Here is a 72,089-nt window from a genome sequence, read left to right as displayed (position 1 = left end):
TCTAGAGCAGTTTTAGGTTTACAATAAAATGAAAGGAAAGTAAAGAGATTTCCTATATGCCCCCTACCCCCACACATGCATAGCCTCCTCCATCACCAATATCACTCACCAGAATGGTACATTTTTTACCAAGGATGAACCTACATTGACACATCATATTCACCCAAAGTCCGAGTTTACCTCAGTGTTCACTCTTGGTGTTGTATGTTCTTTGGGTTTGGACAAATGTATAATGACATGAATACATCATTATAGTATCATATAGAGAGTTTTTACTGCCTGAAAATTCTCTACTCTGCTTATTCATTCCCCACCCTCCATCCCTGACAACCACTGATCTTTTTACTGCCTTTGTAGTTTGGCCTTTTCCAGAATGTCATTTGGTTGAATCATACAGTATGTAGCCTTTACAGATTGGCTTTTTTCACTTAGTAGTATACATTTAAGTTTCCTCCATGTCTTTTCATGGCTTGACAGCTCATTTATTTTTACCACTACTTAATATTCCATTGCCTGGATGGACCACTGTTTATTTATCCCCTCACCTACCGAAGGAGAGCACGCTTACTTCCAAGTTTCGGCAAGTGTGAATAGAGCTGCTATAAATGTCTGTGTGCAGGTTTTCGTGTGGACATAGCTTTCAACTCTTAAGTACCAAAGATTGTGATTGTTGGGTTGTGTGGTAAGAGTATGTTTAGTTTTCTATGAAACTTCCAAACTCTCTTCCAATGTGGCTGCAGCACTTGGCATTCCCTTCAGCAATGAATGAGAGGGCCTGTTCCTCCACATCCTCAAAAGCATCTGGTGTTGTCAGTGTTCTGCATTTTGATAGCATGTAGTGTGTCTCTCATTCTAATGGGTGCGTAGTGTTGCCTCACTATTATGTCGATTTGCTAACCATGCCTTCTTACTGTTCCCTACACCACAAGCACCGTTTTCTCCTTGGATCATCCCGAGTCTCCGAATATGCCTTTGTTGATCTTCTTCCAGCCAATAATGCCCTCCTCCCCCTACTGCAAACCTATTAAGTCAGGAAATACCATGGATTTCTCGAAGAGGCATACATTTCTGTGATTTGGGCACTAATAAACAAAAAAAAAAAAAAAGGAGAAAGAAGAAAGGAACTAGAATCTATATTTTAAGCCCAGAAGTCAGGGGGAGACACCGAAATGTTTTTGCTACCTCTTTTTCACACTTATTTAAAAACAAAAAGTACTGAACGTCCAATACTTTTAAAAAAAGACTCTATACAATATTAAGACTTTAAGATCACACTCTTAACACCATTACGTGTCTGCTCAGGGCTAATTTCAGTTTGATTTATTTGACCATATTTGGTGAATCCCACTTCCCTTGGGAGAAGCAGTTATCAAAATTATCTGATTCGTAATAAGATTAAGAATATTCTGGGGGCACCTGGGCGGCACAGCGGTTAAGCGTCTGCCTTCGGCTCAGGGCGTGATCCCGGCGTCATGGGATCGAGCCCCACGTCAGGCTCCTCTGCTATGAGCCTGCTTCTTCCTCTCCCTCTCCCCCTGCTTGTGTTCCCTCTCTCGCTGGCTGTCTCTATCTCTGTCGAATAAATAATAAAAAATCTTAAAAAAAAAAAAAAAAAAAAGAATATTCTGGCACCCTGCGAAGGAGGGTTACTATGTACAAAAGAGCTGTCCAGTGAAAGTGGGAGAGGGTCATGGCCCCTGTCCTCCTGGATGCCCCTCAGGTTACCCCTGACCCAGTGGTTAACAGAGCTTGCAGGAAACGCATGATGTTAAGATGTCTGTCACCCAACTGATAACCTCTAGAGAGCCTGACACTGGTTAGATAAGCCACTTTTGAAGATAATATTCTTGTCCTGAAAACTGAAAAGTGCTAAATGGGGTGAAATTATCTGTCAGATATAACTTACTAGCTTGGAAGATCATACATATGCATTTATATGAAGATTACATTCTAGTTCGAGGACTCTCCAAAACTTCAATATATATTTTTAAATTTTTATTTCTCTTCATTCTATAAAGGAATTGAGGTAATTAAAAGAATTTTAACCTTATGCTAAATGAAAATTAAAAAAAAAACAAAAGGTTTAAAGCTAGGATAGCATGCAGACTAATAGGTCATAATAGGTCAAATAGGTCAGTTAAAATTGGACTGCAATTTTTTTTTGTGCTGCTTAATAGCCAAGGTAAAAAGAGAAACATGATAGTTTAAAACTTCACATTCCATTAAAACAAAATTCAATTTCTGTTATACTGTAATTCTGTTATTTAGGTCTATAAGACATTTGTGTAGGTTTTCTTGTATGGGCATTAAAGGACACGTGAACATCCTTAACAACATTCGTCAATAAATACAATAGTAGGTTTTGTCTGTAGTTCCTTCCACCATTTTTCTATGTTAAACAATGGTGTAACAGTATACATAATTAAAAAAGATGATCTGAAGGAAGACAATACATTCCATATGCAACTCTGTGTTGATCCAGGGAATAAAAATGAGATAGCTAAAGAAATGGAGTAACTATTTGTTCTTTAAGATGTACTTCTTGGGGGGGCGCCTGGGTGGCACAGCAGTTGGGCGTCTGCCTTCGGCTCAGGGCGTGATCCCAGCATTATGGGATCGAGCCCCACATCAGGCTCCTCCGCCATGAGCCTGCTTCTTCCTCTCCCACTCCCCCTGCTTGTGTTCCCTCTCTCGCTGGCTGTCTCTATCTCTGTCGAATAAATAAATAAAATCTTTAAAAAAAAAAAAAAAAAGATGTACTTCTTGGGGCACCTGGGTGGCTCAGTTGGTTATGTGTCTGCCTTCGGCTCAGGTCTTGATCTCTAGGTCCTGGGATGGAGTCCCGCATCGGGCTCCCTGCTCAGCGGGAGTCTGCTTCTCCCTCTCCTTCTGCCTCTCCCCTCCACTTGTGCTCTCTCTCTCTCTCTCAAAAGAATAATGAATAAATTAAATCTTTTTTTAAAAAAGATGTACTTCTTGCATATTTCCTTCATTTGGACTTTTAATAAAAGTTGAGCAGGAGCTGATGGATGTGTTAATTAACTATATGGGGGGACTCCTTCACAATGTACGTATATATCAAATCACCCCAATGAACATTTTAAATATCTTTACAGTTTTAATATCAATTACACCTCAAAAAAGCTGACATTTTTTTAAAAAATTGAGGAGGCCAGAACTTAATACAGAAATTTTGCATGGGCTGACATTCAGATATTCTTTGTAAGAGAAGATCTAGAGATTTTCAAAATCAATGAAGAAATGAAAGGAGTGGCAACCTTTAGAAAAACTGAGGGCCCAGTACCATGAACATGCTTTTTTTTTTTAAATTGTAGTTGACACACAATGTTATATTAGTATCAGGCATACAACATAGTGATTCAACTTTTCTATACCTTATACTACACTCACCACAAATATACCTACCATCTGTCGCCAGACAACACTGTTACAAGACCTCGTGAGCATATTTTTTATTACAACTTCCAGAAAACCCAAGCCAAAATAGCTTAAAGACCTAGAGAATTTATTTTAATATTTCTTACTTCCTAAAAATTCATTTAGAGCTATCATTCTAAGTACTGCGCAGGTGAATTTCACAGATTTAGCCATACAGTGTTTCCATTATCACTTGAAACCCTTATATTTAGTAATATTTTTTATTTTCTAAATATATGAAAATTTCAGAAGGTATCCTTTGGTTGTTAACTTCTAAGTTTATTGTATCATGGTAAGGTAATTTAATCTGCATAGCAATCGCTCAGAATTATTTAGATTTACCTTTGACCTCATACATGAAATGTTTTTTTTGTAAAATTTTCATGTCTTAAAAAGAAAGTGTATTCTCTGTTGGATGTAGAGTTTTACGCAATAGCTTGACCATATTAAATGCATTGTTCAGGTTTTAGATACAGGAGTTGTGTAGAACTTTAGATATCACTTCAGAGAGAAAGCTGTGGATGAGGAAATTCTTAATTGTTTTAATTTAAACCAAACTTAGTTCCATGGAATTGATCAAGATTATGGTTTCAACCACCAGGGGTGTACCAGTTATCTATTGCTACATAATAGATCATCCCAAAAGGTAATGGCTCAAAAACACCATCGTTCCTTTGCTCAGTTTCTGTGGGTTGGCAATGGGCAGGGCTTACCTGGAGTGGTTCTTCTGCCATTCTTGCCTGGGGTTGTTCATGCAGCTGCCGTAATCTGGGGATTGCCTGGGGCTGGACCATCCAAGGTGGCTTCACTCACAAGTCTGGTGACTCTTATGAGATGGCTGGGCCTCTTCTGCCACATATCTTTCATCCGGGTCTTCTTCATATGATGGTGGAAGCTTTCCAAGAGGATAAGAACAGAAGCTGTGACGTCCCTTGAGTCCAGGCTTGGAAGTCACATGCACTTCTACCACATTCTGTTGGCCAAAGCAAGTCACAGGTCCAGTCCAGATTCAAGGGGTGGGGAAATAAATTTCATCTCTTGATGTGAGCTTCAAAGAATTGGGGACCATTTTACATCCATCGCAAAGGGAAATGCAGGTTCAAAATAAAAACTTGAGTTGGGTTATAAGAAAGGGAAATTCTGGGGGCGCCTGGGTAGGTCAGATGGCTAAGCGTCTGCCTTCCGCTCAGTTCATGATCCCAGGGGTCTTGGGATCGAGTCCCCCGTCAGCCTCCCTGCTCAGTCGGGAGTCTGCTTCTCTCTCCCCACTCCTCCTTTCACTCTCTCTCTCTCTCTCTCACTCTCTCTCTCAAATAAATACAATCTAAAAAGAAAGAAAGAAAGAGAAGAAGAAAGAAAGAAAGAAAGAAGAAAGAAAGAAAGAAAGAAAGAAAGAAAGAAAGAAAGAAAGAAAGANACTCTCTCTCTCAAATAAATACAATCTAAAAAGAAAGAAAGAAAGAGAAGAAGAAAGAAAGAAAGAAAGAAGAAAGAAAGAAAGAAAGAAAGAAAGAAAGAAAGAAAGAAAGAAAGAAAGAAAGGGAAATTCTGTATAGTTTGATTTATACCTGCTCCGTATGGTTGCAAAGGGGCTATGAACAAAGTTTTCATATCCTTGTGACAGATGTTCCAGAAGGACTGAGAGCTTCCAGGGAGGATATCTGCCTGACTCTTTGCAGTGAGTTATTTCTTGGCCACTGCAATATCCTGGTGGATGCCAGGTAAGAAATTCATTTTTAGAGCCCCATAAACTTAGGACCTGCTTTGATGAGGAGACATATAAAGAGTGTGACTTTTGAATAGACTAGGGCCGTGATTTATCTAAGGCCTGAATGGGTAACACTTGTGTGAAATTATCCTTTTTTATGTGAAGTTCATGGTACCTGACTTGTTTCTGCAAGATAAGGCCTTGGCTGAACTTAACTGTGAGGGAAGTCCTGGTGACTGCAAAGTTAATTTTCAGAAATGAAGCCAGTTTGGAGGAGAATTTTGAATTCTCTTACTTTAAATTTCACATCCAGAATGAAATGGGACAGGGTGAAGTTGGAGTTATAACATTCTCTGAAAAATCCATACCTGTGTTTGGAGTTCACACACTTGGTTCTTTGATCTCACCAGGAAAGTGAAAGTCTGTGCTCTTAGGAATGAAGGCAGGGGAAGATCTCTCCATTTGAAAAACGCTATTTTGGCCTTTTCCTCTTTTGGAGTTGCCCCACTTTCTCTCCTAACAAATCAGATCAGCTCTCTCCTCCCCAGGATTCTTGGGGGACTTACATCTTATGCATGGAATGGATTTGGATCCCCCAATCTGCTGCTGGTCTCCTTTCTGCCAACTGAGTTAGACAGACGGGAGCACTGAAAGGTACAGTAGGCAAAGGAAGCAATCACTTGACAGTACACCATTCTAACCTTCATCCTGCTTGTCAACAGACACCTTCACAGTCCTATTTGTAAAAATGAAAAGTTCAGTACTCTTGCTAGGTTCTCTGGAATGTTCCATGCTGTTCCTTCCTGATGATGAAGCAAAGCACCATACATTTAGTCTTGCAATTCGCTTGAAAACTCTCACCAGGACTCCGATTCCTGCTTTGTCTTAGAAGGCACAGTGCATGTTTGTCATCCTTGGAGTCCCCTGGCGAGTACGCTGGCTGTGATGGTATCTTCTCAGAGTGCTAAGAGTGTTTTCCTCCTGACCGTGGCTGGTGCTCCATCTCCCGCGGGGGCCTGGTCAGACAAGCTGTGTGTATACTTCTCGGGAAGGCTGACTGTTGTGAAAACCTTTGCCACATAAACAGAAACAAGGCATTGGCTCATTTAGATACAATCGCCAGCAACTTTTCTCTTATAACCTCTGAAACACAATTGCATCAGCTCGGACATGTGACGGGGAAGAAGTATCAGCTCAAAAACCATCTGGTTAAGAATGAGGAGAACTTTTCAGGTTGGCAGATGGCTAAGTGTCAAAATGCCCCAGGCACATCTGCCTTGGTCCCCCATTCCTAAAAGATTCACAAGCTGAGGAGTTCTGATCCAGCCTCAGAAGAATGGGTTTACCCTGGAAGAAGCTGGTGTGATCCTTCTGGAGTACCCTCAGGGGCTTTGGTATTTCTCAAGCTAACCTAACGATTAACTGTTGCTTTAGGACACACCTAAATTAGTTAAAAGTCATTCATTCATTTATTAATATTTATGAGCAGATACTGTGCTAGGGCTAGGGACGCAAAGGTAGAAAAGACTCAATTTCTGCCCCTAACAGCTCATGCAACAAGGTGAGGATCTAAGAGAGGGTGGGAAGAGAGAGACACAGAGATGCTGATAATACAAGAACCCCTTCCTCTACCTTTTTTTTAATGTGAACTATACTTTGCCATATGGGACGTAAAGCTCTAATTGATTGCTTCATTTAATCAGCAAACATTTGTTGAATGCCTGCTCTGTGCCAGGCAGGCCCCATTCCAGGTGCTAGGACTGTAAGGGAGTCCATTTAAGGAATGGCCTGAGGATAATGTTGGGAAGATTAGAGAAGCACCCTCCCTATTCTGTCTTCACCCTTTTCTGACTGCCCTCTCAACTCCTCCTCTGGGGAAGGATGCCAACATCAGGAGATGAGGCAGCAACAACTTCTCATCCTTTCTGGGTCCAAAGGAGGACATCCCCACAAAAAGGAACTTCAAAAGTAATCAGATCTACAATGTAAACATCACCTTCAACCACGCCAATCATTCGTTTCCCCTGGCCTTTCTTTCTTTCTTTATTTTTTTTTTTAAAGATTTTTTTTAATTTCTTTATTCGACAGAGATAGAGACAGCCAGCGAGAGAGGGAACACAAGCAAGGGGAGTGGGAGAGGAAGAAGCAGGCTCATAGCGGAAGAGCCTGATGTGGGGCTCGATCCCATAACGCCGGGATCACGCCCTGAGCCGAAGGCAGATGCCCAACCACTGTGCCACCCAGGCGCCCCTCCCCTGGCCTTTCTTTAAATACACATGCGGGTTTGCTCGTGACGCTGAGGCAGCACTGGAAGAAGAAGGGAGAAATAGGACAGCCAGAACATGGTCACTTTGCCAAGCACCAATTGCTCACATCTGTGTTGGGTCATCCTCTTCACTGAACACAAGCCAAGGCTCAAAAATGAATGGAGGCTACCAAGGCCTGGGTGATGGCAGGGTCTTTTCTCCTTCACCATCTGATACCCAGTGATGATATCTGTACCGAGTCCCATAATGCTTTTTAACAAGCAGAGTTCTCCCCCCCCCGATACTTTACTGAATCATGTAGAAAAAGTGATAAACTGTTTGCATAAACATAGATATTTCTTCTAGGCACTAAGGAGCTGTTTGAGATTATTATATGGAAAGTGAGACTTGAAGTGGCTGAAGAAAAGAGGTAGATTTTGTCTGTAATATGAAAATATTTCCAAAATGTGTAAAGGAGTTAGACAAACAAGTTTGCAAAAATCACATACAGTAGGATGGATATCACTTATGTTAAAAAAAAAAAAAGAGGGGTGGGGACAATGATAATGGCTAATATTTTTTAGTGGTTGCTATGTGCCAGACGCTGTTCTACGTGCTTTACTAGATGAACTCATTTGATTATCAAAATGACCCCAGGAATTAGGTATTATTATTATTCCCATAATAGAGATTTGAAAACTGGGTCATGGAGAAGTTGAGTGTCTTGCCTAAAGTCACACACCGAGGATTTAAACTGGAACTTAAGCTTTGCAATATTGCTACAGGTACAGCCACATAAATACAAAAATGATTCAAAAAAAGATCAGAAAGATACACACTAAATGGTGTCTTTGGAAAGGAACCAAGAATAGGAGGTGGGGCAGTGTCATTTTATACATTCTCTTAGCTGAAATGTTTGAAGCTACCCCCAAAAAGAGAATGATTTCATGTTACTTCTGTTAAATTTATTTCTAAATAATTGTTTAAATATTTTTAAAAAATCATTCTTGGGGTCAATGTAAGTGATTTTGACTAAAATTACTAGATTATGCTCTTTTCCTAAATTTCACATTGATTTTGGTATTGTTGAGAGCAGAAGAATTAATTGTGTTCATCTTTCCTCTTGGTCTATCTCATGACTTTTTTTTTTTTTTAAGATTTTGTATATTTATTTGAGAGAGAGAGAAAGAGAGAAAAAGAGCACACGGGGAGGGGGAGCAGCAGGCAGAGGGAGGAGGAGAAGCAGGCTCCCCACGGAGCAGGGACCCTGATGCAGGACCCGATCCCAGGACCCTGGGATCATGACCTGAGCCCAAGGCAGACGCTTAACCGACTGAGCCACCCAGGCACCCGTCTCATGACTTATGATGAAGTCTTATTTCAGAGAGTAAATAAAAATTATTTCAGATTTTATGTGGAACAATGGGAGGCATATTGGTAATTTCATGGTTAAAATGTCTTGCAAGTTCAGAAACTGAAGCCCAGGTGACTATATCAGATCAAGTATTAGGTATTGAACCAAGTTAAGGGATCTGTCATTTATTACAAAAATGAAAAAATTTGAAGTTTCACATGTACTAATAATTAAGAAATAGTAGTTAGGCTTCTGCAGAGAAACAGACCGATAGGAGCCAGAGATAGAGCTATAGCTAAATTTTGAACATATAGATATAGATATATCTAAATCTCTGAATATATAGAAATTAAATATCTATATGGAGAGAGATTTCTCTCTCTATAGGAGATAGGTAGACAGACAATGAGAGAATAATTTATCTTAAGGAATTGCCTTAAACAATTGTTGGTGCTGGCAAGTCTCAAATCCATAGGGCTGGGGAGCTAGGAATTCAGGTAAGAGTTGATGATGCAGTCTTGAGTCCAAAATCTACGGGGCAGATCAACGTGCCAAAAACTCTGGCAGCATGTCTCTGTCGCAGTCTGGAGGCAGAATTACTTCTTTTTTTTGGAAATCTCAGTCTTTGCAGTTAAGGTCTTCAACTAATTGGATGAGAGCCACCCACATTGTGAGGGTAATCTGTTTTTACTTAAAGTCAACTGATTGTAAAGATTTTATTTATTTATTTGACAGAGAGAGACAGAGAGAGAGAGAGCACAAGCAGGCAGAGCAGCAGGCAGAGGCAGACAGAGAAGCAGACTCCCCACTGAGCAAGGGAGCCCGACATGGGGCTTGATCCCAGGACCCTGAGATCATGATCGGAGCTGAAGGCAGATGCTTAACCGTCTGAGTCACCCAGGTGCCCCCGTTTTAAAGATTTTATTTATTTATTTATTGAAAGTCAACTGATTGTAAATGTTAATCACATAAATACCTTCACAGCAACATCTAGACTAGTGTTTGATCAGACAACCAGGCACCACGGACTAGCCAAGTTGACACATAGTTAACCATTATGAGTAAATTCCAATTTGAGCTGAATTCTGACGGCTCAAGAACATATATTTTCGAGATAATGTGAGTCCGGTGATTTTTTTTTTTCATTTAGGATGACTGAAGTGTGAACTTACTTTAAGAGACTCAGTCATTTGAGGAAACTTTTTTTTTTTTTTAAAGATTTTATTTATTTATTGGACAGAGATAGAGACAGCCAGCGAGAGAGGGAACACAAGCAGGGGGAGTGGGAGAGGAAGAAGCAGGCTCATAGCGGAGGAGCCTGATGTGGGGCTCGATCCCGTAACGCCGGATCACGCCCTGAGCCGAAGGCAGACGCTTAACCGCTGTGCCACCCAGGCGCCCCTGAGGAAACTCTTTGAACAGTACATTTCTAATATATTAAAGCCATTCTAATCACTAGTTTTGCTTAACACAAGTTGAGTCGTAAGATGATTCTGAATTATTTTGTGGCAGTTGAGATAAGGTTAACTAAAAAATGCACACAGATCTGTGAAACTAAACAGCAAATACACTGGTAAGCTCATGGTAATGGAGCATTTTCAGTTTTGCCCCGAAAGATAGTTGACTTGTACATGGTGTGCGTTGTGCCCTTCAGTGAGCGTGGTCAGTAATGAGTTTTCAATTTAATATAATCACTTAGTTCTGTCTCTGACGTCTCATCTACAGATTAATAAAGTTATACAAATGATTTTAGGATAAACTGCACCCCACAAGTTTAAATTCTAAATAAATGATGAATTGGGCATGTGAGAATATTAATAAAGGTGGATCTATGCCTCCTGGCATTATTGCTGAACTTAAATATTGCATTATTGCTCTGTTACTAAATGTAATACTTTGTTACTGATAGATAAATTGTGGGAAAGCTAGTAAACATTTTTCAGATTTAGGACTATAGGTTTAATTAACAAAAGGTTATTCAGATTTTCACTTTAAAGAAAAAGAAAAGTAAATATCACCTAAAAAGATACTTCAAATGTCTTTCCACTGTGGCAAAGCCGAAGAAGAAGGGATAATGTGCAGTGCATGTCATGGGGTCCGTGACAGCCTTTATCTTGTTTCTCACCTTTGAGGTAGGGATTACTGGTTCCTTTTACAAATGAGGAAATTAGGCTCAGACAAGTTCAGAAATTTGCTCAAGTTTGTCAGAAAGCAGCAGACCTCCTTCGAGGCCTAAACTCATGCCACTAGACACAGCTGAAACACAGAAGGAATTAAAATGCTTGCTCCTGCATTTCTTACGTAAGAAAGGTGATTTATTCCTATCTTATCTTGCTTTTGTCTCGTTTTTCACTGTTAGCACAGGTTTGTTTTAAGGGCAAATGTCTTCCTCTACAAATAAGGCATTTCTTCCTAGGCAAGTGTAGCAGGTTGGACTGTTTTCATTATGTTTTTATTACATTGCAGTTTATTTTGGGCAAGATCAATTCAACTTGTCTCTTTTTAAATTACCCCTGGAATAGACTAGCGACTGCAAGTCTCTGTAATGGGAGTAGTGTGGATAGAGGCGGGGGTTGGGGGCTACGTAGTGGAGGGAGCAAAGGGCTCCCTGGGGGGGTGGCGTTCCAAAGGCACTGATGGACGTTTTTAGTTATAAGGGGAAAAAAAACGGAAGTGCTCTCCTTTTCTCCGTTTTTTTCCTTTGGTCACCCCTTCGATGCAGCCTGTACACTGTAGTGCTGCGAAACAGTTCTGATTAGATAGGCACTCAGGTCAGGGTTGCACCGTGGTGTTCACGCCTTCGTCTACTTGTGCTGTGAAGATAAATCTGTATTTTGCAGTTGTCGAGTAAGTACTGCTAGATATTTTTGATTGTATAGTTCTGCCCTTGAATTGTATTCATAAACTGAAAGGGTACTAGAGATCATCTAGTCCAGTGGTTTCCCAACATTTCTTTCTGTAGCACAAAGACTTCAAATTCCTACTTGCAAGCCCAGGAAGCGAAGCCAAGCAGACACACTGCTCTCCTGCAGTTCATAAGCTCTCTTCCAAGACTTTACAATGTTTCCTTGGAGCCCCCGTTTTAAAACTATTGGTATCTATACTCTTTTTATAAATGTATTCAGCAAAAAACATTTTGAACAAATACTGTGTGTCCAGCACTGTACTAAGTTTGGGAAAAATGGGGCCTGAAATAGGAGTATGTTCTGGTCCCCGGCTCCTCAGGGGACAGATGATTACAACACAATAGTAAATCACTGATACAAATGTACCTGTGATATCATGGAGTCCTGGGATGGGGGGCTCCCTAATTCATTCTGGGGGCATCGAGTTGAGTCTGAGCCCGAGTCTCTAAGACTGAACAAACGATCTAGGAGGGCAGTTAATTTGGGAAGGTGTGGAGGACAGTAGAATTCAGACTGAAGAATGGAGTGGGTAAGTCGCCAGGGGTACATTCTTGAAGATACAAGTTGTTCTATGTAACAGATAGTGCTGTGGGAATTGATGAAGAGGGCATAAACCTTGTCTTGATTCTTTAGAACATAGGGAGCCACTGAAGGCCTTAAGGAAACGAGCTCAAATTTACATTTTAGATTGCCAACAGGGACTATGACTCTGATGAGAACAAGGGAGGCTGGAAGGTAAGTTAGGAGACTATCTCAGTGGTTCTCTGCCACGGAACATAAGAGCAAGAGGAAGGTTAGGGGGGGAAATGATGCATTCATGTTGAGGCTCTGGGTAGAGATGTCCAGCATGACTGGACGGATACCTCTTGTCTGAAGCCTAGAAGAACACACTGTGATCCTGTATACAGAAAGGACTGGAGAGATGCAGGAAAAGGTTAAGTTTGCTTAACTCTTCGTTATTTTCTTAATCTTCTTCTATACACTGAGCATATATTACTTTTATAATCAGGGAAAAGCATAGTTTAGTTTTTAAATTGATTTAGCTTCCAAACTTTGCTATTTTCTTTAACCAGGTTGGGACCATACCATGTATGGAATATCCTGCGTTGTCACTAAAAATTCTATTTGGATGATACTATATAGCCATTAAAATCATGCTTGTAAAATAAATATACAAATATTTACCAGTCTTCTTACACCAAACTTCATGATTTGGTTCATTTGGTTGGGTCCTATGCAGATACAGTGACAGAAAAATCTCGAGACTAAACCAGTCATTACAGCATGTCAGGCGCTCTCTTGAATGCAGTAATCACAGGCAAACGTTCTCAGTCCCTAGTGATGGTATAATAAATGTGAAGCTGAAATCTAGCCCCGATCTCCTCACAGTCTGACTCCCAGGAGTGTGGTAAGGAGATACGGCCTTTTCCGACATTGCATGGGAATGAGGATTCTGCCTAAAAACAGTAAAGTTGGGTGGTCTTCATTTGAACTTCCTTGCCACAACAAATAGATCATAATCTGTTATTAGAATCTATCAGATTGAGAGCTGACCTTAGTGGGACACACATACTCAAAAGCTATCTTTGAGCATTTGCTACTTAAAAAAAAAAACACCTGTATTTATTTGAGAGAGAGCATGCACGGATATGCACAAGCGGGGGGTGGGAGGTGGGCGTGGGGGGGTAGGCTAGAGAGAAGCAGATGCCCCACTAAGCATGGAGCCCAACAGGGGTCTTGATCCCATAACCCCGAGATCATGACCTGAGCCGAAATCAAAAGTCGGGTGCTTAACTGACTGAGCCACCCAGGTGCCCCAAGCATTTGCTTTTAACTCATTAGAGGAAAAGAACTATCACTATAATATTCTATGACTCATTTCCATTATGCTCAAGGTAACTTGTAAAGTTTATATATATATTTATATATCTTTTACCAGCTTATTCTGGTCCATAAAAACTCTGCAGATCATACACTGCGTTAACATGCCAATGGCATACATTTCAAGCAATTTGCTGCACTTCTCAGTTACTAACAGAAGTAAATGGAGTAATCAGGTAAAGAGTCTGATTCATCAAGTTTTCTAGAGAACAATTTTCTCCAGTCCTAGTTTGATATATTAACTTTAGCTTTCCAGATTATGGGTAGAGGTAGGTATAGTATTGGATTCTGCAGATTTCAAAAAAAGGCAGGTAGAATTACTGTCAGGAAAATATTAAGAAGCCATCATGGTCAAGGTTTTAAAAACTTGATCTGTATCTGAATGGGTCCATTTCCTAAAGGAGAAAACTGACTAGTACACACAGTATAGATTTGAGAAACATGCCAACTTTGAGATGCTATCAAAAGATAAAAATCTGAATAAAAAATTCTTTTAAATAAATCACATTAGATTTTTTTTATGTGGAATCACCTGATACTTTAACTCTGAGGAAGTTTGGAGAATGATATGAAACCAAACACAGGAAATTAGACCAAAATTATCGGAGAGTAAGTTCCATTTCAAGTGGATGATAAAGATGGACAATAGAACTTGAAAAGATTAGTGGCGTTTCTCAAATGTGCCTGACCACAAGAATTATCATGGCACTTCTTATAGAGTCTGAAAACCATTCTCTTCCAATTCTGGCTCAGTGTGTTGGTAAGTTTGGATTGAGGACCAAGGATTTATATTTTTAGCACTTCAAGGGTTCTAATCATCAGGAAAGTCAGGGAAACAGAGGCTAAGGGGAAAACAGCAGCAAAAATACCACCGCAGCTCCCATCCCCTTTACTCCAAGACTACCCAGCAAACTACCTGAGAATGAGAAACACTCAACTAAAATTGAGGAATTGTCTGTAGAACACGGTTTATTTCAAGTCCAAAACACAAAATTACTCAATTTTCTCAACAGACTGCATAATTTTTACTGCATGGATATTTAGGGTTTCTCTATTCACAAGTGTAGATTTATTTCTGAACTTTAGGCTCAATTGATTCATATATATATATTTATATGTTTACTACAGAGGACATGTACTTTAACAAATTTGTTTAGAAAACATTTTACATAAAAACACACAAAGCATTTACCAACACTCTTCAGTCTTTACAACCAGTCTTCAGCAAAGATTTGGCTGAAGTTCATCATTTTCTACAAAACATTCCAAGATTGGATATAATAGAATGCAATATTTTACATACTTTAGTTTATTATTGCAGTTTAAGTTTCCCCTTTCTTTGATGGCTTCTGCATATATTATAATCATAAAGCAGAATAAGTCTTTTATTTAACTGGTGACTTGTTAAATAAAATTATCTTTTTTGGCGTATCTTGTTGCCAACCAAGAACCTAAGCAGGCCTGATGAAATCATATAACTGACCAACATAGCGCTTTTACAAACGAACAACAGAAAGATTCAGTACCTACGAGAATATCCTTTATTATTTTGTGTTCAGTAACTACCACCTGGTGCTATTACTTCTAGTATAATCCGTTGGCATCAAAATATAAAGTAAAAATATGTACATTTTTATATATCAATTCTTACCTGAATAATCTCAGATCTCTTGAGAATGTTCCACAAAGTGGAATTTCTTTCTAAAGTTACAGTGAATGTGGTACAATGTGTACAACTTAACCAGTGCCTGCTTTTCATTTCCAAGATTTTTCCTTATCTTGAATCAAATGCACAATCCTGACTACCATATCATAATGCACTGGCTTACGGTTTGTATATAAAGTCCAACTCAAGCTTATTTTGGTTTATTGTACATGCTTTATTAAAACGGTACTGGTATTTACAGTATCTGCAGAGTCCCTTCCAAGGCGCTCTCACACACATTCAGACACACCATACAACATCCATACTAGAGCCCCATGCACCCACACCAAGGAGATGTGAGGGTCAGACTCCTAAAATTAGGCAGCTGTTGGGGGACAGAGTTGATTTGATTTTCAATTTTTTTTAAAAGAGAAAAAGCATGAGGGAATGCATTTGGCCATTACAATGCTAATTAAGTTTGTGTATATTAACATATGTGGCAGTAACACTGAATATTCTTTTACATTCTATATACACAGAATGACATCAAGGTTTTGCGGTCAACAGAATATCCCAACTTCAGTCTCAATGCTGCTTGTAGTGACTTCTGAATTCACATAGGGGCTTTCCCTAAAATAATTCAAGTCTATGTAAGTGAAATAAGGCACAATTAATATTGATTTGATCTAGGGGTAGGGAAGGGATAAGAACTAGTTTCAAATGATCTTACTATTGAGGAATTAGCTTTGACTTAGATCCACTTGAAATCCCTTCTAATTTATGAGAAATAAAGGTTTTTTTCTTTTCCCTGACAAAACCCAAAAAGAAAAGTTTGGGAATTCACACTTTAACGTTTCGGTAACCTAAACTACTCAAATTGATGTGCACCCCCAACCTCTCCTGCCCAGGTCTCTTCCCACAAAGCTAAAACAAGAACACAGCACATGAATCCCTTGCAGTTTTTGAGATCTGTACACTTAAGTAGCAAATACATATCTGGTCGCCTTTGATTTTTTTTTTTTTTTTTTTAAAAGGAGGAAGGAAGGGAGGGAAGGAGGGTGGGAGGGAGGGAAGAAGGAAGGAAAAAGTAACCTTGTGACTTTCTTGCTCTTTAAAAATGTCCATTTCCTTCTTTTCAGGATGATGAAGCCCCACCAGACATTATAAACAACTGCAACAAATGAGTTTGGCAGCATAAATAATGTCTAGTATTCAAATCTTCATAGTGAAACTCATTTAGCTTGTATACAATCTGTTGAATGTTTTTTGCAGCAGGTGAACCAAACCCAAAGACGCTGGACATTCTGTGAAAGGGAGTAATAAGAATTGCAGTTCTGAAGGCCCCTGACTTTGGTTGTTTACAAAGTTCAATCCTGTTTATTGTGATCCTTGGTATCTTCTTCATCTGTATATTCTGATGGTTCTTCTCCTGGTTTTAGGAGTCTGCCTACATAATCATATTTTTCTGAAAAATACATCAAAAGAAAATCAGTAGTGATCAAATTCCTTTCACTATTCCATTCTCCAGCCAGGAAGGTGTTTGCCTCTTTTAGAATTATACAGAATAGGCTAAGTTGTTCCTACTGCTCACCTTGGCTGGTCTTTGTATTCATGTAAGGCTTGAACAAAAGAAAATAGGATTAAGGAATATACAAAGCTTGGGAACTGTGCTTTGCAGGAGTTCTTAACCAAGGACATTTCATCAGAATCACTTAGAGATCATGGTAAGTAGATTCAACCAGAAAATATTCTTGGGGAGAAAACGTGACATAGGCTAGGAAAACAAACCAAATGAAAAGCAAAGTCATTTGTTACTTATTATCCTGTGTTCTTTGAGATCTCAGTGTGTGGCTCCAGTCATACCATTATTCTTTTTTCTATCAAACTGTCTTCTTCCATCTCTGTTTATTGCTTATTTTATTTACCAGGTATTAATTTAGAACACTACGTTGTCCAAGGTGATCCACAGTTAATTATTTCTTGGTCAGGAATTTGAACCTAGGTTAAGTGAATTAACCACAAACCAGGAGGATAAGATAGGAGGACTGCTTCCTACAGTAGAACCAGTTCAAGTGCCAAGAAGCCAGAAGAAGTGTTTCCAAGGGATACACAGGTCACATAAACAGCTATCTGGATTGTCATGTAGGAGGTAATAACTGATGCCACGAGGGTATAATAAAGGGGAAAGATATTTTTTCTTCATGGTTTGAGAGTAAGATCAATAAAATCATTTTGGAATAAATTATAGTATCGATATCCAAAATCAATTCATTTTTAAATAGAAGTCTATATTTAAAAATACCATGTCTTCATGAAAAAGCCTTATAAGACTAAAGGTGTCACAGTTTTTGTTAGATTTACATAGTTTGAAACAAGTCAACTTTTAAATATAGATTTTAAATAATAATAATAATGAAAATAGTAAGTAACAATCACTTTCATATTTAGCTTTTTTATCATCAAATGATGGTGATGAAACAGATATCCATAGGCTCTTAAGGGATGTGAAATAGTATACACTTTCTTTGGCCCTAAATTTAATATTTCCAAAGAACCCGACAAAATGAAGGTACCTTTAAACTGCATTTCCCATTCTCGAACACTCTCCATTTGTACAGCATTCAAGTCTGAGAGATCATCATATTCATCTTTAAGTGCATCTTTATCTAGGCAAAATGTCGCCAGTCCTCTGGAGGCATCCCTACCAGCAAATATTCCATATGGACCGGCTGGGGGGGGAAGAAAAAGAAATTATTGACATTACCTTAACATTATTTTAGAATGTCTCAAAGGAAAAAGCCAAATAAAAGAAACCTCATAATGACTCATATTTGGTACACAGCCTTAATTTCAAAATATGACAGATACTAGATGGGATAATGAGAAGAAATTTTTTGGAAATCTGCCTGTAAAACAAAGTAAAGCTTTTCACTGAAAATTTAAAATTTGAATTTCAAATACCTCAAAACTTGTATTCAAAGTTGAAGACTGTAACATATTATGGAGAAGAGGAAACTTAAGCAGTTTGGTTTGGAAGCTGGTTTGTCTGAGGGGAGAGAATGCTTCACTGATTGCTGTTAATTAATTGTGGCGCCTAAAACTAATCAACAGAACATCCACTAGATAAGCATTTGTTAAAGACTCAAGTCAACTGTGGATCTAAAATATTTTTCTTTCTCTTTTCAAAGTAGGTCATATGAAAGCAGAGACTGTATCATCTTTGTACCCCCAGTGACTAGTTCAACGCACAGCACATGCAGATGCTCACGGGGTCTTTGCTTAATGATTGGTTTTATCAGAAATATGACCCATTTTCATAGTAAGTACCACCGGACTACCAGAATATACTCACAATTACCTATATAAACGATGAAAAGTCATTAAACAATGGTTTTCATTTGTCACAGCTCTTGGAAAACAGGAGATATTTCTATAAGGAACAGTTTTTTTTTTTTTTTTTAAAGATTTTATTTATTTATTCAACAGAGATAGAGACAGCCAGTGAGAGAGGGAACACAAGCAGGGGGAGTGGGAGAGGAAGAAGCAGGCTCATAGTGGAGGAGCCTGATGTGGGGCTCGATCCCATAACGCCGGGATCACGCCCTGAGCTGAAGGCAGACGTTTAACCGCTGTGCCACCCAGGCGCCCCGGAACAGTTTTTTTTTTTTAAACAAGTTTTTATTATTTTTATTTTTTGGGGGGTAGAGTGTAAGGAATGGTGGGGGAGGGGGAGAGAGGGAGAGAGAAAGAATCCCAAGCAGGCTCCATGCCCAGTGTGGACCCCGACGTGGGGCTTGATCTCACAACCCTGAGATCATGACCTGAGCTGAAATCAAGAACTGGACACTTAACCAACTGGGACACCCAGGCACCCCAAAAGTTCTTCTGATTGACACAAAATGATTAGCGTTTTGTCCAAGGAATTAGGCAGCAGCCTCTCTAGGGAGGAATGGCATTATTTTTATGCTGACAGAAGTGAGCCATTCCCAATGTTTGCGCTTAAGAGCAGCAGTTGTCTTGCTCATGTCAGTACTTAATGCCTAGCACATGCCTGGCATAAAGTAGAAACATAATAAATTTCTTCCAAAATAATTAGCTGCAATTTCAAATAAGGAGTAACTCTCTATTTTCAGACAGATTCACTTATGGTAAGTAAAATCTCCACCCAAATATATGATAAAAAAGACACTTCAGTTCTTTAAAACATATAATAAACAAAACTGAACCTAATTTTCCATATCAAGAAACTGGTTATAGTGGGGCGCCTGGGTGGCACAGCGGTTAAGCGTCTGCCTTCGGCTCAGGGCGTGATCCTGGCGTTGTGGGATCGAGCCCCACATCAGGCTCTTCTGCTGTGAGCCTGCTTCTTCCTCTCCCACTCCCCCTGCTTGTGTTCCATCTCTCGCTGGCTGTCTCTATCTCTGTCAAAAAAAAAAAAAAAAACTTTAAAAAAAAAAAAAAAAAAGAAACTGGTTATAGTATATTGATTTAATAATTGTAAATAACTATGAACAAGAATGAAGTATCTCTATGTGTACACATACACAGAGTAACTGAAAAGAGCAATTCATAAGAGTATTTATATATAGAGTACTACTTGCTTTGAATTAAAAAAAATACACATACACGTGTTTGTATATGTGTGAAAAACACCAAGAATACAGACCAACACTTAACAGTGGCAACCATTTCTGGGGAATGGAAGAAAAAATTTTACTTCATATAATTGGTAAAGTCTGGCTATTTAGAAAATTATCATTATTACTACTACTATTTTTATTTATTATTATTAATTGAAGTATAGTTGACACACAATGTTATGTTAGTTTCAGGTGTATAACATAGTGATTTGACAGCTCTATACGTTATGCTATGTTCACTGCAAGTGTAGCTACCGTCTGTCACCATACAACAGGGTTACGATACCACTGACTATATTGCCTATGCTGTACCTTTCATCCCTATGATTAATTCATTCCATGACTGGAAGTCTGTATCTCCCACTGCCCTTCACACATTTTGGCAAGCCATTCAACTGCCTCCCCTCTGGCAACCATCAGTTTGCTTTCTGTATATATGGGTCTGTTTCTGGTTTTGGTTGTATATTTGTTAAAAAATTATTTTTATAGGGGCGCCTGGGTGGCACAGCGGTTGGGCGTCTGCCTTCGGCTTAGGGCGTGATCCCAGCGTTGTGGGATCGAGCCCCACATCAGGCCCCTCCGCTATGAGCCTGCTTCTTCCTCTCCCACTCCCTCTGCTTGTGTTCCCTCTCTCGCTGGCTGTCTCTATTTCTATCAAATAAATAAAATCTTTTAAAAAAATTATTTTTATAATAAAAACCTTTTAAGAGTTACTTCTGTCTTCATGTTAGGCTGCAGAGGAGATCATATAAGTTTTTCTGTTTAAAATGTTGGTTTAAAAATTAAGTGATATCTGGCTGGCTCTTGATCTCAGGGTCATGAGTTTGAGCCCCACATTGGGTGTAGAGATTACTTAAGTAAATAAACACTTAAAAACAAAAAGATTTCCAAAATACCTACTTTTACAAAATAAAAAATTTTCCCCCTGAGGCTACAGTTTCCCATACATGACAAAGGTAATTTAGAGAAAATAATTTTAAAGCCAGAATTACTAGCTCAATTATTATGAGCAACAGAGTGGTCAGTATGAGAGCTTATTGTCCAGTTATCAAAATAAAATACTTTCCAATGAGAAGTAAAAAAGAAAAAAACTCTACAAATTCCTTAATTTTTAAATGAGCAGAGCAATGATTATACCCATATTCATATTTGAAAACATTTAGGAAACTGAAGGTAATGTGTCAGAAAAGTACCTGTGCATTTAAGAGTAGAATTCAAAATTCTACTTAGACAATAATCTAAACATTTATGAACATTAATTCGAGTTACAGGAAGCACTGCACCATAAAGATCATCAGGTATAAGAAAGCCTTTCTCTGCAAAGTTTATAGCATGGAACCAGAAGTGGCATTTGCAATAAATTTAAAAAGTAGCATTATTAGGTATTGATACCTTAACATGAAAATAAAGGAAATTCTTCCCAGTAAAGTACTTTTTAATCCTGCTTTTTCTATTCCTAAGTATTTTCCATATTGCTACTTAATATTAGGTGACATTCACAATTACCATTTAATGGTTATATATTTTCTTACTGAATGAATATACCTAAAATGTAATCATTTTCCTAGTAGTATACACTTAGGCTACCATTTTAAACTTTTAAATATGTCTTCTATATAAGAAAAAGGGATACTGTTTATAATTGGCTAACATTTATAACCTTCAAACTATCGCCCATTATCTCGACCTTGCAAAGGGTATTAAGCATTTAAGAGAAAGAAATTCAATATTGTTCCTTAAATTGGAATTAATTATTTTAGAGAAATATTAACTTTGAAAATTAAGCAAGAACAAACAGTCCCTAGGGAAAAGAAAAGTAGTTGTGGTTTTTTTTTTCTTTTGCCTAACTCCACTTGTTTTGTGCCAATAGCTGTTTTTCCTGAGATGGAGATCATAGATAGATAGATAGATTGATAGATAAGTAGAAAGATTAGAGAGACAGATTAGAGAGATAGAGCTAGTGTGATTTTTTCAAAACAAAGTAATGCTGACAAACTTAAAACAGCGACGAGTCATACAACAGAAAAAATAAAACTGATCACAGCTAATAAAAACCTACAAATGTAAAATGATAGTTTTCAACCTTTTAAAGAATTTTCTAGCAACGTGACTTTCCTCTCTCACAGTCTTGCAAAGTGAAAGGAACAATTTTTGCCCTCCTCACCTTGCAGGTGAACAGGAGCAGAGACATTCAGTAACTTGGCTAAAATTACCAACAGACTTGGGAAGTACTATCTCCACTTTTCTACCTCAAACACAATACAGTTGAGAAAACACACAGAGGATCCACAAACCCAAAAATGGAATGACAACCCTGAAAACTGGAGCATTTCATTAAGTGCAAAATTTCAGGTGAATAGATACTTTGGAATATCTGTTAAATCAAAATGAAAGAGAATTAACAAAAAAAGCTGTGTACACAGACAGCTTTTCTTATCATTTTGTTATAATATTTACCTCCCTGACCTGCAAAAGTCAATCTACTTCAGGGTACTTCAGAGTATAAATCATTAAACACATCTAAATGGTAAAAAGGAGAGAACAAAAGATGATCATTATAAAAAACAGCAATCAGAAAATCCTCCATCTTTGAGTATATTAGTTACATACCAATGCATTCTCTAATAAAATTCTCTGCCAATTTCTCTAAAGAGACCTCAACACTGAATAAATGTAAAAACAAAACTTCATGAAATATGTCTTTTTTTAAATTTTAGATCCCAATTTAGTAAGAGTGAACTTGAGTCAACAGGTAATAATCCAACCCCATTTCTAGGCAAAATGATGCTTTGTTAGCTCTTGAATAGAAAATAATGACTCAGTGATTAACATACTTCCCCACTCTCTAAACTATATTAAGCTGTCTTCTCCACATTTAGGATTTCCATCAGGAAACATTTAACTTCTGAAAAGGTCTTTTTTGGAACAGTTTTCTTTACTTTTTCCTGTAAGACCATAAAGAACATAACATTAAGAACTAGAATTGGGGGGCGCCTGGGTGGCGCAGTCGTTAAGCATCTGCCTTCGGCTCAGGGCGTGATCCTGGCGTTCCCACATCGGGCTCCTCCACTGGGAGCCTGCTTCCTCCTCTCCCACTCCCCTGCTGTGTTCCCTCTCTCGCGGCTGTCTCTCTCTCCATCAAATAAATAAATAAAATCTTAAAAAAAAAAAAAAACAAGAATTGGAACTGGATGGATGTGCGCTGAGAAAGGAGGATCTGAGGTCTACCTAAAGAACGTTTCTCTGCATTCATGATTCAACCAGAAGCGATATCTGAGAAGCCAGGAATACCTCCCCATTCCACTACCCCCTTAACACAACAAACATAAATGTTACGGATTCCAATATTCTGATAATCATACTTGGCTATCTATAATACTAAAATAACAAAACTATCCAAGGAAAGCAAATTTTAATGGTACTAAGTCTTTTGGTATAATTAAAAAAAAAAAAGGCCAGTTTATATAAATTATTATTTTGTACATAACATTTCAGTAATAACTAAGGGAATTATAATCTGTTGCTTTATCGAATACTATAATATAATGCTGATCTAAAAGTGGATTTACAATTTCAAGAAAATTCTTGCTACAAAAAATGAACAGCAATTATTCAACCAAAGAAGTTTCTCTCTAATACATAACAAATGTTCTAGGTTGTCATTTTAATAATACATCTTTTTTAAAAAAAGATTTTGTTTATTTTAGAGAGTGCATGAGTGGGGGCGGTGGGAAGGAGGGCAGAGGGACAGGGAGAGGCAGACTCCCTGTTGCAGGGAGCCCAACTCGGACTCAATCCCGGGTCCCTGGGATCATGACGTAGGTGGAAGGCAGATACTTAATCGACTAAGCCACCCAGGTGCCCCAAAATAAATCGTTTAAAAATAATGTTAAATATATCAAAATGACATTATACTAGAATTCATATTTCATTAATATTTTTTAAGAGTTAACACAACCCGCAGCACAGAATTTTTTAAAGTTCAAAATTCAGTAAGTCTACTAGTTAGTGAATCCTGAAAAGGCAAAAACATATGGTTACTGTAAGAAAATGTTTTAAAGAGTAATTTAATGAACAGAAAATTCCAGGAGGAAATAAAGTATCTAAAATATGTAACAGATAATTTTGTGATTATTAGGATGACTGTGTAGCTACATTACTATTTATGAAGAGAAGAAAATTCCAGAATGAATATTTCCGTTATTTCCACTAAAGTTTATAAACAGCCCAGTTTTCTGGCCTGTTTTGACAACAGTCTTTTGTGATTATTAAAACAACTTTAAAAAAAACCCCTAATTATACTTGGTATTGAGTAATTTATTCCAAATAAGATCACAATGGGTCTTGGAATAAATGAAGCAATACTGTAAAAGTGATGAAAAGAAATCCAAGTAATAAATATTATTATTTTACATTTATATTAAGGAAGTCCCAAGACTTTTAGATAGAAGGTAGTGTGGTGAAAATCAAAGAATCTTCCTCAAGAAGCCAAGATACCTGGGTTCTAGAGGCCTCAACCAACATTTAACACTGGGCAAATTTTAGAGGCATTGGTATTAAACGGGGGAAGTATCTATCTAGTTTGGCCTCCAACTAAGGCAAGTAAAATACTTTCCCCAACTCAATCTTGTTTCTGAAATTCAAATTAGAAAGCTGTCAGCAATACTGTGGGTTCAGCTCAGTGGCTTGGCCCTTACAGCTAGGGTGGGGACAAGGAAGACTGAAAAATTAAAATCCTAGGCCTGTGCTAGATGTGGGAGTGGGGACTGAGTTTACACAGCCTCCAGAGAATGAGAACACTAAGGTGAAGAAACAGCATGGACTTAAACATCTATTGGAATTTAGAGAACAATAAAGGTTATACTATAAGTGTTGGGGGAAAAAAAGAATTATTCTATAGTGTTGGGGTAACTAAATAAATTTCTGTAAAAATCCTTATTTCACATCTTAAACTAAATTCCAAATGGAAATAAAAAACCCCAACCACAAAAGTATTTTAAAAAACTACGTATTTTTAAAAATAAACTTTTTAGTGCAAAAAAACTTTAAGTAACTTATGATAGAAAACTCAGCAGCCATAAAAAGATAAATTTGAATACATAAAACCAAAAATTTGTGTGGTTTACAAAAACACCATAAAAAGTAAAAAGACAAATAAACTAGGAAAATGTTTGCAGCTAAGATTGATTCACTTTTTAAAGAACACTTAAAATCTCTAGGAACAATACCATGATTGAAAAACTGTGGCAAAGAATGTACCAACAGATTATTTGTAGGAAAGGAAATATAAATGATTCAAAATTCTGAAGGTGTCCAACCTCACTAAAAAAAGAGAAATGTAAATTAAAAAAACATTGAAATACCATTTTAAATTCTCAGACTGACAAAGACCAAGAAGTTTAATATCACATTTTTGGCAAAGCGGTGAGAAATAGGCATTTTCATGAAGTGTGAATTGGTCCACTTTCTCTGGAGGGCAATTCACGAGTAAGTACCCAAATTTAAAAATGTCCCATACCCTAAGACTCAGTAATTTTACTTTCAGGAATTTACTTTATTAAGTTTACTCACATGTGTAAAAGGACATGTACATGAATATTTACAGCAACACTATATATTAATAAGAGACTGGAAACAACTTAAATGTTTGTTAATAGTGAACTGTTAAATTATGATATATTAATGTAATAGAATAAGCATATGTTCAAAAGAATAAGATGACTCTATTTAAGCTGAGATGAAAGGCTTTCCAGATATTAAAGGTTTGTACAATGTGCAACAATGTGTGTGTGTGTGCATGAGCGTGCATGGAGACAGTACATATCCATATACTTATACTTACAGATAATAGCTCTGGAACGATACTTAGATTGGTTCCTCACTTCTAGGAAGGGGAACATGGTAACTGGGTTATTTTTCAAAATATATGCTTTAAAATATTCTACTTTGAATATATGTTATCTAATAAAATAGGGTTTTTTAAAAAACTTCCATGAGGCCCTATTTAGAAATATACCTAAGACACTCTACAGGAAGACTTCTACAACCCAAGGCTTAAGGAACAGCGTAGAAAAAAAATCCCCAAGAAACAAAAAGACCATAATTGCTGAAGATAAGTTTTTGTAGTAAAAATTACATGAAGAACTACATGAACAAATCACCATGGAGGAGTGAGCACATACGACAGATGAGAACTGGCATCCCCAGAATAATACAAGCAGATTAAACAACTATATAGTATGTTTGCTTAAAATTTTTAAGTAATTAAGAGATGGAACATTAAGGAAAGATTAAGAGACATGAAGGACAGAATGAAAAGCTTATGTGTATCTATTAGAAGACAATGGGGGAGGCAATAATATAAGAGGTAATGATTTCAAATTTTCTAAAATAGATGACACACATACTCAAATTTTAGTAGAGTCTGGCACATATTAAAAAAAAAACAAATTCCCGCCTCAGCAAATCCTAGTAAAAGAGCAGAATGCCAAAGACAAAAACAGATTAATCAAAGGAATGAAAATAAACCAAAAGCAGACTTGAAGTAGAAGACAGTGGCATAATACTATTGAAGATATGAGGTAAAACAATCAGTGTACAATTTTATATGTGAAACCTATACTATTATTCCTGCATAAGGGCATATGGAGACAGAATTTTTTGTGTGTGCGCCAATCAAAAACTACAGGACATACCTCACTAAAGTAAGAGCTGAACTCTGAACAAAGGAATGAGATGCAAGAAATGACAGTGAATGAAGAAAATGGTAACTATGTTGGTAAATTTAAATGAGGGCTGACAATAAAAAAAGGTTAATACTTTAATCAAGTACTTGGGGGAAGAGTTTGAAAAAATATAGTAGAACTACAGGTCTAATAGTAATACCACAGAAAATAGGGTGAGGGAAGGATTAGAGTAAAAGCTTTCTTAACCAGGGCTGCAACATATGGCTGCATACTACACAACCCCAAGGGACACCATCCACATTTGTATACATAGTAGTTCTGTATGTTTATTAAGAAATATTCTCTCAAATGGCAGTAAAGTGTCTTAAAGAGAGTTTTTCTAATTCACAAAGATATGTTTGGCTAAACATTCCTATATTCTTCAGAATAGTGTAAAGAATGTTAATAGAATATATCCAAATAAGTAGGGAGAAAAAGTGGAAGAGTTAAAAAAAATTAATCTGAGAAGGAAAAAAGGTAGGAAAAAAAGCAGCAAAGTATGACAAAGATAAATTACTAAATAAGAACGTAGACATATATCTAAATATATCAGTAATGATAGAACATATAAACTGATTAAGCTGTTAAAACAGTGTTGAGGGGTGCCTGGGTGGCTTAGTCAGTTAAGCATCTGCCTTCACCTTCCACTTGGGTCATGATCCCAGGGCCCTTGGATGGAGCCCAGGATGTCCAGTCTGGCTCCCTGCTCAGCAGGAAGTCTGCTTCTCCCTCTCTCTCTGTCCCGCCCTCTCCACACCTCGTCCTCTCTCTCAAATAAATAAATATAATCTTAAAAAAAAAAAAGACAGTGTTGATATTAGATTCAGTGAAAAAAAAAATCTCACTATATTATAAAGGAATAACAACAAAACATATCACAGATCAGTGGAAAACACAGTGGAAAAAGAATCACTGAGGTAATACTAATTAGCCAAATGAAGGCTGAAGTCAAATCTCAAAATCAGTAACAGGTTAAGGATGTTTCTTTCTCTGATGATTAACACAATATGATCAGTTCTGGATCTAGTGCTAGATAGCATCAGAACACCCTCACACCCAATCTTTGTATGGCTGACTCCTTTAGGTTTTTGCCTAAATATCAACCCTCTTTTCTTGATAAACTAATATAAATACAGTACCTGTCTTAACCACCTATTCTAAAGTCCTTTGTTACCCTCTGTTACATATCCTATTCATTTCTTTCATAGAATATTTAATTACAAATTATAATTATATACTGAATGGTTGTTTATTGTCTGTTTTCCCAAATATTTTAAAAACTCCACACAGGTAGGAACCCATCTGTTTTGAAAACTCAGTTAACTCATTTTTCACAACACCTTATTTAAGAAACAATGTAATGAAATCCAGGGAATTCCTTCTCAGAATTTAAAACGGAGATGAAGTCCTGTATTAGCGATCTTGAGACAGGATGCAGGTTCTAAGGGTACAGCAGTTATTTAGAGATGTCTGTCATGGGTACATAGGAGAGGAGTCATCTTGGTCATAGATTATTGAAAGAATTATTAAAAGAATTTGAATAGCTAACTCCAGATCTCACTAAATCTATTTTCTTCCAGAATGAATAACATCTTCTGGTTTCATATACGCTTTCAGCTATCCTTTAATACTTAGCATTAGCATTTAACACAAATACAATTCCCTCAAAGATTAAAAACAATGGAATGATGCTGAACTCAGAGTAGGTATTGTAGAAATAACTAGTACAAATTTGAGCAGAGTTTCAAAACCGATCAGAAAACTTAGCTGATCTTTTATTTTACTGAAAGTTAATGGATACGTATGGCCATTAGTCCAAACAGACCCAGTTGGCCTCAAAGCAAGTAGGTGGGATGAGAGTTGAGTAGTGTCAATAAGATATCCATGAAGGAAGTGGTCAGGTTGGGCCTAGTCTATATGTTGCAATTCTTGCTTCAACTGCAATTTTGCAAACTATAAATAAAAGTTAACCTATCAAAGATAAAGTTAAAAAAAAAGAGGAAAAACACTTGAAAGGTACATGTCCTCCTTTCCCCATCCCTCTGAATATTAGGCATCTCATGGGGTACCTCTTTTATATATGACTTTTTCGTTTCCAGCGGAATTTAAAAGGTAAGTTGGAGAAAATACAGCTTCGGTCTGTGTCAAAGAATATGCTACACGGAATAAGGGGGAAGCAATATATTTAAATTTCAGAAATTCAGGATAAACTATTAGAAAGGTCAACTGTATAATTTCTCGTCATTCTAAAGAATAAATAAAAACATTATTTTGGTAGAATTTCATTGTTGTAATATTAAATCAAGTTACTTAAAATTATACTATCTCTTCTAGTCTTCCTACTCTATTATGACTCTAGGACATATGAAATTATATTTTGTAGTAATACAACGGGAAAGGATGGCCTGTGAAGCTAGTTAGACCGTGTTTGATGTCGAGTTTGGCCACTGAGTATGTGATTTTGAGCAAATCCTCCCTGGGTTTCAGTTTCCACATCTGTAAAATGGGAACATTACTTATATCCTAGGGCTGTTTGAAAATGAAACAAGATAATAAGCTCAATAAATGGAGTTTCCTCCTCCTTCTACCTTGACCTCTAGAATCAATGCTATTGAACAGAACTCTTTGGGAAGATGGAAATATTCTATAAAGTGCACTAATATGGTAGCCATGTAGTTACTGAGTAGTGGAAATGTGGCTAGTATGATGGAGGGACTCAATTTTAATTATATTTAATTTTAAAATTAAAAAGCCGTATGTCGTTCATGGCTACTATATTGGACAGCACAACATACAGCCATGAAAGCATGTCTGAGGCTTTAAATCCTTATGGGAACCAGGAGAGGTATAAAAACAACAGTAAGATTCTCCAGAAGTTTATCCCAGAACACAGGTTACCTGAAGTATAGATAGGCTTTGTGGTTAAATATCTCTGGATTTGAATGCCATTGCCTGTATGACCCAAGCCAATTTACCCAAAATACCTACACTCAGGCTCCCAATCTGAGGGCAGGAATACTTACTAACCTCATGGAGGCATTGTGGAGATGACAAATTAATGGATCTGATACAGTAGGTGCTTAACAAATCTTATTTCCTTTCTCCTCCCATATTCATTGTTTCTTATATGACCACTTTCCTCACATGCTGGCCAAGTGCCTGAGTGTTACTAAATTTAATGATGACAAATGTAGTTAATGCCAAATGTTTGCCAACATGTGTTTACTTCACTAAATCGTCAATATTTAATTTTTTAAGAACCCGAACTTTAAAAATGACTAAGAAAACAGTATCTTCGACATAGAAAAAAAAAACCTCACAAAACAATTTTTAACTCTAAGACCAATACTGTGAAATGGGAATAGATATTGGCTAGGCATAGAAATGACATTTTCTGGCTTCTTAGCTCATTCTTTCAAGCTACTAAGATTGTCAGGCTGAGATCATTGCTTCTGAATTATTGTTACAAAGTGCTCAATTCACTTGAGGATGAAAATAAAAATTAAAACCCAAACTGAACTTATATCTGTTTCATAACCAGAAATTTGGCTTCAAGACTTTTGGAAAAAGTGTTACATCTTCTATTAATGTAAATTTCAACATACTTCAAGCCCACAGATAAACTGGCTACTTTCAAGTTCCTTTCCATAATATAACATTCCAAACATCTCTATTAGGTTGATCAATAAATACTTAGAAAATAACTAATTATCCCTAGGCTGTTCATCAGGACCTGGGAATTGGTGGAAGCCAATTAAAACTTACTTCTCCCTTGTTATCTGAGGAGCCCCCTCAATGCTCAAGCCACACAAAGGCTATCTACATCACATCTATGACTCTCATCTTAATTCTTAATTTGTTAAAGAACATCTGCCACTGGAGGCTCCTCAACTGTGTTTAGGACAGCCTTTCCTAGCTATTTTCAGATAATGGCAAGGCATAATGTGTGAGGACTAACATGCTTCCTTGCACTAATACTTTGTTTGGTTCATTGTCAGTTTAAATAAAGGCTACAAGAGCAGATCTTTTAGCTGGGTAAGCTCTGTATTAAAAACTAAACCTGTACACAATTTCTAATCTCTGCACATACATTTTAGTATCAATAAGGAAAAAACTTCAGGTACAAAATACTGTGTAAATCCTTGATTTAAAAAAATTAACTAATTTGGTCCATCCATTTAACTACTATACTTTGGCCCTATTCTCTTGTCCCATATACTTTGAAGTAAACAAAAAAAAGTATTAACCGTTTCAGCAGAGTTAAGTAGATAGACATTGCTTTTCATATTTATCCAACCAGAAGCACTAAGACTTGGTTAAACTGAATGTAGATCTACACACAAAAATACAAGCAACAAGGAAATTAAACAGTTGAACACATAAAATCTCCAATTTCTTATCTCTATTCCACTTAACAGCAAACCAAAGCACTTCTAAAATATATTCCAGCCACCAAGCACTGAAATCAGAAGTACATATTTGCAAGTGCCAATAAATCTCACGTACTAACAGACGAAATCAAGAAGAAAACCAACTTGTTTTCTAGACTTGCCAACCCCCTTGACTTTAAGGTTTGGATGTCCTCTTTCAAACAACAGGTGACTCTAGGTCCCTAATTTTATTATTATTTTTTTATTGTAGTCACTTTAAGCTTAGAAATAATTACTACATAACTAGGATGTACAATGTTGTTCAATTTTATTGTATACCAGAAGGTTCCATGAGTCTGAACTGAGTTTATTAGCACAATCTGAAATGTATGCTAAACTACATTGTAAAGAAGGGTTTCTAACCCAACGACCCTACACACACGGTTCTCTGAAAGCAAAGTTCTAAAAATCTTTAACTTGCAGACTGGTGCACTGGGATGTGGATTTATAGCTCTTTTAAGTTTTTTCTACTCAGTGAAAACACAGTAAATGATTATCAAGTGTATTTGAATACTTGCCCTCCTACTACCAAAAAAAAAAAAAAAAAAAAAAAAAAACCAGACAGGCCCGCCTGCTGGGTAGTTGAGCTCCACCCCCAAAACTCTGGGAGACTACCCTTGCCAGTCTTTATTAAGATCTACATTCTGGTCTGTCCTCATCCTACATACATTGTTAATCTTGGAAAACATCTCCATACTAAAACTGGTTTAAAAAAAGAGTCTGAGGCGTTGCTTATATGCCCAGACTTCACAAGTTAAACGATGGGGACTTGGAACTACGTGTACCTAAACGTGGCCTTATGGGGAATAGTAGAGAGAAAAGGGAGATCAGTGGTAAAATAGAGTAAAGAAAGGAAAGCTGTGAATTACCTGGCCTACAACTTTGGGTTGCTACTTTAGGTACCTCCCGTCCCTACTGCCCCCACCCATCCCAGGAACCAGAAAGCTCAGGGAAGGTTGTGGGCCAGTGCGAAAGGAGACAAGACAACTGAAAGGATTTTGAAAAAAATCAGCACAACAAAAAGCGTCGTGGAGGAACGGGATGGGAGAAAGATTAAAGCTGAGAGCTGGGTCCTGGGGCGACAGTGAAACCCGGACTTCGGGGTGGGGGAAAAGCTGGAGGTGCCCGCGGCTGGAGGTGTGTGTGGGGCGGGCCGTCCCAGGTGCAGCAACCAAGGCGCAGGGGTCCAGACGTCGAGAAGGCTCGGCAAACTAACCCAGGGCCCAAGGGCCTCCCCATCGGAAGGGGGTCGCACCTGAGATGCAGGAGGTCCCCCCCTCCCCTTCCAACTCCTCCTCACCCGGGCCGTAGAACTTGCTGCCTTTGGTCACGTCGAAGACTTTCCCGTTGACCGCGAGCAGGATGCGCGGGGTGCGGGACCCGTCGTACTGGCGCAGCTGCTCCAAGCTGAAGTCCCGTTTCTTCATGCGAGGCAGAGAGGCAGCGGGACTCTCCTCGCCCGCTCCGGCCCCGGCGCCCAGACCCCGCCGCCCCCAGCGCACCCACAGCCGGTAGGCCCCCAGCAGCACCAGCGCCACCAGCGCCACGTTCAGCAGCATCTCCCCGCCCCCCGTCAAAAGCGCCAACGCTGCTGCCGCCCAGCCGCCCCCTTCTGCTGCCGCTCCCGCGCCGCTGGGGCTCTCACTGCTGCCGTCGCTGCTGCTCTCACTGCCACTCCCCAGGGTGCCTAGCTTCACGTCCCCATCACCCGCCGCCATCACTGCCCGCCAGCGCCTTCCTCCTCCTCCCCGCCCCCTGCCCTCCCCAACCCCACAGCCAACCCCGCCCATCTGGGGCCTCCCAGCCAATAACCTGAGGAGAGGGGGCGGGGTCAAGCCTGCTCTCCATTGGGTGTTCACGGGGAAACGTTGTCTTGCATCTCTCCCTCCCCCTCCCTTCTTTAGCAGGCCGCGCTCGCGTGCGACGCCCCGCCCACCTCGCCCCACACTTCCCTGCTTTCGCTCCTCACCTCCGCTTGCTGAAGTGGAAGAGGGGGGCGGGCCTGAAGAAAAGATGCAGCGCCGGCCGCGCGCGCGCATAGGCCGGGTGAGACTACAGCGCGTGCGCGGGTTCCGGAGCGCCACGCGCTCTTCTTTCCTTTGCTCCCCCTTTGGGAGGCAGGCTCCGCCCGATCCCTGGTTATGCGCGTGCGCCCCGGAATCGCTTCCCTTCCCAGGCCTGGGTTCGCGTCCTTGAGCTCCCGCCTCTTCGCTGTCGCTCCGCACGGGGACTTCACGTGCTCCAAGGCCGCCGCGGAGGCGGGGTCTGGTCGGGTCGCCTTTTCGAGGGCGCAGGTTGGTGGCTTGTGGGAGGCCACGACACGGTTTTAATTGCTGGTGTAAACTATTGAGGGACGTCTCTTTTTCACCCGCGCGCTGTCGCGCCTGTCGGGAAGCTGGAGTGTGGGCGCCAAAGCTACCACCCAAAAGTTTGGCGACCGGCTGGAGTCTTCCTGGCGCAGAATGAGTGCACAGAGCCCTTACTGGGGTTGTTTGGCATCCGGAATCTACTTGCTGTCTGCTCTGGCACTGAGCAGCCACTTTGGGGTGGCTTTGGTCACGGCTGCTCTTGTAGAATTTTCTTTCAGGTTTTAGACTAAAGGTGTGATCCTTTAAATCATAGTCTGTGGCGGTACGGAAGCAGATAGAATGAGGCGGTCCTTGTGTTTTCTCATTCAGCTTTATTTAGTTTCTTTTTGTCTCCTTGGGTCTTTCATAATCTTTTAAACTCCCAAGTCCTTAAAAAAATCTGGTGTAAATGTCACCTCTGAAGCCTCATTCTGGGCCCCTTCCCTCAAGCACTCAACTCATTTGACTCGCTCTTTCTTGCCCTAGTCTGTTGTCTTTGTTGTCCGTTCCCCCACAACCACCTCAAGAACAACTTGCTGTGAACTACCGGTGTGATGAGTGAATGAAGGTGTATTAAGGGAGTAACAGTTTTGGTTTAATCTTGAGGAACCGGTGCGATGGAGGAGAGACGTGGGCAAGCAATGGGGGCGTGTGATACGAGCTAAAATACTTATTAGGGAAATGGCAAGTGGTCCATTTAAGCTTTAGTCAGGAGGAGCAAAGTCTGGAAAACTAGGTTGGTAGTCTAGTCAACGGATAGGCTTGGACTTTATACTCCCCGTTTTGGAGGAGCCATTGAAGATTTTATAGCCGCAAATGACAGGATCAAAACTTACCTAGAGAGATTATTTACTAGGGATATTAAGGATTGGAGTGAGAAAAGAATGGAAAACAAGTTAGTAGGCTATGATATTTGTGCAAGAAATGAGGAAACTTAGAACTAAGTGGCATTAGAGCTGGGGTCTGCAGTCTTTTCTATAAAGAGCCAAACATTAATATTTTAGGCACTGTCTTTCATAATTATTCAACTGTCTTATAATAAGAAAGCAACCATAAAAGATACTTAAAGGAATGAGCGTGATTGTATTCCAATAAAACTTATTTATAGACATTGAAATCTTAGGCGTCATGAAATACTGATTTTTTTCCAGCCATTTAAACATGTAAAAACAATTTTTTTGATCTCCAGAGGTATAAAAAGAGTCTACAGACCATAGTTTGCTTACCCCTGCTTTAAAGGTACTTGAGGCAGAGTGAACAGCATTTAGTTGGGAAAAGTAAGTGACTATATAATCTACCCTCCAATCTAGAATACGTTTAGAACTGAAAGGGGGAACACTGGGAGAACAGGATTAAAATTAGATTGTCCCATGCAAATCTGAGTGAATAGTCAGCCTGAGGTTAATGGTTAGAAGCCAAAAACTGTTTTAGGACTTGGTAACCGGAAATGCCAATGATGGAAACAGGGTGTTTGGGAAGAAGCTGGTTTTGGGGAGAAGATGGATGCCTGTAGCAGTGCCAGGTGTCATACAGTTGGGATGACCTCAACAGCAGGAAGAAACCACCCCAGAGGTTTCATAGCGGGCCATTCTTTGTGTTATTGACCAGTGGGTCACTATTCCCTGAAACAGTAACTGACAAGGAGCTTGGGACTACCATGATTGGTTAGAGTTTATCTAGCTTTTGGCAGTTTTTATGCAGGATTATGGCATGCATTGCTGGACATTTAGCATCTCTGGTCTCATCCCACTAAATGTCAGTAAGCACACCTCTGGCATTGGCACCACGGAAACCAACCCTCTTCTCACCCCACACACTCTTCAGAAAGATGATGCTAGTTGAGTGTTTAAACCAATTGGCTTAAACCAATCAGTTTTTACCTTAGAGCTCAATTATATATGTGTAGATTTCTTTTCCCCGATTGGTTTGGAAGGAGGAGAGGAATTGAGCAATACTGAAGTTCTGTTGTCAAGAAAGTAGGGTAGGGAATGTTGGGTAGGTAATCAACCTTGTCTGCCATGGAAGTAAAAATTTGAACATTTTCTTTTCTATCCTTGATAAAATAAATATCTCAACTCCTCCACACTTGAACTCCCCCCCCCTTTTTTTTCAGTTCTCTGAGCAACTTATTCTAAGCCTCCTGAACTGGTCTAGAAGGGAGTTCTCGCCCTGCCCCCCACCAGGATACTCCTGTTTTGAATACTGTAATTTTCTGACTGATGGCTTGCTCTGTCTTTCCCTTCTTCATTCCACCTGAAGGGACTAGTCCTGTATACTGATTTCCTTTACTCAGGCACCCTATCACCCGCCGCCAGTGGTGCTCAGCTATTTAAAGGAAACAACCCAGAAATCTCAGTTGGCAGTCACAGGTCTCCATAAATCCACAAATGGCTTCCTTCTGCAGCAAACCAATCTACTTTACACATAACTTTTATTATATTGATGTGTTTCCCTTTACCTCGTCGCTGTTCTCCCAATTGCTAAATTTATTTCCCACTTCAAGACTTTATTGTTTCCTCACTGAGAGTGCCCTTCTTCTTCTTTCCAACCATCCAAATTCTATTATTTTTCATTTCCTTCTCTAATTCTACCTCTGTCCGAGGCCTGTGACTGTATCAGCTCACATTGATCTCTTTGAATTTCTACAAATTCCTTGCCTATACCATCCATTTTGTTTTATGTTCTCCTTGACTGTTCTGTTCTTGAAACTCTCCTTTGGATCCCTAGATGTCTCCTTTGGCCTCTGTAGATGTTTCTTTTCTGAGTCTTTTCCACCTTCCTTTTCTTCCTTATATCCATCCCTACGTTGCCCAGAGGTCATCTACAAGCATCTTTCATTATCTATGTTCTTTTCTTCTTACTCTTTTTTTCTTGACATTTTATCTACTTAGTGATTTACTTGTCTTCTCTATGGAGGATGTACCTCTCCAGCCCTGCCCTTTCTCTGGGAGATAATAGTACTAGCCACCAAATATTTCCATTTCTTTTCCCACACGCATAGTAGACTTGCATTTCCCTACTCTTTTGAACTCAGTGTGGCTGGTGAAATGTGATTGGAGGTGGTCTGTGTCTCTTCCAAGTAAAAGCTTTAAGAATGCACAATTTCTTTTCTTTTCTTTTCTTTTTTTTTTTAAGATTTTATTTTATTTATTTACTTGACAGAGAGAGAGACAGCCAGTGAGAGAAGGAACACAAGCAGGGGGAGTGGGAGAGGAAGAAGCAGGCTCCCAGTGGAGGAGCCTGATGTGGGGCTTGATCCCAGGACTCTGGGATCACGCCCTGAGCCAAAAGCAGACGCTTAATGACTGAGCCACCCAGGTGCCCCAAGAATGCACAATTTCTTATGCCCTCTTTCCTTTTGGTGCAGTAAGGGAATGTTTTAGTTATCTATTGCCGCACAGCAAACCACCCCAAATCTTAACGACTTAAAACAGTAACCGTTTTTACTATTGCTAATGGTTTTGTGGATTGAATGGGCTCATGGGCAGTTGTCTAATCTTGTTTGGGATCTCATGTTGTTCCAGCCAGGTATTTTCTGGGGCTGGAATAGTTAGTAGGCTTGCCTGGGATGCTAGAATGGCCAAGCCTTTCTTCTTCCCATTGTTATCCCAGGGCCTTGCTTCATGTGGTTTCTCCAGCAGAGTATCCTGATTTCTTACATGGTGGTTCAGGACTCTCTGAAGTGCAAAAGCTTCCAGGTCTTGTAAGTGTTAGGCCTAGAAATAACACATTCTGTTGGTTAAAGCGTTCATGGGGCCAGCTCAGTTTCAAAGGGTGGAGGAATAAACTCCACCTCTTGAGGGAGGTTGGGGAGAAGAGTGACAAAGAATTTGTGACCTTCTTGAATTTGTCACCTCAACAATGTTTCAGATGTAGCTGCTTCTGTCAATGAGGGTCCTAGAGTCAGGACAAAGTGTAAAAGAGCCCTCAGCAGACATACACAGTTGTATGCATGAGAAATACGTCTCTCCTGTTCTAAACCACTGAGATACTTGGAGTTGTTTGCTAGCAAACAAAGCCTGATCTACACTAATACAAAAATTGGTACTGGAAGTAGGACACTACTGCAGCAAAAACCTAAAATATGTGACATATGCATATACATGAATGTTATATACAATGAATGCATATACAAATGTTAGTGGTTGGTCGTTAGGCAGCATCCAGCTTTGATTCACTTATGAATCTCCCAGCAAGTCTAGCTCAGAAATTTGCACTCGATAAATATTTCTTAAATATTTCTTAAATAAGAAATAATTTATTTATTATTATTATAATTCTGTTCTGTTTCTTTATTTTAGGGGAAAACACTTCTTTCCCATATCAGATGTTTCTTGAAGTATAAAGTGGGTGCCACTATCATAACTCTCAATACTCTATTCCAGTGCTACTAGCAAGTTTCCTGATGGGTAAGTTTGGCGTGTGCGGCCCACCTTCTTCCTCTCCCCTGTCCCATAGGATTCAGGCCTCCCACAGAAGGTGTACTTTCTGCTCTGCTACGTCATACCATAAGTTTCACAGGGGCCTGCCCATGCCAGGGGATGTTTGGGGTAAGCTTAACAAGATAGGCCCTTTTGGGGGAGGGGGAGCTTCAGTTTTGGGAGCTAAAGTTCACTGCCAGGGAGTGACAAAACCTGTTGTTTGAACTTTAATTCACAAGATGATGAAAGTTCAGTGTTGAACATTAATAATTTTAGATTTAATAGGAAGTTGGTACTGATCACTTTGGGCTATAACTTAGAAGAACAAGATCATTTAATATCTGAACTTTTCATTTCTCCCTGGAAAATTCATATTGGGGAGGGTCATAATCAAATTGAGCACATCTTTTTGGTTTTTAATTTTTAGAGTATTTTTATGTTATCATTTGATCTTCTTTTAGAACCCCTGTTAATGTTGAAAAAGGGGAACATAATTTGAGATGGAATAGAATAGATTGTCAATTATAGCCTTGGGTACAGAACAGCATTGGAATTGATTTAGTGATACGGTGTTCTGACCCATTCAGGGCATTCTGGGAACAAAATCTACACTTTTCCAGTGACCCCAGGAGATCCCACAAAAGAGGTGAACATTGTATTGGAGAAGTGACCTTATGAAGGTGGGAGCAGGACTTCCCTGACTGCTGACTTCTTACCCAAGGTGAATAACCGTAATCCAAGTTGATCTCAGTGGGTAAGCTGAAGGGGTTAAGGCAACGGTCTTCATATATTTTGCTGACATGCCCCCCATTTATATGTCAGTTTTTAAGTTGACATATAAAATATTTTGTCCTAAGTTTAGTTGCAAAAGATGTAATTTCTGGTTAAAGTAAATACGAATATTTTTAAATAAAAAGGGTTAAAATATGCTTAATGAAATTAAATTCCATAGAAATTGAATACTCACCATCATTCATTTTTATAGAAATTTACATTATTTTTTCTCTTTGAGTTTGTATTTTCATTCTACTTCCCCACAAAAGTTTTAAAAATATATTTTATGTTCAAATATATTTTATTGCTTACCTTATCATTCTTTTCTGCAATAAAGGTTTGTTTATAATTTAAACACTTTTCTATTACCAAAAGGTTCTAAGTGTCAAAAACTTCTTTTGGATTGAATTATTATTACAATTATTAGTAATACATAATTGATCAAAACTACGTTATAAGTTTTTATATGTTACTAAAGAGAACTAAAATTTTATTGGAAATATGCCTCAATGAAATGCTTGGAGCCCTTCCCACCATTAGTTCATGAATGTGATTTTTTGCTAGGAGACAGAATAAGAAAAGACAGAAAAAGACAGACTAGGACTATTAGGTACAGGGCTTACTAAAAATGATTAAATAATTTTTAAATGCATTATTTACAATAGAAAACAGTATATCTAAATCTACATGAAAGATAGGGATGGATAATGAGGTGAGATGGTTAACAAGTGACAATGAACAGTAGTGTGAGTAAATGAGTATTGATTTACTGTTTTCAATAATCATTCAGTGAAAATTAATGAAAATATTTTCTCCAATGAGTCTGTATAATTGCTCAAGAAAATACAGAACATTAACTTACCTCTGATATGTGTTTCTTTTACATGTAACTTTGATCTGTTGATGGAAATTTGGAATTTTTTAACATCCTTTTCCTTAAAATCATCTGAAATCTGTAACTGAGACATAGACCGAGACTTTACGTTAAGTTCTTTCTCAGTACTGAGTAGGTGTGCCTTGTAGCTGACTGGTATTTACCAGAATGTATTCCATAAATCATCCATACTTGAATTCTGAGATAGGTATATGGAATCTTCCTGTGAGTTTGCTACCTAGTTGAAGTAGGGCTCAACCTCCTTCAGTATTTCTCTTGGCTATCTCAGCAGTGTTTTTTGGCATCATCAGGGAATGGAGGAGGAAATGGCATTGGACAAAAATGATCATAACTGCTGCCATACCACTCTGCAATGTAGATAAAACCCGGAACACCCCAGGGGTGCCTGAGTAGCTCAGTCAGTTGAGCGTCTGACTCTTGGGTTTAGCTCATGTTATGATCTCAGAATCATGAGATCAAGCCCTGCGTCATGTTCAGCGTGGAGTCTACTTGGGATTCTCTGCCTCTCCCTCTGCCCTTCCTCTGTGCATGCTCTGTCTCTCAAATACATACATACATACATACATACATAAATAAATAAATAAATAAATAAATAAAATCTTTAAAAGAAAAACTCGGAACACCCCAACACAGACCAAAATACCCAATTTCTAGCACCATGCTTCTCTCTTAACAGAGTATCTGTAAGATAAGGAAAATCAGGAAATCCTCCTATAGGTTTATCATGCCTCAGTTAAATTAAATATTGACATCGATATTAGAATTATTCTTTTGTGTGATGACTCAGAGACTTTTTGTACATGGGAACATTTGCCATGGTAAGATCTGGGATGAGTGAGAGGATGCTTGTTTTTTATAAGTGGGAAAAGAATAATTTTTAAAGGGAGCTGGAAAAACAATTGTTGTGACGTTTCAACCTCAGTCACGTTTTGGGCAGCTTTTAAGGAGAGTTTTAGGAAAGAGTAGTTTTATAGGAAAAAACTAAACAGTAGTTTAGGAAAAAATAGTTTTAGGAAAGAGTAAGTAAAAGTTGAATAAACGGAACTGATTTCCTAAAAATTACCTGTGTTCTTCTTGGAAAGTAATTTAGAATCCATGGTAGACTGATTGCAGTTTGGAGACTACTAAGGTTAAGACAATAAAATTATGTGGGCAATGTAGTATAGTTGCAGGGGATTCTATTAATGTTCTTGGCCTCTTGGGTCTCTTGGCGTCTTCTCCATTGGCAAGATGCTGGATGGTGAGAAACTAGGTGAGAAAGTTCAGCCCCTTGGCCAGCCTCACTCTTGTGAGGCTGCCATCAGGAATCATGCCTTCTGGTCTATTTCTTTATACTGGAGATTTTACAGGGACAAGTCTTGGAAATGGGTGGAGGGGAGAGTCTCTATTGTCCTGCTCTGCTAGTCTGTGACTCTGGTATGTATGCCTGGTCCCAGGGTTCAGTGTTGGGAGGCCCATTGGTGCTGCCTTTTTCCAAGCATCAGCTTTATCAGTAAGAGTGATAGTTCTCAGCTGTCTACTCTTTTACCTGTTTTTCAGTTGGTTCACAACTTGGTAGGAAGAGGGGTATGGTTTATTGTGTCCCCTAAATACTCTCCATCCATAACAGTGCTTTGACTATTAACGCACTAAATATGTACTGTGAATTTTTGTAAGTTCTTTCAGCCACGAAGTTACATTCGATCCTGCTTGCTTTTTTCCTAATAATATTTTATATATATCTTAAAGATTCTTGCATAGTAATAAGTGTAGTTTGTTTTCAAAATGTTATTTTCTAAGAGACTATCACTGGGCAATATATAAAACATTAGAGGAGTTAAGTTCAGGAGAAAAAGAATCTTTCTGTAGATGTAAACAGTTCTTTAAGACATACTATCTCCTGAGTTTCACAGAAGGTGAATGAATACCTTAGGGGGTTAACTAAGGAAATCAGGCTTGTCATTCTGTTTCTTCCTGTACTATAATTTACCTGGCCTCCTAAGCCGTGATTTTAACATTCATAAGACAATGATATAAAGTATGGCCATGATATGAGAAAATAAGATTATAAAGCAAAATAAGGAAGTGATAATAGAAGCTCTGGGCATAAAGATTTCTAATATTTCAAGGAAATGACACTTTATAAGGAGACACAAGCCTATGTTCTATAAGCACTTGGGTCTTTAGAAAATGAGCTATGTTCTAGATTGCAAAAAAAAAAAAATCAGAAGCTTAAAAGCTTTAACACAAAATAAGCTTCTTGAATTCTGTATAATAAATCGTTGTGGGTAATTCAAATATTGTCATATGCTAGCAGAAATTTTTGTTATAGTATTGAAAGGAAGTTTTCCAGCAGAACACTGATTTTTAAAAGCAAACAGGTGCAGGAATTTCTTTTTAAAGATTATTTATTTTTGAGAGAGAGAGAGAAAGAGGGAGAGCAAACATAAGTTGGGGGAGGGGCAGAGGGAGAAGCAGACTCCCCACTGAGCAGGGACCCCCCCCCCCGATGCAGGACTCGATCCCAGGACCCTGGGTTCATGACCTGAGCTGAAGGCAGACGCTTAATGGACTGACCCACCCAGGCACCCTGGATGCAGCAATTTCTGACAAGAAGAGCCAAAAGATCACAGTTTTGATTTTTTTCCTCTTGCCTCCAACATCGGATTTAACATCAAATCTTATCGACTCTGTCTCCAAAATATTATCCCAACCCTGACCAACCATTTCTCACCAGGTCTACTGCTATTATGCTTGTACAAGCTTATCAGTTGCTCTGATTTGGACCACGACAAGAGCCTCTTGTCCACTCTTGCCTTCTTAGAGTTCATTCTTTGTCATTAGCCATTTAACAACAATATAAGTCAGATCTATCACTTTCCTACCTATACTTCACTAATGTCTTTCTTTTGCATTAAAATAAAATCCAAACTCCTTATCATGGCCTATATGATCTATTCTATACCTACCTTGTGGTTGCTCTCATATCATCTTGTTCATTATGCTCCAGCCGTACTGATTTTCTATCTTTGTTTGAATATTCTAAGCTCACTCCTGTCTTAGAGATTTTGCATTTGTTCTTCTTTAGACCTCGAATCCTCTGCCCCCAGATTTTCTAATGCCTGAGTATTCTCATCACTCAAGACTCAGCTCAAATATTCACCCCTCAGAGAAGCCTTACCCTGAGGAGTAAGGTAATATGTCTAAGGAGCTCTTACTCCCTCTCTCTCAACTTTAATCATTTCTTATCCTGCTTAATTTTCTTTACAGCATTTAGCATTACCTGAAATTATCTTATTTTTACATGTTTATTACCTGTCCCTCTGCTAACCCCCAGTAGAATGTGATTCTATGATGCTACGTAGAGCTTGTTTATCCTATTTCCTGCTATATTGTCATAGCTTAGAATGAAGGTTGCCATGCAGTGGGAGTTATTAAATATTTGCTGAATGAGTGAATGAATCAAGGTCCAGATGTAACCAAGAAAGTCCTTTCCAAAGGCGTTCAATGTAGTAATTTGCCATAGTTTAGACTTGTCGCCCTTCATCTTAAATGCTCAGACATCTGCTTTTGCCAACACGTGGAGGTTTTTCTCTAGGGCAGAACTTAAATTAACCAAGATACAGGATTGACATATAAAATCCCTATGCCAATTTGTTAGTTTTCATTGAGCAATATGACTGTCACATGGACCCAGTCTTGCACTGATATGACCTGTTGAGGATTCTCTGCCTATGGGCTAACACATGTAAGACAGGAAATTAAAGCAGAAACTTTTTGGGAAAACATGGAATACAAGAAAGGGATTATATGGTTTGTATAGTTAAAGATATCCATTTGTTCGTTTATTTATTTATTTATATTTTTTATTTATAGATCTCTGATTATGTTTTGTGCTCTGTTCTAGGTACCGAAGAATGAGCAAGGAATAGTATCAAGTACCAGTCCTTATGGATTTCCAGTCTAATTGTCAAGGCAGGCAATAAATGGACAGTTATGAATAAATGTCAAAAGTATTCTTTTTAGGTTAGTTCCAGGGTGATATGGGAGGACTTAGAAGGGAAACAGCCTTGGGAGACTGAAGTGAGTTTCTCAGAAAATGGGGTGTTTTAGCTGAGCTCTGAGGAGTTAGCCAGGCAGAACAAGAATGGCATGGGGAAAAGGCACTGCTGGCAGAAGCTGCAGCCTAAGCAAAGGTCTTAGAACCTGGAGAAAGCAGAGCTTTCTAAAAACTCCAAGTATTTCACTGTAGCTGAAGTAGAGTTTGAGTTTGGAGTAGGGTGGGGTGAGAAGGCTGATGGTAACACCCACGGACGTAGGTTTGGACTTTATCCTGATAAGAAGTAAAAGGGAGCCATAGAAAAGTTTGTGTTTTGGTGGAGGGGTGGAGTTCTCATCTTTCACATTGCCGGAGTACAGCCAATACTTTGCATTTCTTACCACGAACATCTTGGTAAAGTCCACACTCCTTTTCCGTGAACACACGACCCTTCCTCTGGTCACCCTCAGCCTGATACCTGCTGCTCTCCATTGTGCATTCTGTACTCCAACCTGCCAAACATCTCAGTTTCCAGATTCACTCCCCAATCTTTAATTATGCTTTTGTACCCTCCATTCCTGCTAGCACCCTCACCCACCCCACTTCCAAAAAGTTATTGGATTATTCTTCCAAACTATAAAAGCAATACATGTTCTTTGCAACAAGCCAAATGACACAGAAATGTGCAAAGAAAAAGTTAAAATATTCTTCTGTCCTCTCACCACCGAACACACGTACATGTACAGTGTGCTTAAAATATTTTTATGCTCTAAATGTTCAATTATATTTAATAAATGCTATAAGATATTTTTAAAGATTTATTTATTTTAGAGTGAGAGAAAGAGAGTGAGATCATGAGTAGGGGTGTGGGGGCAGAGGGAGAGTATCTTAAAACAGACTTCCTGCTGAGTGCAGAGGCTGATGTGGGACTCTCTCCCATGACCCTTGAGTTCATCACCTGAGCTGAAACCAAGGGTTGGATGCTCCATCGACTGAGTCACCCAGGAGCCCCAGTGCTCTAAAATACTTTTAATTAAAATAGATCTATGTTATAAAATGTGTACAGTTCTCACCCCAACCTCCAAAAAGTTGGACATCATTCCAGTATGTGCTAGATGCCAGGTCCTATGCTTTATCTTATTTACTCCACAACTAACATATGAGATAGGTACTGTTATCCCCAGTGGGTAGATGAGGAACTGAGATGTGATTAATTTGTCCTCAGTTGCACAGCTAGTGATTGTAGGAGCAGCAATTTGAACTTGGGCAATGTGGCTCTTAAGTCCACAGTCCTAGCCACTGCATTTTACTACCTCCCAAATAATGCTATTTTTATTTTTTTTAATAACTACACAATATTTATATGGATATTCAGAATTTATTCGGTTATCCCCCTACTGGTGAATGTTGAAGTTTTTTTTTCCCCCACTACTTAAAATGTTTCAAATTGTAGTTCTCCAAAGTGGGATTTGAGGTTAGAAGGCTCATTTATTCATTCATTCATTTTAAAACAAAATCCAAACAAAACACACCATCAAGATAACTGTGAGTGCCTTTAAATCATGACTTTTTAATTATATAAAGGTTTTAAATAAGCAGTATTTCATTGTTATGTACATTGTTAAGACTTTAAATTTTGACAAGCTGAACTTAGCTGAGCTACCTGTAAAATATAGCTTAGCTAATCGTTTATACTTCCATCCAGAAATGCATATCACCGTACCCCAATTATCAAAGTGAGTACGCTAGTTTTTTGCTAGCTTACTTTGTTTTGGAAACAAACGTGTTCAGTCTTACTCAATAATTATATAACATATTTCAACACTTCAAAAAGCAGTGACTGGGACTAGTATTCAGCATGGGGATTTATTCAGAGGTTGTTCCTTTTATGGATTTTTTCTCTTGACTATACCTTCAACTTACATCTTTGTCATTATCTCACATAACACAAAGCACTCCCTAAATGACAGTTGATAAGTAAGTTATTATTATTATTTTAAATACATTTATTTTTCTTGCGTTATTGAATGTTCTTCCCCTATGGAGAGCAACCTTGAAGATTTTATTTTCATTTAGCTTTGTGTATGTCTCCAAATAAGAAAATTAAATCTTATTGTTTTCATAAATGACTATCATCAATTCTGAATTACTTTCTTATTGATTAAAGAATAACCCAGATAGAAGTGTTAAAGGTTATAGCCATGGCTTGCTTTGGTATTTTAGAAAATATTGGTCATCAACTAATACTGCACCTTGGCAGATATCTTCCTTCCCACCTCAGACAATAAGTTTGAAATGGCACAAGTAAAAAATATACATCAGTATCATCAATTTATTTCAAAACTTCGAACGTCTTCACCATGAATGACATCATGAGCTACATTTTTTTAACATAGAGGCTACCATGGAAAAACAACTATGAGAGGGTTTTGTTATCTAAATTTATTTTAATATTGAACATTTTTTACATTATCTGAGCTTGTGCACTGAAGATGCAAGACAGGGCTGGAACTAGGGCAGTGAGGCACTAACTTCATACTCAGAATTTAAGAGGGTGCCAAATAACTCCGTAATCAAGGTATATCATATTTTAGTGCAATATTTTTTAAATAATAATTGAGCCAAAAATGTAAAAAATTCAAGTTAAGATCAAAAGAGATCTACATTCTGGCATAGTGGGAGACTATTTTCTGACTACAGGGTGAAAAAATAAGTGGGGAAAGAATCTTGCTGTTTTCTTACTTGGTTTAAAGACAAAATAAGTCTAAACGTAATACCCCCAGCTCATAGCATCATTAGATTAGCATTATTTAAGTCATTGTGGTAACTTTAATTGAAACCATTATCTCCTATCATCTATATTTACTGTATGTAATTTAAGTGTCATTATCTTACCTATGAATTTGTTGAAAGTATTACACCACTTGGAAAGCTGAATGGAAGTTTACAAAGAAATCCAGTTGACCCTTGAACAGCACGGGTTTGAACTGCATACGTCCACTTACGGATTTTGGGGCATACTTATTATTATGCACAGCCAAATTATGATTCAAGGATTATGTATGTAGCATTCTTATACCCCCAAGAAATGTAGGATAATATCTGTCTCCCTGTACCCTTACTAGTCCTGATGTACTGATACTTTTAGTTTCTTAGGTTTTTTTTTGTTTTGGTTTTTTTTGGGCACTGTGATTGATAAAAATAGTGCTCTTTTATTTTGATATGTTTCCCGACTGCAAGTGAAGTTGAGAATTTTTCTGTATGTTTCTGAGATATTTGCATTTCCTGTTCCATAATCTGTCTATTCGTCTCCTCCCCTGTGCTTTTTTTGTTGTTGTTGTTGGGTTGCTTGTCGTTGATCATTTTTTTGGTGGGGGGATATTTATGGTAGTGGAAATATTAACCCTTTTTCCAACACGTGTTCAAATAGGTTCTCCTCTTTTATGCTCACTAGTCGTGTGTGTGTGTGTGTTTAAGTCATCCTTTACCTTATAGGAATGTTTAATTTTTTATGTGGTTAAATCTGTTGGTCTTTCCTTTCATGGCTTTCGGGCTTCCTAAAATTCACAAGTTTGAGGCATCTCTTTTCATTAAAGATTGAAATTGACAAGTTTTAGGCATCACTTTTCATTAAAGGCCAAGAGTCTTTGGAGAGTGCTTAATGGGCTTTGATAACTTTGTCTCAGGCTCTTTAATTTTTGCTGCTACCTCCCTGTCTCCTTTTGAAGGATCTGTTCTTTTTAAAGATTTATTACATTCAAGCAAAGCCTTGCTGGCCTAGGAGTCATTTGTCACTTATTAAAGTGTGTTTGCATATCTTTGCTCTGATTCACTATGTGCTGATTCTCTGTTTCTCTCATTGTTTTAAGGAGCAATCACCATGTGGTCTTCTATTTTATGCTTTACGTTTTGGGCCATATTCAGCCTCTTGAGTTCTTAAGCTTTTTAGAGGCAGTGTAGAGGGAAGACACGTCCTTGGTATAAGACCTGTGGATGGTGAAGTTAAATTGACAATGGGGAGGTCGTGGGCTTCAGAGTGAGTTTGATTCTGTCTTTGATGATAGCTGTATAATCCTGTGAGGTTGCTAAAAGCCTCAGAGCCCTTTTCCATTAAATGGAGGTGATAATAATACTGCTCTGAGGCTATTTTTTGACAGTGCAAGAAAGGCCTCTAACAGTTAATTTAGATTTTTTTTTCTTTTTTGTCATATTTGAAGAATATTTTAATGAGGTCAAGTCTTCACAGATTACTTTGGTACCCCTTTTGGCAAAACAAACTCTTTCATTTGCTGTCAGCCCGTAAAAGAAGGATAAAATTTCTTGGCCTTAAAGACTAGAATCCTTTACAGAACGTCTGGAATGAACTGCCTATATTTCATTATTGAAAAGAGAAACTTTTAAACTCTTAGTGGAAATTAAATTTGAGACCATTTTATACAAACCATGGCTTAGGACCAGAGATCCAAGATAGAGCATGTGTGGGTAGGGGGTGGACACTAGGGAGAAGAGTCTGGCCTGCATTTTGATGGCTTTCAGAATGTGCACAGAATTTGTTCCAAGCCTTCATTAAAGAGCTTCATAGAAAATAAAATTATAGGGATGCTAGGGTAGCTCAGTTTGTTAAGCATCTGACTCTTGATTTCAGCTCAGGTCATGATCTCAGGGTTGTGAGATCCAGCCCTGCATAGGGCTCTGCGCTGGGCGTGGCGCCTGCTTAAGATTCTTTCTCTCCCTCTCCCTCTGCTCCTCCCCGTCCCCAAAAGAGAAAAAGTTACAAGGGACCTAGAGTCATCACCCATGTCCGTCCCCTACCCTCAAGCTGGTGATCACAAAACCAATTTGTGAGGGCAATTTGTTGAATTACTCAGCTGATAGTATTCCTGAATAGTAACTCATTTTAGAGGATTTGGGGCTAAGTACAGGGGCCGAGAAGCTAAATAGGAGAAGTGGGTCTCAGGAGAATTTAATGCCTGACCCAGTGTGATGTTCTTCTTTATTCTTTGCCTCCCACATCCACATTTGAGGCAGCATAGACCTGCTCTGAGATCTGGATCGAATAGACAAAGGGTTAGAGGACTGACTAAACCAGCTCCTAGTCTACTGTCCTTCAGGCTCAGGCCTAGAAGGGTTCCGACTTAATGCAGGAAGTCAAAGCAACATACATATTTGAATGCTGTGTTAAGACACTGTGGGATGGTGAGTGTGTATGTGTGGGAGAGACAGAGAGAGAAGGGGTAAGGGAGAGGGAGAAGTGGCTGTAGAAGTAAGGCAGGGTTCTTGCCCTCAAGTAATAGAGGTTGCTAACAAATGTGTAGGAGGCCAGGCACGTTAAGTTAGTTAAGTGGTTTGTAAGAAAAACAACAGAGTAAGCATGATGAATGACAACAGATACTTGTGTCACTGACAATAGGTGGTGGGGGCTTTGGCAGACTGAAGTGTGCATCTCTATTCACCAGGAGCGGCCCATGCAATGATCTAGCACAGTAATTCTCAGAGTAGGATCCCTGGACCAGCAGCAATCAGAATTGCCTAGAAACTTGGACATGCAGGTTTTCACTGTATCCCAGACCTATGGAATCAGAAATTCTGAGGGTGGGGTCCTGCATTCTATGTTTTAACAATCTCCCTGTGATTTTGATCCTCCCTAAAATTTTAGTGTTGCCTTATGGGAATTTGGACCCAGTGTTGCTAGATTTTTTTTTTAATTTTTCAAGAGATGCTAGAAAGTTAAATTTTTATGGAACTCTACAGATTTTTAAATATTAAGAACCGTAGAGGGTATGTGTAATTTGAGGAGGAGGAGCAGAGAGGTACCCATGTAGGCCACACTGAAGCCAAAGAAAGTACATCTGCGGCCTTGTGGTCTCCAGGCCTCCAGTTTCAACTTACAACATAAATCAAATATCGTGTTGACAATGAGTAACTGAAAATACTCTTGGACTGGAGAAATGACTCTGTTTGCGTTCGTGGGGTTGGGGGGAAAGAGATAGCGGGGCATTGGAGTCTGGCAGGAGGAGGCTTTTAAAAGCTCACAAATTCTGATACTTTCCTAGCCCAGATACTTCTGTACCTCCCTCCATGGTGAAAATTGAAGCATTGCGAACCACTGTTCCTCTTGTAAGTCCAGTGTGTCCCTCAGGTGTGCAACAAAGAGGAAAAGAAGCCTATGTCACAGGTCTAGAACACTCTGTGTGCTTTTCAAACTTTGTGGTTTTTAAATTGCTTTCACACCTGTGCTTTTATCACATCTGTCCATTAAACCTGTGCAACAGGTGTGACGGGTATTATCTCCTTTAGAGCTGCCCAAATAGGCTGAGTGAGGTTAAGTGATTTGCCTAAGGCTCCCAGTTTGTAAGGAGTAAACATGAGACTAGATACCTAATCCTGTAATTTCTAGAATTTTTCTCCCATACATAGTTTTATGTATTTACATGTTTTTGTTTATCGCTACCACCAGTAATTCTTAAAAAGATCTGACTTGGCTCGCTTTATTATGGCTGGTGACTGGTTTTGCCATGTCCTATGACCAAGCCCCAGATAATCTCCTCCCTGGTGTTTTGGTGTGGTACCTGGGGCTTCAGATCTTTTTGCCTCCTGTCAAAGCCAAATACCAGTCACCCCTCTTGGGACCCTTGACCATCACCAGCTCTACTCCTGGGCTCTTTCTGTTTGGAGTTCTGGTTTCCCTCTTCTGGCCTGTCTTGCCACTCATGAAGCCTCATGGGGATACTCTGAATCCAGATGTCCCTAGTACAGGTGGTAGGTGACATGGACATTGGTTGTCTGGAACTGGAATGAGCACCCTGACTCATTTTGTGTAGGCTGCTGAATAGCTGCCATAGCAGTGGCTTTCTGACACATGGCAAATCCGGATGATAAGCAATGTACATTACTAGGGGAGCTAGAAGTTAGAATTCTTCAAGTATTCTCCCTAGTTTAGCTTAAAATGCAACAGTCATGCATCTAAATAACACTACCAGAAGAATTGTAGTAGTTTGTAATTTTAGGATACATTAAATACTACTTTGCAGAATTCTGGAATATACAGGGTTTGTGTGGACATTATGACTGACTTCCACACAGTCTTTTGAAGGAGGTGGGGGTTAGAGAAAGACACAGAGAAATCTATAAACAGAGGCAGAGAGACATACAGAGACACAATGAGAGACAGAGAGACAAAGGGAGAGAGAGAAAGGTTAACTACCTAGACTGTGAAAGTCCTGCTGTGGGTATTTGTAAGAGGAAATGGGGAAGATTCCTTTTGCTAGCACCTCACTTTTGCCAGGATTGGCTTCGTTACAGTTTTTTAATCAGGGCTAGCAGATCCCCAGTGGGAAGGGTGTATTTTAGCCTTATCTTGGATGCTTCCTTACTTTACTTAATTCAAAACTACACACAGCTTAGTGTGTAGCTCTTACCATTTCCTTTGCATATAATGAAAGTTTTATTTAAAGTCCCCATAGGGGCGCCTGGGTGGCGCAGTCGTTAAGCGTCTTCCTTCGGCTCAGGGCGTGATCCTGGCGTTCTGGGATCGAGCCCCACATCAGGCTTCTCCGCTATGAGCCTGCTTCTTCCTCTCCCACTCCCCCTGCTTGTGTTCCCTCTCTCACTGGCTGTCTTTCTGTCCAATATATAAATAAAATCTTTAAAAAAAAATAAAGTCCCCATAACCATTTTTGCTGTTTCTCTACAGAAAGAATAATCAAATGAGAATTGTAAACACTTTGAGCCACTTTTACTTGACAGAACGGTTCTTCTGAGCCAGACCTCTGTCTTTCTCTCGCTGAAACTTAGGGGCAGGAGAACTAGACTTTTAGAGGAGGACTAATTCTTGTGCATTATCACATATTGCTCAAGGTCTTTTTAAAAATAGGTTTTTTACTTCTTAAATTTTCATTAGATGTAATGGTAAAACCCAATTATTATCCTCAAAATAAGGAGAACATCAAACTTCAAACCAAAATATAAGAAGAGAAATTTCTGATTCCAGCTTAAGTCTTTTTAGTGAAAGTATTAAGCAGAAAAGTTGTCATGTAGGAAAGTCAAGTAAAAAAAAGCCATCTTTGATTTTAGTACAGATTTCAAACATCATATTTTTAAACTGTGGGAGAGTTGTGTTTTCCCATTGGCCCAGACTCAGCACCTGTCTTCCTTTTGCTCAGTTATACCTCCGTTAACAAATGATCTGGAAGCAAAATCCTTTAATCAGCTGTGGTCAAACAAGAAAATCCTCATGAGGTATGCCAGACAGGAGACCATGAGCTCAGCCGAGACTGCCTGAGAATAGCTTCATCAAGGACCCTCAGGCAGCAACATCTGTCTGTCTGTCTGTCTGTGCTCAGCTGCAGTGCTGCAGGCTGCAAGTCCTCACAGTTTCTCTTTGGCGTCTCTTTTTCGTTCTCTGCTATTTCCCTCTCTTGGCCATGATTCTCCCCACCATCACAGGGTTGTTCTCTAGCCCTTCCCTCTTATATCAGTTGTTTTCACTCATTGTCAGGCCCCCAGACTCTCCTTTCTGAAGCCTGGGATCCTCTTTGTGATGATTCTTCCCGTCCCATCTTTAGGCACTCTCCCTTCCTCCCTCTGGATCAAAACATAAAAGGATCATGAGGTCCAGATAGGATGGTTTCATCTGTGCACTTCTGCCAGTAAGCCCTATTCTGGGGAGCAGGTAACTACAGTGTACTTTCTGGAGGCCCAGGTGCTTCATCCTCAGGCAGTGAAGATGGCAGCAAAGACACAGGCCACCTGTATGCAGTGAATTTCCACGTAGCGCGTCCTGCCCACTCCTCTGTCTTGTGTCACCACTCCCTTGACTTTAACCTCCCCCTTCCCTCTGCCTTAGAAACTTCTGTTGCATATTTTATGTTTTCAGAATGTTTGGTGCTATTTTAGTAAACATTTAATTCTGTTTTCATACTGTATAAAATACTTTTTCAGAAATTGAGAAAAGACTCTCTTCTCCATGCTTGGGGTGCCTGGGTGGCTCAGTTGGTTAAGCGTCCGACCCTTCTTTTTTTAAAAGGTTTTTTTTGTAGTTATTTGAGAGAGAGAGAGAGCACCTGTGCACGCACGCAGGCAGGGGGAGGGCAAAGGGGAGAGATAGAGAATCTCGAGTAGATGCTGCGCTGAGTGCGGAGCCAGACGCGGGGCTCAGTCTCACTACGAGATCATGACCTGAGTTGAAACCAAGAGTGGGACACTTAACTGACTGAACCACCCAGGAGCCCCTAAGCATCAGACGCTTGATTTCGACTGAGGTCATGATCTCAGGGTCATGGGATTGAGCCCTGCAGTGGATTCCATGCTGAGAATGGAGACTGCTTAAGATTCTCTCTCTCAGGGGCGCCGGGGTGGTTCAGTTGTTAAGCGTCTGCCTTCGGCTCAGGGCGTGATCCCAGGGTCCTGGGATTGAGCCCCACATCGGGCTCCTCCGCTGAGAGTCTGCTTCTTCCTCTCCCACTCCCCCTGCTTGTGTTCCCTCTATCACTGGCTCAAATAAATAAATAAAATCTTTAAAAAAAAAAAAGATTCTCTCTCTCCCTCTCCCTCTGCTCCTACCCTTCCCCCACTTGCTCATGCTGTCTCTCTCAAAGAAAAAAAAAAAGACTCTCAATGCCTCTTATAGTTATTTCCATGTCAAAAATGAAGTTTATTACAAAGAAATGTGCTGATGGGCTGTAATATCTTCATTAATAGAAATAATTTTAATAAACTGACTCAGTTGTCATTAAGGAATATTTTAATTTGCTTTTTGACAAAATAGTGATGGGTAAATAGCAAGTAATACATTAACAATAGTTAATTCCTTATTTATTGCATCCATATTAAAATAAAAATAAAGGAAGAATATAGAATACTTCACTTATAATCCTACCAATCTACATTATTGCTGTTTTTATCTTCCTATGTTCCCTTCCAGACCCATACCATGTATTTGTGAAGCTGCTGGTTGGGATTCCTAATGTACTTCTATGGTATAGGAATTCTTATGAAAAATTGTATTCTGTTTGAGGATTATATTAAAAATAGCTCTCAGTGTATCCACATTTTAACTAGCTTCATTAACTAGATTTAGTCTATTATCTCAGAACTCTGGCTGTACCATTATAGTATTGAGATGCATTTATTTATTTATTTATTTATTTATTTATTTATTTATTTATTTATTGGAGTTGGGCCATGACTTTACCACCAGCACATGGAAGAACAGCTGTGTGACACTAAGATTTTCATTGTATGTTTCACTATATGTAGTGAGTTTGTGGGTATTCATCGGCTTTTATACATAAGAGTTAAAATCTCTCTTTATCTTGGATTCCTGTGGACATCATGGAAATTTTCTGTTCAAGGTAGGCAGTGGATTGGGCCTGAAGTAATAATCTACCCTCTCATATTCCCAATACATATTCCCAACCTCAGGGGAGGAACACCTGGCCTCTCCCTCTTCGTGGTTTTCTTTCTGAAATTGCAGATTTCAAAACTACAAAACTTGTGTTTACAAAACTTGCTTGATTTCAAAAATCATCTGAAGTTCAAAAACTAATGATGTACTATATGACTAACATAACATTTAAAAAAAATTTTTAAAAATCATCTGAAGTACCAGTGAAAAACACAGTTTCCTGGGCCCTTTTCAGACCTTTTGAACCAAAATTCTGAGGGATGCCTTGTTTTAAATAGGCACCCCAGTAATTTTTACAAGCCAGACAGATCTAGGAAGCAGTCATTTGTTTGAAGCTAGCTCATAACTGCTGGCCTACACATTTGCTCAACCCACATTTAAAGAGAGGAGGCCAGCAATTCCATCCTTGGGAGACCAACAGCTGTGCAGGTCCTGTCCTTATTCCACTCCATATGTGGCTGTTGCCATGGCTATATGAAATGTAGCACAGGAGAGCAGGCCAGTGTAGGAAGATAATCCCCTCCACCCATACATGCCCAGTGTCATCATATAGGACTACCACAGTAGTTGCATCATTTGCAACTTTAGAATTCTGTTCCTCACTGAAATTATAGTTATGTACATGATGGGATGTGTACATGTGTGTGGGTTTAGAATTTTTCCTTATGCTTTTTTCATCTGGTTATTGGGTTATTTTAAATTCAGTTTATACACTGAAAAATTGTCCTCTATTAATCTCAGTGCTATTAATTTGAAAGTTAAGCAGAGTTTATGCAATCTGGTCATTGCTTGGATCTGGAGTAGTATTCCCTGAAGTAGGCTCGTCCCAAAGTTGGGAAATAATGGAGTTTTTTGAGTTTGCACTCATTTCCTTGGTCCTTCTCCTTGCCCCGGGGGATCAGGGCCTCCTGTTGTTCTCGAGCTGCCCATTCTGTCTACTCCCCCCTCCTCAACTCCCTTCCCTGGCAGTGCCCCATGCTCCAAAATTATCTTTTCCTCCCTTTAAGTTCTTCTGAGTCAAAAGATAAAATAGAATAACAACAATAAAGCATAATCCAGTAACTCTCATCCCCTAGATTTGGCGATCTCAGCCAGCTGATAGGAAGGAATGGATGAAATAAACTCATGCCACAGTGTGAATGATTAGATGACTTACTACATTAACAATGTATCCCAAGGACATTTACACTTTGAGGCAATGCATTTTGTTTTGTTTTTTGAGAGAGAGCATGAGCCAACATGAGCAGGGTGGGGGGAGGGTCAGAGGGAGAAAGAGAGAATGCCAAGCAGGCCCCATGCTCAGCATGGAGCCTGACACGGGGCTCGATGCTACAACCCAGAGATCATGACCTGAGCCAAAATCAGGAGTCAAGACACTTAACTGACTGAGCCACCCAAGCACCCCTAAGACAATGCTTATTTAGCTAAAGGAATACGTCTCAAATACAGGCTATCAGCCACTTTTAAGGAGAAGGGTAATTTGGGGGCACAGGGATCTTTAAATCACACCATAAGGGCCATAGTTCACTTTGCTACCCAAGTTCATCCGTTGTCCTTGGAAACTTGTTGATATGATATTCAGCCAAGAAGGGCAGGGAAACATGCTTGGGTTAGGTTAAAGGGCAAGTCCAGGCCTTTATCCCCACCCTCGTGGTGTCTCTCATCTCCAGCAGGGCACTACATGGGTGCATTCTGTGTAGGGTGGGTTGTTATGGAAACAAACGGATCACCTGCTAGTGCAGGGTCCACCCCAGCAGAAGGAGCCAGGAACCGCACAAATCTGCAGTCAGGGTCCTCATATTTTCGTTATTTAAGGGTGTTGACTTGTGGACTAACTGGGTGTCAGTTATAGCCCTTTCACGTAGATAGGATCAGAACCTTTGGAACAGACTGTTATCACTATGTATAAAGGTTAAAAATTGATTGGAAGAAAATGTGGTACTTTATTCTCCCTCGTGTCAGTTGAAAGTTTAGTTTCTATTATCTTTTTGTGTCACTGAAATAATAAACAACTAGCAGGCTTTTTTCTTCATTAAAGAATTCTGCATTAGGAAGTGAAAATCTTTTACAGAGTAAATGCAGAATGAGTAATAGCGCAAGCACATTGTACCCCTGGCCATAAGCCTAGATACAAAGCTAGTCATTCATCAGGCTGTGTGTTAGGACATATTATGCTTCCTGCTGTCCTTGGGTCCTTAGGTATCATGACTGCTTGGTGATTTTCACTGATGGGATAGACCTACAGAAACAAGGCTGGAGGTGGCTCTCTTGAATTTTAGTTTTTCCTTCTCCCCCACTCATTTAATAATTCCCATATTAAGTAAAAATCTGAAACGTTGGTAACAGAACTTTGATAGGCCTGATTTCCATCTGCAAGGTGTACCATTTGAATGATACTGAAGAAACCTTTGTGGTTCAAGAGCAATGATTTTTCTGAGCACCTTTGTATTTAATGTGGTGCTTTGAGTGACTTCTTTTGAGTTAGGGTGTTTAAATTACTTATTCTTCAACTGTGTTGGAAGAAGCAAGTGTAGATATTTTATTATGAAATAGTGAATAGTTTCTCAATAATAACGGATACTCCTGGGTGCCAGGCTCTGTTCTGTTTTATGTGTGTCATATCTAGTTCTCACAACAACCTCGTGAATGGTTGCTGCTTTTGTTGCTGTTTTTAGATAGGGAAACTGAAGCATGGGGAGATTGGGTGAATTCAGCAAGGTTCTACACTGGCTAATGGTGCTACTGGGCAGTGGACCTGGGCAGCATTACAGTGTTCCTGCTTAGCCACAGAACCATACTGACTCTTTAGCCATAACAACAAAAAAGCCTAGAATACACTACAACCTGGCAGGACAGGTCCCCTCTAGGATTATGAGAAGGAGGCCAGAGGGAACGTTCGCTTTATCTATAGTCATTTGAATTTCTATTTATAATGATAATATATTCATGTATTACTTAATATAATTGAAACTTCTTAGGTTAAAATTGTTAAAGTCCTAAGTCAGGTTATTAATTTCCATATTTCATTGCTACTTTAAAAAATTATGAATTAGACTCTCTGGTATGGAACTTAGGAACTGTGTTAAAGAGATCATTTAACACAGTCTCCTTGCTTTTCAGGTGAGGAACCTGAGGTTATATGATGTTTAAACTCACAGAATTTGTTCGTGGCAGAGCAGGTCTGCAGACACCTAATTTTGTGTGCTTTCTACTGCATTTTTTGGGATATATCTTATGTGGAATGAAACCTACAGATCTTAAGTGAACAGTTTGAGTTTCAACAAATGCATGTATCCATGTAACTGATTTCAAAGCTGAGATACGCATCATTTCCATTACTCCTAAACTTTCCTTTGTGCTAGCAATCTCTTCGAAAACTTTGCTCTTGTTCATTTGTATTAGTAAGAATTCAAGAGCTTATGCTTTGTATATATCCACACGTTTTATCATTCTCAGCTTAGATACATCTTAGTGTGTATGTGTGTTGTATACTTCCTTGGACCACAAGGTCCCATGTTCCCTTATACTTTACAAACCAGTTCCTAATTGCTGAAATTGCTATTTGGTGTTCCTTGTTTACAGTCATTCACTCAAGTTGGTCTTTAGCCTGACATAATTATCATTACGTACACAATTTTTCTTCTTTTGGTGCTCAAGCTCTCTCAACACATTTATAGTTAAAGTACATATCTTTTTTTGTTTTTTAACTAAGCAGTTCCTATATTAATATTGTGGGAGTTCTGTAAGAATAAGACATATTTACTAAAACCCATGCATTTGAACCTAAGTTTGGTCTTCAGTGCTTTGTGTTAACTAGAAAAGCTTATTCTCCATTTGCTTTGCTCTACAGGCTTGGTGAATGGTGTGTGTGTCTGTGTGTCTGTCTGTGTCTCTGTCTGTCTGAGAGCTATTATCTGTTAATGGTACCATGTGCTGATGAGCAATTTTCAAAATTGACTCCATATTAAGGAGTATGGAAATGTCCTCTGGCATGAGTAGGTATCAATCCATATAAGTTTGACATCGAAAACAGTATAGCTTTCTTTTTAGATCTTGTTCTACAGAATTATTCTAAAACCCCTAGGAAATTTTCCCAAAGGAAATAATTTCTATATAAAAATGATAGATATGTTGATACATGGAAATGTTTAAATAAGACAATATGAAGTGAAAAAGAAGATCCTAAAGTTTAGTGCTATATAAAATAGTAATTTATTCCTATGTAAAAATATCTATACCTTAATAGAAGTTGATTATGAAACGTCGTGCATGAAAATACTTTTGATTTTAATGTTTTATAGGATCTTTGCTCTAAAACTTTTTATTTTGAAATTATTTTTTGCTAATGAGAAATATTTATTTTAATTCCAGTATAATTAATACAGTGTTATATTAGTTTCAGGTGTACAATGTAGTGATTCAGCAATTGTATATATTACTCAATGATCATCGTGTTAAGTGTACTCTTAATCCCCTTCACCTGTTTCACCCATCACCCCACCCACCTCCTCTCTGGCAACCACCAGTTTGTTTTCTATGTTTAAGAGTTTGTTTTGTTTTTCTCTTTTTTCTTTGTTCATTTGTTGTTTCTTAAATTCCACGCATGTGTAAAATCACATGGTATTTGTCTTTTTCTGACTTCTTTCACTTTGCATTATACCCTCTTGATCTATCCATACTGTTGCAAATGGCAAGAAAACAAAAGTTAAAGGAATTCATCACCACTAGCCAATCTTACAAGAAATGTTAAAGGGGATTCTTTGAGTGGAAAGGAGAGACCATAAGCAGGAGTAAGAAAAGTGGGAAAGGGAAAAATTTCACAGGTACATATAAACATAATAAAAGTGTCAGATTAATCACTTATAAAACCAGTATGGAGGTGAAAGCACAAAAGCAGTAAAATGAAGTATATTTATAAAAAACAGTCAAGTGATTCACAAAAGGATGTAAAGTATGACACCATATACCTAAAACATTGGGGGGAGGGGAGTAAAAATTTAGTGCGTTTAGAATGGGTCCAAACTTAAGTACCGTCAACTTAATAAAAACTGCTGTATGTATGTGTAAGATGTTATATAGAAACCTAACGGTCACCACAAATCAAAAACTGGTAATAGATACATAAAAAATAAAGAGAAGGAATCCGAGCATATCACCAAAGAAAGCCATCAAACCACAAGAGAAGAGAGCAAAAGAAGAAAGGAACAGAGAAGAATTACAAAAACAATTGTAAAGCAAATAATGGAATGGCAATAAGTACATATCTATCAATAATTGCTTTGAATGTAAATGGACTAAACACTCCAGTCAAAAGACAGGATGACTAAATTGAAATAATTCGAAACTGCAGAAAAGGTGCAAGAATTATTCCAAGAATTCCCTCTTATCCTGTATACCTTTTACTTGTAGTCATTGATTTTTAACATTTTGCTACATTTATCACTTGGTTTTTCTCTTTGCTTTTTTTTGTCTTTATATATTATATATATATTCGGAATCATTTAAGAGTAGATGGCATGCATCATGCCTGTTTACTCCCTAATTCTTTAGTGCATTTTTCCTAAAAACAGGGATATTCTCTTATGTAATTATAGTAGAGTTATTAAATTCAGGAAATTTAACACGTACAGTTACAATGTACAGTTTATATTTCAATTTTGTAAGTTGTCTCAAGATTGTATTTTAAAATGTACAGTTTATATTTCAGTTTTGTTAGTTGTCTCAATATTGTTTTTTCTAGCATTTCTTCCCTCCAGTTCAGGATCCAATCCAAGATCATGTATTGCATTTAGTCTTGTGTCTTTAGTTTCCTTCAATCAGGAAGAACGCTCCACCTTTGTCGTTTATGACTGACATATTTGAAGCACATGGGCCAGTTGTTTTATATTATATTCCTCAATTTGGGTTTGTGTGATATTTCCTCATGATTAGATTTCCTCAAGACTAGATGTCTGGCTAGAAAAATACATAGAAATGTGTTATCCTTCTTGGGGGTATGGCATCATGTTAATATTGATCATTTGAGTAAAGTGTTGTCTGATCTCTCCACAGTGCAGTTACTATTTTCCTTCTTACAACCGAGGGGAGATGTGTTAAGAGCGCATAAACATAATGCTCTTCATCTCACTCTTTCGCCTAGACTTAGCATCTATCTCAGTTCCTTTTAAAAGTCACAGTTCCCTGCTAAGCGAATTAAGTCAATTAGAGAAAGACAATTATCATATGAGCTCACTCATATGTGGAACTTAAGAAACAAAACAGAGGATCGTAGGGGAAGAGAGGAAAAAATAAAACAAGATGAAATCAGAGAGGGAGACAAACCTTAAGAGACTCTTAATCAATCATAGGAAACAAACTGAGGGTCACTGGAGGGGAGAGGGGTTGGTGAATGGGGTAACTGGATGATGGACATTAAGGAGGGCACATGATGTAAAGAGCACTGAGTATTATGTAAGACTGATGAATCATTGACTTCTCCCTCTGTAACCAATAATACATTATATGTTAATTAATTGAATTTAAATTTTTAAAAAGTCACATTTCCTGAGATTTATTTACATCTTGGAAATCTCCTCCATAAACAGAAAAACTTGAATGATTTTGCCGAGGCTGTCCCTTTGCCTGTAATACCGCCCATCCAAAGCTGTCTAGTTTGTACCACAATTTTAAACCTATCTCAAAATGCTATCTGCTTCTCTGTCCATAACCAGATTTAATGTCTTCCTCTTTGACCTCCAGGAGCACTTTGTACTTTTCTTGGGGCACATATTAACTTCTGCTTTATGCTTGTAACTAATAGTATATTTCCCTTATCCAAATTACCAGACAGCAGGTGCCTTGAAGGCATGGACTGTACCCTCATCATTTTTACGTCCTCTGCAGAGCCTAGAAGAGGCAATCAATGGGAAGCACATGATCAGTGTTTATTCATAAAATGCATATTTACTCGTACTACATACTGCTCTGATGTCCTAGTTGAGTACCCAATTGCATATTTAAAGAACTCATCTCTAGCATCTCTGCACCTTCTGTTTAACATGTTGCTATTTTGTCCTTAAAGAATGGAAAACTTAAGTGTCTGTCATTCCTGTATTCTTAGCTCAGGTGTTAAGAAAAGTGTTGTTGAGTAAATGAGTCCCTTCCTTATCATGAGGATTTGTGTTTGATGTTTCCATCTAAGTCTTTTACTAGGGCACTAGGCCAGCTTTTCATTGCTGTGATAAGAAGGCATGATGAGGTCTGCTCTTCCTCCGGGGCATTCTTCGAACACTCATTAAGGATAACTGTGTGTGTGTTGATAGGAGAGCAGATCCCTACCTAAGGATTCCCTTATGTACAGGCTTTAGCAAGTGAAAATATAACCTGCCAAAATTACAGGAGTTAGGAGCCTAGGTTATTAATTTGTTCGGATAGTATTAATTTGTTCTGCCAAGACATGTAAGAACAAGCATTAGTTTGTAAGCTTAATTAATGATTGGAAGAACCAAAATTCTAAGTAGGTCAATCAAATCTTATGGTACAACTAACTTGCAATTAATTATAATGGGAAAAGTTGTCCAGACGATGACACTGAGCTGCTTGTTACTTTATATAGAAAATAAAGAAATTACATAAAATCAATTTTTTCTAAAGTGTACTTTTTTTTTTTAAAGATTATTTATTTATTTATTCGACAGAGATAGAGACAGCCAGCGAGAGAGGGAACACAGCAGGGGGAGTGGGAGAGGAAGAAGCAGGCTCATAGCAGAAGAGCCTGATGTGGGCCTCGATCCCACAACGCCAGGATCACACCCTGAGCCGAAGGCAGATGCTTAACCGCTGTGCCACCCAGGCACCCCTCTAAAGTGTACTTTTTTATGTTAAGTTTTTGAGATGGATGAAGCCACATCATTCTTTGTAGTGGGGCTTTTCTTTAGAATATGAACTGATCTACTATTTTTTAAATAATTTAAAAATTTTATAATAATTTTAGATTTCCAGAAAAGTTGCAAGAAAGTACAAAAAATTCCTGTATACTCCTCACCCAGTTTCCCCTATTGCTAACAATCTATATCACTGTGTACATTTGTCACAAGTTAGAAATAAACATTGGTACATTATTATTGACTAAACATAATGCTTTATTCAGATTTTATGAGTTTTTCTCTAATTCCTTTGTTGTTGTTATTCTGGGATCCCACCCAGGATATTACATTACATTTAATCATAATACCTCCCTAGTCTCTCCTTGGTCTGTGACAGTTTCTCAAACTTTCCTTGCCTTAATGACCTTACAGTTTTAGAAATACTAGCCAGGTTTTTGGGTTTTTTTCACAATGTCTCTCAACTTTGGATTGCTTCAGTGTTTTTCTCATGATTAGACAGAGCGCATGGGTTTTTAGGAAGTCTACAATATGTAGTGCCATTCTCATTACATCATATAAGGGTGACTCATCATGTGGATGTTAGTCTTCATCACCTAGCCAAGGTAGTCAGGTTTCTCCACCGTTAAGTTACTTTTTCCTCCTTTTCTATATTCTTCTCTTGGAAGCCAGTCACTGTGCCCAGCCTATTCTAAAGGGGGAAGGAAGGGTGGGAAGTTAAATTCTACCTCTTGAAGGGGAGAGTATCAATATAAATTATTTGGAGGGAGATTTGTCTCTTCTCCCTATTTATTTATTTTAACCATTTATTTACATCAGTATGAATCCATGGATATTTATTTTATATTTTGGATTATAATACATTATTTTGTTATTTATTGCTCAAATTGCTCCAGCTTTGGCCATTGGGAGCTCTTTTGCCTGGTTCCTGTGTCTCTTTGATATGCCCCCATCATTTTGTTTTTTTAGCACTTCCTTACTTTCTAGTACTACAAGATGCTCTAGGGTATCTTGTATATTCTCTGCTTCAGCCCTAGAATCAGCCATTTCTCCAAAGGGCCTTGGTTCATTTTATAGGAAGATGGTATTGGAGACTAAGTTCTGGCCTATATATATATTTTAAAGATTTTATTTATTTATTTGACAGAGACAGCCAGCAAGAGAGGGAACACAAGCAGGGGGAGTGGGAGAGGAAGAAGCAGGCTCCCAGTGGAGGAGCCTGACGTGGGGCTCGATCCCAGAATGCTGGGATCACGCCCTGAGCCAAAGGCAGACACTTAACGACTTTGCCACCCAGGTGCCCCTGGCCTATATTTTGATAATATAATAATAAATTTTGGAAATAAAAGTGAGAGATGTGAAGAGATAGGACACATAGGCTTTGATGATAGCCACTGAGTTGGAATCATAACTCTTCCATGAATAGGCTGATCAACATTCCCAGTTTGCCTGTGAGTGGGAGGTTTTCAGGGATGTGGGACTCTCCATGATATAACAAGGATGAGTTGGCTACCTTAGTCATGGAATTGGTGATGTCTCATGGTTGCAAGGGACAAAAACCCAAATAAAGTATCTCAGTTTAAAAAGGGAATTTAATGACTCATTTAACTGGGAAAGCTAAGGATGTATGGGTTTCGGGGAGAGCAGGATCCAGGGAGCAAATGATGTAATTAGGGCTCCCTTTGACTGCATGTTTCATTCAGCTCCACATCCCTCTGTATGTTGGTTTTTTTCTTAGATTCTCTGCATGTGGTGGGGAAAGTGTGGGCTTTCTTTAATGGAGAATAACAGCTGTCTTCATCCCCAAGACAGGGAACAAAACTAAAATATCTAGAATTGTGAGGCACATAGTGTAAATGAGTGGAACAGGCTGGGGGGAGGACAATAGAGAGTGATGGGACCTTTAAGGGGGAAGCTTTAGTTACTGATGCTATGCAAAAATGTAGGTTCACTATTGCCAGGTACTCTAGTTTTTCAAAATAAGCCAGAAATGTGAAACTCTGATTTTTAAATGTTGGTAAATAATTCAATTAAATAACAACAACATTATTCATACAAAGAAAATTACTCATGGAGCATATATGGCTGTCTGTCAGTTTGTAACCTCCGCCTTCATAAGTGCAGGGCCATTTCCTGGCTGCCTCAGGGATACCTGGACACATACCCATAAAAGGTGGTTCCCTTAGTAGTCTCAGGTTACATTTACTGTTTTTGAAAATAGATCCCATTTGATTAGCCTAGTGCTTAACTGCTTGAAAGTTCACTGTGTCTGAACCATCCTTCAAGTAGCATCTTTCATTAAGATATATAGGTTTGTAAACTTATGTGTGGAAGCATATGGTAATAACCTTTCAGTTAACTGCCTAAAATCACAACATGCATAATGGTTCCCTTCAAGTAACATCTTTTAATAAGATATAAGTGTTGGTAATCTTATATGTAGAAACATACTGGATTAGCAGAGTGCTAAACTGCTTGAAACCACACAGTGTATAATGCATCCATTAAGTATTGTCTTCTTTCATTAACATATATGTGGTTGTAAACTTATGTGTAGAAGCATAAAGGAATAAATGAGTGCTTAACTGCTTGGGGGGGATAGATCCCATTTAAGTTAATAGTCATGGAATTCATCAAGTGCTTGCTATGTGCCAGGCATTGTGCTAAGCAATTCACTCATCTCTTTTAGTCCTTACAATAACCCTTTGTAGTAGTTACTAATATTATTATAACTTTTCTGCAGATGATGAAACTGAACACAGAGAGGTTATCTATCTTCCTTGATGTTACACAACAGAGGGGCCAAGGCAGGATTTAACCTCTGCTGGGGTCTGACTGTGGTACTCGGATTGTTTGCACCTTTGCTGTATTGCTTCAGGTGGCTGCAGAGCAGAGACATCTTAAGATCTCAGAGTCAGAGATGATCAGAGATAGAAGGAACCTTAGAGATTACCCAGTATGTTGACTTACTTATTTTAGAGCTAGGGAAATTGAGACCAAAGCAAGGAGTGACATTGATAAGGTCTCAATGGGCTATCAGTAGCTGAGCTGGGATAAGTCCAAAGCCCTTTTGCTGTACCGTGTAGCCTCTGGAACTTGCTACCTGCAAGGACTGAAAGTCCATGTGGGTTTTACAAAGCATTCTGAAGCCTTGACAAATTATCCCTGCCATTCCTGTTTCTGAATTGAAACAGTGTTCATCTCTCATATACTAGGCTCTTCAGAGGGAGAAATACTTTCTTGTCTTTTTAATGAGGAGAGAAGATTACAACAATTATTTTTCTCTAAGTTGATCATTTCATCCATAAGCTCACTGTGATTTGAGGGAGAGGCCAAAGTGGGGTAGAGAAGACACTTCATGGCTATGATAAATATCTGTCTTTAAGACCTTTATGTCAGTTCCTAAGAGGTATATCACCAAGAAGACTTGAAAGCTACATTTTGTCCACATAGATAATTTCATGATCATAATGATCAGTTTCAAAAACACTAAATTCCAGTGTGTGATTTCTTAAAGATACACACATGTGAATTGAATAGATATTTACAGTTGGACTTTTTTAGGTGCAAAGAATTTTGTTGGGTCCTTTGAGGGTATAAAAATTAATAAGGCATGATCTCTATCTTCAAAGAGCTTATTAAATAGTAGAGAAGGCAGGTATATAAGCCCTTAATTACAATAGAATAAGAGTCATAAAAATAAAAACTCTTGAGGAAGTACTAGAAGAAGAACAACAAAATCCAACTCAGAAGATCAGGGAAGACTTTCCAAAAGATTTAAGCTGGGCTTGGAAGGCTGGTCAGCTTTCAGTAGCTACTGTTGGAGGATGGAAAGCTCTGCAGGCAAAAGAAAGCACATGAGCAAAGACAGAAAGGTGAGACACACAGGGTGTGTTAAAAAAACATGTAGTAACAATTTTGGTCATGTGTGCAGGGCTCTGAGTGTTGGGTGCTGGGAGTTTACCGTTACGATGATCCTCCTCATAGGAGAATTCATATGTACATCGGAGTTTAAGAATTTATGGTCCAGGATATGTCTGTCTTCTCATCTGAGTTTCTGGAATGTCGTGCAGCTTCTGTAGCCAAGAATAAAACCACAGTGTTTATTTAAAAGGAGAATAGAAGTCTTACAGCCCCTGAGGGAATAAACTCACTATGGGGATTTTAAGTGAGGACTACTCAAGCAGTGGCTCTTGAAACTGCTCCTGACCCCCTTCCTGAGCTGCCACAATCCACTGGCTGATCCTTCTTGAGAGATGATGCCAGTTCTTCATCATTATACTGAGATTAATCTTGACTTAAGAATCTTATTTTCCTGGGAAGTGCAGGGTTCAGGTTAGCAGGACTTCAGACAACAGCTCTCTGGCTTTGCCTCTGAACCGATTCTGTTACCCCAGGGATTTTAAGATCAGTTCTGATTCAGAGGTTAGGAAGACATTTCCAGAGTGGCCTTCTAATCTTTCCTTATGGCTTTTCCTACTTCAAATTCACCTTTGTCAGGAAGCTGTGGTAGTTTTTTGAATGTAGAAGTCGGGGAATGAGGAAATTAGCTTTAATTTTGCTAATTTGGTTTCTAAACAAGATTATTCTTTTTACATAGGATTAGTTCAAGGATATCTAGACATTTTTATTAGCCATCAAAGGTTTTTCGAAATCTTATCTCCCTCTTCTCCTTCCCTATCCTTCCCTCCCCTCCCCTCCTTTCTTTTTCTCTCCTTTCTCTTTTCTCCCTTCTTTTGTCCTTCCTTCTCTTCCCTAATTTATTTATTTATCTATCGTCCATCTATCTATCCGTCAGTCTATCCTATTCTTTCTTTCTGTCTATCCATCTGTCTGTCGTGTGTCTTTGTCTTCCTATTTTATTTTGTTTTGATGCAAATGGGAGCAAAAGGCGATAGGGAGCAGTAGTCATTGTCTGAAGTCTCAAATATCATTGGAGTTTGTTTGAAATGTGACTGCATTTGAGCAACTGACGTTCGTAGAGAAAAAGTTCATCCAACCTTGCTGACAGGGCTTGCCTAAAGGTTTCCACCCTAAATCCCAAATAGTATCCAATGCTGCCAGACAATGCTATTCTACTTCCCTGGCACATTCACTCTACCATACTCTAGGACAACCTTTCTTTTCAAACCTCCACACTTTTATCTCATTTATACTTAATTAATAATCTTAACCGATTAAATGCCATTAACTAAAAATTCCCCCATTTTGCCATTACTAAACCTACCAACCTACCTCCATCTGTACTCTCCACATATTTTACTTTTCCTTTCTGTTTCACTGGGAGTAGTGTTTCTGCTCCTAACATTAAGCCCTTCCATTGGTGTCTTAGATCACATCCTGCTTGTTTATTCAAGGACCCCAATACTGGAGTTATCCTCTGTCTACTGTTTTTCTCATTCATCATTTAATTATTATCCACACAATACAAAAATGTATTATTATGAGTCATCTTTAAAAATAAACCTCCCTTGGCCCCACAGCCCCCTTTCATGTTCCATTGCTCTCCCTCTCTTCACATAATCCTCAAACTATTTGTTTATACTTTGTCTCTACTTTCTCACTTTACATTTTTCCTTTGTAACCCCTTTCCAAGTGTGCTTTTTGTTCTCACCATTCTGCTGAAATAGGTCTTATAAACAGCATCTAATCTACCAGTGATCAATAGCGTCTAAGCTAATGGTCAGTTTCTGTCCTAATCTCATTCATCCTCTCACTAGCATCTGACACAGTTGACCTCTCTTTCTTCCTCCTCCTCCTATTCATATTTAATGTTTATTGTTTGTTTCACAAATGAAACTTGGTACTGAATAATTCTGAAGTGGTGATGTAAGTAGGTAATGAAGCCTATTCAGAATTCACTTTGACTCTTCCATAGATGCAGCTTTTCATTTTGAAAATTTTCAGATATTTCCTGATCATTCAAACTTGGAGATAGTTGAATATATGACATGTTTCGAAGTGTAACTGCTGATTCCTAATCGAGTGGATAAATATCTTCTTCCTGCTTGAAACTCTTCATTAAGCCATCACATTTTCCTTCAGATTTTCTCTGGTTTGCTTCTATCCCATTGCTTGATCTTTTTGGACTTTTGCTGGTTTTTGTTCTTTACTCAATTCTATGTTGGAATGCCTCAGCATTGGGAATATAGACTCTGGAGTCAAATTGCTTGGGTTTGAATTCAGATTCTCTCACTTCCTAGCTGTATGACCTTGGGAAATTTACAGCATCATTTTCCTCTTTGAAAACTGTAGGGTGAGGAATCATAGTACCTGCTTCCTAGAGATGTTGGATGAGGTAATATACTAAGTGCTATATTAATGGAAGCTATTATTATTCCCCTGGCATTTTTATTTGGTACTGAAGTGGAAGAGAACTTGCTTTTTGGGTTATAAAGCTGGAAAATGCTAATTAACAGCTGCTGGTTGTCTTTATCTCTGCCGTGCTCACCATGATAAGCATAGTCACTATACAGTGTTACTATGCTATTATTGACTATGTTCCCTGTGCTGTACTTTTCATCTACATACATTTATTTTATAACTGGAAGTTTGTACCTCTTAATGCTCTTTATCTATTTCCCCTGTTGCCCCACGCACCTCACCTCTGGCAGCCACTAGTTCTCTGTATTTAACAGTGGTGTTGCTCATTTGTTTTGATTTTTAGATTCTACATCTAAGTGAAATCATATGGTATTTATCTTTCTCTGACTTATTTAACTTAGCATAATACCCTTTAGGTCCATCCATGTAGTCACAAATGGCAAGATCTCAGTCTTTTTAATGACTGAGTAATGTTTCATTATATATATATATATATATTTTTTTTCTTTTCTTTTAATCCATTAATCTATTGATGGACACTGGTTGTTGCCATATCTTGGCTATTTTAAATAAGCTACAATACATATAGGGGTCCATATGCCTTTTCAAATTAGTGTTTTTGTTTTCTTTGGGTAATTACCCAATAGTGGAATTACTGGATCATATGGTGGTTTTATTTTTAATTTTTTGAGAAATCTCCAAACTTTTCCACAGTGGCTGCACCAATTCACATTCCTACCAACAATGCATAAGGGCTCCCTTTTCTCTATGTTCTTACCAACACTTCTTTCTTGTCTTTTTGTTACTAGCCATTCTGACTGGTCTGAGGTGGTTTCTTGTGGTTTTGATTTGCATTTCTCTAATGATTAGTGATGTAGAGCATCTTTTCATGTGCCTGTTGGCCATCTGTAGGTCTTCTTTGGAAGACTGTCTATTCAGGTCCTCTATTTATTTATTTATTTATTTATTTATTTATTTATTTTTTAAAGATTTATTTATTCTACAGAGATAGAGACAGCCAGTGAGAGAGGGAACACAAGCAGGGGGAGTGGGAGAGGAANGTGGTTTCTTGTGGTTTTGATTTGCATTTCTCTAATGATTAGTGATGTAGAGCATCTTTTCATGTGCCTGTTGGCCATCTGTAGGTCTTCTTTGGAAGACTGTCTATTCAGGTCCTCTATTTATTTTTTAATCAGATTGTTGTTTTGGATTGAGTTGTATGAGTTATTTTTATGTTTGGATATTAACTATTCAATATATCATTTGCAAATGTCTTCTACCATTCCATAGGCTGGCTTTTTGTATTGTTGATGATTTCCTTTGATGTGTAAAAGGCTTTTAGTGTGGTATAGTTCCAGTACTTAAGTTTTGCTTTTGTTTCCCTTGACTGAGGAGACATGTCCATAAATATGTTGCTAGGGATGATGTCCAAGAGATTACTGCCTGTGGTTTTGTTTAGGAATTTTGTAATTTCATGTCTTTTTTTTTAATTTAAATTCAAATTAGTTAACAGGTAGTATAATATTGGTAGTGTTGGTTTCAAAAGTAGATTTTAGGGATTCATCACTTACTTATAACACCCGGTGCTCATCCCAAGAAATGCCCTTGTTAATGCCCATCACCCATTTAGTGCATCTGCCTACCCTCCTCCCCTCCAGCAACCCTCATTTCTCTATAGTCAAGAGTCTCTTATGGTTTGCTTCCCTCTCTGTTTTTATCTTATTTTATTTTTCCTTCCCTTCCACTATATTCATCTGTTTTGTTTCTTAAATTCCACATCTGAGTGAAATCATATGATATTTGTCTTTCTCTGACTGACTTATTTCACTTAGTGTAATACATTCTAGTTCCATCCATGTTGTTGCAAATGGCAAGATTTCATTATTTTTGATGGGTGAGTAATATTCCATTGTGTATATTACACATTTTCTTTATCCATTCATCGGTTGACATTTGGGCTCTTTCCATAATTTGGCTATTGTTGATAGTGTTGCTATAAACATTGGGATGCATATACCCTTTCGAATCAACATTTTTTTATCCTTTGGATAAATACCTAGTAATGCAGTCGCTGGGTTGTGGAGTATTTCTGTTTTTAACTTTTTAAGGAACCTCCATACTGTTTTACAGAGTGGCTGTACCAGTTTGCATTCCCCATCAACAACTGCAAAAGGTTTCCCTTTCTCCACATACTCACTAACATCAGTTGTTTCCTGAGTTGTTAATTTTAACTCTTCTGACAGGTTTGAGGTGGTATCTCATTGTGGTTTTGATTTGAATTTCTCCAATGATGAGGGATGCTGAGCATTATTTCAACTGTCTGTTAGCCTTTTGTATGTCTTCTTTGGAGAAATGTCTGTTCATGTCTTCTGCTCATTTCTTAAGTGGATTATTTATATTTTGGGTGTTGATTTTGATGAGTTCTTTATAGATTCTGGATACTAGTCCTTTATCCAATATGTCATTTGCAAATATCTTCTCCCATTCCATAGGTTGACTTTTAAGTTTTGTTGATTGTTTCCTTTGCTGTGCAAAAGCTTTTTATCCTGTTGAAATCCCAGTAGTTCATTTTTGCTTTTCTTTCCCTTGCCTTTGGAGACATGTGTACTAAGAAGTTGCTGCAGTTAAAGTCAAAGAGGTTGCTGCCTATTTTCTTCTCTAGGAATTTGATGGTTCCCTGTCTCACATTTAGGTCTTTCACCCATTTTGAATGTATTTTTGTGTATGGTGTAAGAAAATGGTCCAGTTTCATTCTTGTACGTGTTGCTGTCCAGTTTCCCCAGCACCATTGTTGAAGAGACTGTCTTTGTTCCATTGGATGTTCTTTCCTGCTTTGTCAAAGATTAGTTGATCATAAAGTTGAGGGTCCATTTCTGGGTTCTCTATTCTGTTCCATTGATCTATGTGTCTGTTTTTGTGCCAGTATCATATTGTCCTGAAGACTACAGCTTTGTAATACACCTTGAAGTCTGGAATTGTGATGCCTCCTGCTTTGCTTTGCTTTTTCAACATTACTTTGTCTATTCAGGGTCTTTTGTGGTTCCATACAAATCTTAGGACTGTTTGTTCTAGTTCTGTGAAAAATGCTGGTGTTACTTTGATCAGGATTGCATTGAATGTGTAGATTGCTTTGGGTAGTATGGACATTTTAACAATGTTTGTTTTTCCAATCCATGAGCATGCGATGTTTTTCCATTTCTTTACGTCTTCTTCAATTTCTTTAATAAGTGTTCTATAGTTTCCAGCATACAGATCTTTTACCTCTTTGGTTAGGTTTATTCCTAGGTATCTTATAGTTTTGGTACATTTGTAAATGGGATCAGTTCCTTGGTTTCTCTTTTGGCTGCTTCGTTATTGGTGTATAGAAATGCAACATATTTCTGTACACTGATTTTATATCCTATGACTTTGTTTAATTATGTATCATTTCTAGCAATTTTTTTGGTGGAGTCTTTTGGGTTTTCTACATAGAGTATCATATTGTCTGTGAGTGAAAGTTTGACTTCCTCCTTGCCAATTTGGATGCTTTTTATTTCTTTGGGTTGTCTGCTTGCTGAGGCTAGGACTTCCAGTACTATGTTGAACAACAGTGGTCAGAGTGGATATCTCTGTCATGTTCCTGACCTTAGAGGAAAAGCTCTCAGTTTCTCCCCCATTGAGGATGATATTAACAGTGGGTCTTTTGTGTATGGCCTTTATGATGTCGAGGTATGTTCCTTTTATCCCTGCTTTCTTGAGGATTTTCATCAAGAAAGGATGCTGTACTTTCTTGAATGCTTTTTCTGCATCTATTGAGAGGATCATATGGTTCATACCCTTTTTTTTTAATTAATGTGGTATATCATGTTGATTGATTTGTGGCTATTGAATCACCCCTGCTGCCCAGGAATAAATCCCACTTGATCATGGTGAATAATCCTTTAATATAATTTTGGATTCAATCAGCTAGTATCTTGTTGAGAATTTTACATCCATGTTTGTCAGGGATATTTGTCTATAATTCTTCTTTGTAGAGGGGTCTTTGTCTGGTTTTGGAATCAAGGTAATGCTGGCCACGTAGAATGAGTTT

General features: G+C 38.5%; 1 protein-coding gene and 1 long non-coding RNA gene across 3 annotated transcripts; one reads left to right on the top strand and one right to left on the bottom strand.

Annotated features, from left to right (window-relative positions):
- Positions 1-14,471: 14,471 nt before the first annotated feature.
- On the bottom strand, positions 14,472-32,728 carry PGRMC2 (progesterone receptor membrane component 2). Its single transcript, XM_011232675.3, has 3 exons — positions 32,274-32,728; positions 17,752-17,907; positions 14,472-16,643 (listed from the first exon to the last, which is right to left on the bottom strand). The coding sequence occupies exons 1-3, from the start codon at positions 32,689-32,691 to the stop codon at positions 16,546-16,548; spliced, it is 672 nt and encodes a 223-aa protein (XP_011230977.2). The 5' UTR covers positions 32,692-32,728; the 3' UTR covers positions 14,472-16,545.
- A 281-nt stretch (positions 32,729-33,009) lies between these two features.
- LOC105240329 lies at positions 33,010-44,285 on the top strand. Of its 2 annotated transcripts, XR_002143924.2 has the most exons (5): positions 33,010-33,267; positions 37,623-37,730; positions 38,330-38,463; positions 42,479-42,584; positions 43,298-44,285. It is a non-coding gene; the product is annotated as an uncharacterized LOC105240329 (long non-coding RNA). The 2 variants fall into 2 exon arrangements; XR_004625842.1 differs by lacking the exon at positions 42,479-42,584 and having other exon boundaries at positions 33,027-33,267; positions 43,298-44,283.
- The last annotated feature ends 27,804 nt before the right edge of the window (positions 44,286-72,089 follow it).

This window comes from Ailuropoda melanoleuca, chromosome 5 (genome assembly GCF_002007445.2).
Source record: "Ailuropoda melanoleuca isolate Jingjing chromosome 5, ASM200744v2, whole genome shotgun sequence".
Taxonomy (NCBI): domain Eukaryota; kingdom Metazoa; phylum Chordata; class Mammalia; order Carnivora; family Ursidae; genus Ailuropoda; species Ailuropoda melanoleuca.
This window is presented reverse-complemented; position numbering and strand designations above follow the sequence as displayed.

Excerpts from the sequence above, each read along its gene's own strand:
- PGRMC2 (XM_011232675.3), bottom strand. The coding sequence starts at position 32,691 with ATGGCGGCGGGTGATGGGGACGTGAAGCTAGGCACCCTGGGGAGTGGC. Across the intron at positions 17,908-32,273 it reads CAGCAAGTTCTACGGCCCGG|CCGGTCCATATGGAATATTT; the intron begins GTGAGGAGGAGT and ends TTCCCCCCCCAG. Across the intron at positions 16,644-17,751 it reads ATGGGAAATGCAGTTTAAAG|AAAAATATGATTATGTAGGC; the intron begins GTACCTTCATTT and ends TGTATTTTTCAG.